At 44.9% G+C, this 58,222-nt stretch overlaps 1 protein-coding gene across 17 annotated transcripts; it reads right to left on the minus strand.

Annotated features, from left to right (window-relative positions):
* Positions 1–365: 365 nt before the first annotated feature.
* On the minus strand, positions 366–26,498 carry IL15RA (interleukin 15 receptor subunit alpha). Of its 17 annotated transcripts, none has more exons than XM_063781336.1 (9): positions 26,156–26,465; positions 16,743–16,895; positions 16,561–16,670; positions 14,133–14,327; positions 11,737–11,835; positions 8,355–8,555; positions 7,740–7,772; positions 4,375–4,450; positions 366–1,197 (listed from the first exon to the last, which is right to left on the minus strand). In XM_063781336.1, exons 4-9 carry the CDS (start codon positions 14,305–14,307, stop codon positions 1,086–1,088), a joined length of 696 nt encoding a protein of 231 aa, XP_063637406.1. In that variant the 5' UTR covers positions 14,308–14,327; positions 16,561–16,670; positions 16,743–16,895; positions 26,156–26,465; the 3' UTR covers positions 366–1,085. The 17 variants fall into 17 exon arrangements, with proteins under 17 accessions (XP_063637406.1, XP_063637407.1, XP_063637408.1 ...); XM_063781337.1 differs by lacking the exon at positions 26,156–26,465 and adding an exon at positions 25,784–25,978; XM_063781338.1 differs by lacking the exon at positions 26,156–26,465 and adding an exon at positions 25,784–25,950 and having other exon boundaries at positions 16,561–16,666.
* Positions 26,499–58,222: the final 31,724 nt, after the last annotated feature.

A 58,222-nucleotide genomic window follows, 5' to 3' on the forward strand; every position in this document is an offset into this window, starting at 1 on the left:
GCGGGCAGAACAATTTCTCCAGTCCTCAATTTCTCATCTATAAAATGAGGAGGTGGGGTTAGGCCCATGATTTTAGAAATAAATGTCAAAAACAGCAAAGAAAGTAAGAGAAGAAGAAGGGAAGAGACGATGTGTATACCACTGGGGCACTGAGCCCGGACTTGCCACTGTGTGGATTAGATAATGCTGCTTCTCCTCACATGGAATTGTGGGAAATTCCCCAAAACTGTCACCGGAGTCAGCTTTAGGCAAGGCTTTTTCTCTTTCTGGAAAGAACACCTGAACTCAGTCACCTTGGACTCTGCCTTCCTACTCTTTCTCCTCCTTTATGTGGAACATTTCTCCTTGGTGATTCTCTTAATGCATTTTAAAAATATTGAAAATAGATGTTTTATTTTGTTTATACAAGGTACAGTGTCAAAATACAAATCATATATAATGTATAGATATAATAGACAAGGAAGTATAAATATAAACGCATATATTTGTAAAATGGCACTGAGTTGAGTTTTCTTCTTCCTGAATCCTTCAATGGAGAGGATTCGCTGGGCTCAGCATCTCTCCCACCTTTCCCAGGTCCCTGTCCATGTGTGCAGAGCAGCTGGAGACAGGGTGGTTAGGAGCCCAAACGCTGGTGTCTTCCCTGTAGACGTCTCCCACGCCAGGAGAAGCCTTGTAATTGACAGAGAGCTTTGGGTATGTCACTTTTCTCTGTGAACTGCAAGTCAGGATGAGGGACGGAAGATTCGGGGCAGGGTTTTTATTTCATTACCACATGTATTCCAGGCAGCTCACACTGTAATGAAATAAAAATCCTGCTCAGAAGCCTTCGGTCTCTCCTGGGAAGCTGGGCCCTGGGTCCAAGGCACGACAGGCAGGCAGGTGGTGCCCATGGGAATGCGGAGAACCTGCTCCCTCGCGCAGGAGGCGCCGACCCAGCAGTCCGTGAGATCCTGCTGGGACGTCTGAGAGGCCTGATGGGCTTGCTCCTGGAGCCCACCTCCTTGCACCTCTTCTCAGTCGTCTTTAGCTAAAGCAGAGAGGCTCCTTCACTCCGGACGTAGCTGGGCTGGTTTCCCCGAGTTTCATAGGTGGTGAGAGCAGTTTTCCAAGTCTTCATCTCTGCTGCTGGTCCCCCCAGTCACCGGCAGAGCCTCCATGGCTTCCATTTCAACGCTGGCCAGCGGGGGAGTTTGCCTGCAAAGCAGGTGGTTCATAGGTTTTGAAAAGAGGAGGGGGTTGCCCTCAAATCAACAGACGCTTCCCACTGAGCATGTATGTCCAGCACTGCGGGGATGGCAGGAGCAGACAGAGGCCCTGCCACAGGAGTCAGACAGAGAGCACTTAGTCCTCAGAGATGGAGAGAACCTAGAATGCCTACCTCTACCGAGTGTATTAAATCCTATCTAGGGGCCAGGTGTGGTGGCGCATGCCTGTAATCCTAGCACTTTAGGAGGCTGTGGTGGGAGGATCACTTGAGCCCAGGAGTTCAAGACCAACCAGGACAATATGATGAGAATAAATCCTCTCCAGTTATTTCCAACCTCCCCATCCACCAAAGACTCACCAAATGCTGTTGGAGCAACTTACGCCACCCTGCCATCACCCCACGCTTTGCCAGTCCTCTGCCAAAAAGCCATTCAAATGGCAGGAACAAGAGAAGGAGAGAGTGACTGGGAGCCTGGCCAAACCAGAGTTGATCATCTTGAAAAAAGTGATTTAATATTCATGAAGCTTTTAAAAACAGTTCTTAGCACTTAGTATGTGTGAAATAAATAAAGAAATACACAAATCAATCAGCTCCCGAATGACAAGCACAGGCGAGGCAGGACACTGGTCATACGTGGCTGGCCTGTCTGGAGCTGCCTGGGTGCTGATGCCCTGGGCATCTGGCCGGCATCTTCTACCAGGGCTAGTGAAATGTCCCTCTGGAGTAGCAGCAGCTCTTTAGGCCATTTTAAGGTAAGCAGTGTGAGCTCCCTGGAGTGAGAGCTAAAATAAGGCAGGATGGGGGTCAATTCACTGAAAATAATTTGCTAACAGCCAATTTGTCAAATGGCAAATCTAACTAATAACCCATTTGCAAAAACCAAGTTTATGGAAAGAATCAATTCACCAAATGACTAAGTAATTACACTCATCAAATTTACCAATTCTTCTTCTTTTTTTTTTTTTTTTTCTGAGACAGGGTCTTGCTCTGTCTCCCAGGCTGGAGTGCAGTGGTGTGATGGTGGCTTGCTGCAACCTCTGCAGACAACCACGCCCAGCTAACTTTTTGTATTTTTTGTAGAGATCAGGTTTCACCATGTTGGCCAGGCTGGTCACAAAAAAAGCTATCCATGCACTTCAGCCTCCCAAAGTGCTAGGATTACAGGTGTGAGCCACTATGCCCGACCATGCCAATTCTTCCTAAAGATATATTTATTTTACTTTTTGAGCTTTTTAAAAATTAGATTTTTTGTGTGGGGGGGGATGGGGTCTCACTTTGTTGTCCAGGCTGGTCTCAAACTGCTAGGCTCAAGTAATCCTTCCACCTCAGCCTCCCAAAGTGCTGGGATTACAGGCATAAGCCACCATACCCAACTGAGATATCTTTCATATAGCCAGTAAATATTGCTGTTTTCCTCTTATGAACATATTTATTGGCCGTATATACCAAATTTACAAATCCTTTTTAAGAATATATTTTAATGTATTATTCATAAAGAGATGGTATGTACATTTAAAAAATATATTCAGTGAATATATTTATTCGTTATAACTGGTTAAGAATATAACTCCAAATTCAGCATTTTATATTGGAAATTCTGTAGTTATTAATAGTGATATTTTGAAAATTGTTTTAAAAGTCATTTTCTGTTTTGTCGACATTTTTCATTTTTTGAATTCTTTGTACAAATTTTTGAGTAACATATCAATGTTTGTTAATTTCTCAACTGTTTATGAGGTTTATGGCTTTTTTATTGGTCGGGATGGTATTCACAGCTTTTGAAGATTTATGTGAAGTTTTAGATACTGGTTTTCATTTTGACTTTATAGTAGCATTTCATGGAACGTGCATTTTGTCAAAATTAGGCTCAAAGGGTCACATAATTTTTTTTTTTTTTTTTTTGAGATGGAGTTTTGCTCTTGTTGCCCAGGCTGGAGTGCAATGGTGTGATCTTGGCTCACTGCAACCTCCGCCTCCCTGGTTCAAGCAATTCTCCTGTCTCAGCCTCCCTAGTAGCTGGCATTACAGGCATGCACCACCATGGCCTGCTTATTTTGTATTTTTAGTAGAGACAGGGTTTCTCCATGTTGGTCAGGCTGGTCTTGAACTCCTGACCTCACGCGATCTGCCGGCCTTGGCCTCCTGAAGTGCTGGGATTACAGGCATGAGCCACCGTGCCCAGCCAGGGTCACATAATTTTTATATTGATATCACATTTAGAAAAGAATGTTTTATAACCATTAATAGTAACTAAAAGTTTAGTTTGGACAAATCTGATATCCGTATCAGTATGGAATGCTGGAATACTGGTTACTAATTGATAGGAGTACAAAATGAAGGCTAGAATGCCATTTGAGGCTTTAATCAAAGAATAATAATACTGCCTAAAGATTAAAAAAATGAGAAAAATTTAAAAAGTTAGCAAGTGGCAGAAATATTTTTGCCAGAAATGCTGAGATGCAGAATTTCAATGATTAGGAATACAAAATTAAGGCTAACATGAATCAGTATATTTATAAGAAGGCATACCCCTATTCAGTGAGGACTTCCAAGAATATATTCACGAGGGTATCACGAGAAGAATGGGTAGGACTGCACGCGTTGGCCACCTGGTGCACTTTCTCTGGCCGCCCCATTTCTACTGTGAGCAGGGGTAGGGGGCACCTGGGCTCGGGCCTAGCTCACTGCTCCTCGGCTCTGGCACTCATTGGCCCCTACAGAAGGGGTGTGTGAGAGCCGATGGCCAGGAAAGGCGTCCTTCTTGGGAGGGGGCATTCTGGAATCACTATGGTGGGGCTCTTTCCTTTTTCTTTTTTTTGAGACAGAGTCTTGCTCTGTTGCCCAGGTAGGAGTGCAGTGGCGCAATCTTGGCTCACTGCAACCTCCGCCTCCCGGGTTCAAGCGATTCTCCTGCCTCAGCCTCCCGAATAGCTGGGATTACAGGTGTGCACCACCAAGCTTAGCTAATTTTCATATTTTTAGTAGAGACGAGGTTCCACCACGTTGGCCAGGCTGGTCTCAAACTCCTGACCTCAAGTGATCTGCCCGCCTTGGCCTCCCAAAGTGCTGGAATTCCAGGCGTGAGCTACCGCGCCCGGCCAGGTGCAGCTCTTTTCTCATGGGGAAGTCTAACTCTTGCAGAGGGAGTATCCAGTGCAACTCACCTTGACTTGAGGTAGCATGCCAGGAGAGACACAGCGCTCAGCCCACACAGCAGGACAGTGGACGTGGAGATAGCCACTGAAAGGGAGGAGACCACGCTGAGATACCCAGAAGCACATTCATTGCTACGAACCACAAATTCTTTACCATGGATGTTCTTACAGAGGGATCCAAGTGCCTCCCAACCAGCCTCCTGCTATGGACATTTCTTAAGGTCCGTACAATTCCCCTGATTCTATGTCTAGGCAAAAACACATTCTCTTTCCTGCTGAGGGTGCCAGCTCCCAGTCGTCCCACACCTCTGCTCCTCATCCTTGTCCTTCTCAGGCAGAGTGCCTGGGGTGACGGGGCAGGGACGGAGCAAGTCAGGAGGGAGAGGTAAGAGCCTCAAGGGCAAAGCCAAGAGTGGGATGAGGAGAGAGCATTCCTGCTGCTAAAGCCAGGGTTGAAAAAGCAGACAGGGACACACCCCTCCTCTGCTGTCCCCAGTACAACGCCCCCTTTTCTTCAACTTCACAGATTTAGAAACAATAGCACACAGTGCCATTTTCCTTCCAGTTTCATTTTTTTTCACTTGCAATTTTTTTTTTTTTTTTTGAGACAGGGTCTCCCTCTGTCACCTAGACTGGAGTGCAGAGGCACTATCTCGGCTCATTGCAACCTCTGCCTCCTGAACTCAAGTGATTCTCCTGCCTCAGCCTTCTGAGTAGCTGGGATTACAGGCACACACCACCACGCCTGGCTAATTTTTTGTATTTTCAGTAGAGACGGGGTTTCACCATGTTGGCCAGGCTAGTCTCAAACTCCTGACCTCAAGTGATCCACCTGCCTCAGCCTCCCAAAGTGCTGGGTTTACAGGCATGAGCCACTGCCTCCAGTCTACCTACAACTTTTTCTTTCTTTCTTTTTGAGATGAAGTGTCATTTTGTTGCCCAAACTGGAGTGCAGTGGCGTGATCTCAGCTCACTACAACCTCCAGTTCCAGCGTTCAAGCAATTCTCCTGCCTCAGCCTCCCGAGTAGCTGGGACTACAGGCACGTGCCACCATGCCCGGCTAATTTTTGTATTTTTAGTAGAGACAGGGTTTCACTATGTTGGGCAGGCTGGTCTTGAACTCCTGACCTCATGATCCGCCTGCCTTAGCCTCCCGAAGTGTTGGGATTACAGGTGTGAACCACCACGCCTGGCCAACTTTTTCTTTTCTTCTTCTTCTTTTTTTTTTTTTTCTGCGACGGAATCTCACTGTGTTGCCCAGGCTGGAGTGCAGCGGCTCGAGTTTGCTCACTGCAACCTCTCCCTCCCAGGTTCAAACAATTCTCCTACCTCAGCCTCCTGAGTAGCTGGGATTTCAGGCGCCTGCCACCACACCTGGCTAGTTTTTGTATTTTGGTAGAGATGGGGTTTTGCTATGTTGGCCAGGCTGGTCTCGAACTCCTGGCCTCAAGTGATCTGCCCACCTTGGCCTCCCAAAATGTTGGAATTACAGGCATGAGCCACAGCGCCCGGCTGATTTTTTAATCTAATAAAAGTCATGAACTAGAAAAAGCAGATTATAGATTATAGCCCATCATCAAATAGTTGTTGGAAAATGTATATAGAAAAAATGACCCCTGAACTTTACATGTAGGATTTTATCCTACAGATATTCTTGCACCTATGGATTTTCATTAATGGCTGTTTGTAAGATAACAACAGAATGTAGCAATGACATGTCCAGATAGGGGGTTGGCTAAGTTAATGGTAGGAATTCCATACAATGGAATATTCTGTAGCTGTTAAAAACGATGAGATGGTTTTTGTGTCCTGATATGGGAGGATCTACAAGGTATGCCAGCAAGTGGAAACAAACATGGTACAGAAAAGAAGAAAAGAAGCAACTGTCCAGCATTCCTTATCCTCTATATGTTTATTTATACAGTCTCTCTGGAAGGATGCCTGGAAATCTGGTAGCAAGTGTTGCTTCCTTCCTGCAAGGGGATTTTTGAGTTAGAAATGGGATTTGCTTTTCGTCTTTTTTTTGAGACAGGGTCCTGTCCTGTTGCCCAGGCCAGAGTGCAGTGGCGTGATCACAGCTCACTGCAACCTCTGCCTCCTGGGTTCCAGCAATTCTCCCACCTCAGCATCCCGAGTAGGTGGGACTACAGGCATGTGCCACCATGTCTGGCTAATTTTTTGTATTTTTAGTAAAGATGGGGTTTTGTCATGTTGTCTAGGCTGGTCTCGCACTCCTGGCCTCCAGTGATCAGCCCCCCTTGGCCTCCCAAACTGCTGGGATTATAGGTGTGAGCTACCTCGCCCAGCCTGATTGTTTTTTAAACGATTCTAATCAATTAACTGCTAAAATGTCCAAAGTCACTTGCTGTTTTCCCAGATGACGTTTGATGCAGGTGAAAATGAGACCACAAAAATATGAGTCATTCTCTAGCAGGAAAATTTATGAATAGAAGATTAAAATAATTTTTGTCCATATCAAATTACAGTTGGGTTTTTTGTTACTTTGGAAGCTTGTCAGCCTGGAGCATGACTTGCATTCTTCTCATTACCTGCGTTCTTCCTCCCTGCCTGCTTCCCTTCCTCCTCCTGTTCTCCCCTCCTCTCTCAGCTCTCCTCCCCTCCCTTCAGCTTTTTCTTTTAGTCTTGCAAACGCTTTCCCCTTTTCCTCCTTATCGTCACTTGCACGTTCTCTTTTCTATTCTCCTAGCCTTAGCATTGCGTGTGACTTCTGTAAAGAGGAGCAGATTTGTGGTTTTATTTTGTTTTGTTAACTTTTTTTCTTTTTCTTTTTCTTTTTTTTTTTAAAATAGAGATGGGGTCTTGCTATGTTGACCAGGCTGGCCTCAAATTCTGGCCTCAAGCAATTCTCCCATTTCGGCCTCCCAAACTGCTGGGATTACAGGTGTGAGCCACCATGCCTGGCCAAGAGTAGCATTTTACACTGAAAATGGGGACAGCTTCTCTGTTAAGTGCACGGTGCCACGCCCTGGAGAGGAATCGGCAGCTTCTGGCAGAGATGCTGTAACGTCAGTGCTGGTATCGGCACCTGTAGTTTTGGATGCTCCGTGCAAAAGAGGTGGACCCTGCTGTGAAGAGCTGATCTTGAGCCCTTATTTGGGGTGCCAGCTCTCTGGGTTCAACCCCAGTAGCCTGACAGCTAGAAGCTACCAATATTTAGAAAAATGGGCATATCAAACAGAGAATTCCATAAATCAGCTATTATTTGACTTCTTATCTGATGGAGGCCTTCTGAGTGTGGAAGGGGCTGCTGTCAGGGCTGTGCTGGGGCAGCGGGCCTGGGCCAGGACCACCCAGCACCCTGGGACAGCGGTCACCCTGATCATAAACATACTGGACAAAGGGACACACTTACCAGTGGTGTCGCTGTGGCCCTGTGGATACACACCTGCGGAAAAGAGAGGACAGCATCACGGCTCAAGTCCTAGAGGTCCTAGTTCCTCATGAAGCAGGAGAAAATCTGCACGGCTTGGCTCCCATCTTAGCACCCTGGGAGACTCGTGGCTGGTGTAACCAGACTCATTTTAGCAAAGAACAAGCAGGGTAGCTCACTGAGGTGCTGGCCACACTTAAGAATCAGATAAGCCTTGGAGAAGGTCCCCATTACCCTCAGCTCCTCCATTCCACAGATCCTGGCCCCGGACTGCAGGCAGCTTCACCACCTCCTACTGCAGGAGGGCACAGATGCCACTCAGAGTCTCAGCACAGGCTCTGCCGTGCGGGTGATAAGGCTGGCCCTGTGACATCTTGGTGGGGGTGGGCTTGCTTTTGCAGCTGCCCCAGCCACAGAGAAAGCCACGGAGAAAGAGGTCAGGCCAGGACGCCGTGGCTGGTGGCCGGGGCCAGCAGGCTGCCCAGTGAATCCTGACTTTGGATTGATGGTATAAAGCTGCCTTGTGCCGGATCTCAGCCCCGATCTCAGAAGCAGCAATGGGGAACTGACCTCGCCTGGGGCAAAGCGAGTGCTAACCTGGCGGCTGGTGGGAGGCAGATGCTGTGAGTTCCCAGGTCTTGGCTGTTGTCTGAGAGGGGGTGCCGTGGGAGGACTCATGACTGCCTATCTCTGTGGTTCCTGTGGAAGGTGATTTTGAAGGCATCAGCTGGGAGCCCGGGACAATAGCTGCTGTTGTGGCCGCTGTGGTGTTTGAGCTGGGAGATGAAGCTGCGGGCTCTGTAGGAGAGTCCAAGGCAGGGACAACATCAATGTGCAGACTCCCCTCCTCTCAGCTGCAGCACGGGGTGATGTGGGAGCTGCTGTAGTGAGTCACCCTGACCAGCCCTCCCTCTCCCACAGCCAACTGCTCCTTGAGAGGGTGACATAGCCGTTCCTCTGGAAGGGCCATAGGACCTGTGAAAACACTAAAGAACGTGGCTACTATCACGGCACGTATAAAGAAAAGATCAGCCAGACACAGTGGGTCATGCTTATAATCCCAACACTTTGGGAGGCTGAGGTGTGAGGATCGCTTGAGCCCAGGAGTTTAAGACCAGCCTGGGCAACATAGCAAGACCCTGTTTCTTTTCCTTCTTTTTTTGAGATGGAATCTCGCTCTGTCGCCAAGGTTGGAGTGCAGTGGCGCGATCTCAGCTCACTGCAACCTCTGCCTTCCAGGTTCAGGCAATTCTCCCTGCCTCAGCCTCCCAAGTAGCTGGAATTACAGGTGTCCACCACCACGCCCAGCTAATTTTTGTATTTTTAGTAGAGATGGGGTTTCGCCATGTTGGCCAGGCTGGTCTCAAACTCCTGACCTTAGGTGATCCACCCACCTTGGCCTCCCAAAGTGCTGGGATTACAGGCGAGAGCCACTGTGCCCTGCCGCAAGACCCTGTTTCTACAAAAATAAGAATAAAAATAAATTATCCAGGTGTGGTGGGCATGTGCCTATAGTTCCAGCTATCTGAGAGGCTGAGGCAAGAGAATCACCTTAGCCTAGGAGTTTGAGGCTGCAGTGACCTATAATTGAGCCACTGCACTCTAGCCTGGGGGACAGAGTGAGACCCCTGTCTCTTAAAAAAAAAAGGTTGGGAGGAAGAAAAGAAAAGGTGTCAAAGATCTGAGTCGTTCAGCTTGTTTACTAGAGAAGGCAGGCCCAACGCTGGAGGCTCAGCTGAGAGCAGGTGAAGCTGCGCTGGCCGAGGACGCTCGGAGCGGCTGCGTGTGAAACACGGGAAGCCTGGGCTCTGGCCTGAACTCTCCGCGCTGTGTGGGAGGAAAGCGTCCTGATGAGCTTGCGCTCAGGAACAGAGGCTGCCTTGTGTTCAGCGTCTTCCCTGTCTTCCTTGTCCTTCCCTGGAAGGTGGCTGCCCCTGCACTGTAAGGGTGTGGCGTAACTGTGCTGTTCCCTCTCCATGAAAAATGTGTCTTCCATTGTGACAGCCACGGAACCTAGGAAACGTGAGGCCAAGCGCTGTGGCTCTCTGGACGCACTGTTGTTGCCGCGTTCCCATGGTCTCCCAGCCACACAGGTCATGAGAAGGCCTCACGCCCCTTAATCCTGTGTCACCACCTTTCATATAACTTGCCCTACGCTCACTGCCAATGCTCCAGGGCTCCCTGCACAGGACGCACCAAGGCGTCCTCAGCCAAGTGCCCACGGTCGTGCCAGCTTGGGTCAAAGGCTGCTGTCACATCGGGGCTTCTGACTGCACCGTTGTGTCTCGACAATGGCCATCGGACCAGGTATTTGGGATGCGAAGGTGGGGGCTGGGAGAGCCTACTTGATCATTCTCCTCCTTGGGTGAACCAGGTGTGACTCAGATCAAAGGGGTTGTAGAATTACTTCAAGTTTAAATGGAGCCAGCCCCTCAACCCCTTCCTCCCTGTGCAGGTGACTCACTAGGAGGGAACCTTGTTTAGCTGCTTCTTCCTCCCTTAAGATGCAGGCCTCAGCCTTGGCCACTTAAGAACCACCTGCGGGCTGGGTGCAGTGGCTCACACCTGTAATCCCAGCACTTTGGGAGACTAAGGCTTGCAGATCACCTGAGGTCAGGAGTTTGAGACCAGACTGACCAACATGGTGAAACCCTGTCTCTACTAAAAATACAGAAATTAGCCAGGCGTGGTGGTGCATGCTTGTAATCCCAGCTACTTGGGAGGCTGAGGCAGGAAAATCACTTGAACCTGGGAGGCAGAGGTTGCAGTGAGCCAAGATTTCACCTCTGCCCTCCAGACTGGGCAATAGAGCAAGACCCCATCTCAAAAAAAAAAAAAAAAAAAAGATCCACCTGGGGCTGGAGAGGCGTGAGTCCCAGATTGCACCCGGGCCAACTGGAGTGCCCAGGTGATGTCAGTGTGTACCCACGGCTGACAACCGACACTCCGCAAAGGATGGCTGAGTCCTGTAGTATGAATGACAACAGACAGGCTCATCCCCCCTGGGGGCAAAGGAGTAGACAGGACCAGGGAAAGCCACAGGCTGGACGATGCAACACTAAAGCCAAGAGTGAACTGTAGCACAAAGGTATCATAGCATGCAGGGCAGAGGATCCCAAGAAAGCATCCAAGATTTCAAATTTTCTGAACACTGAGAAAGCGCTGAGGAAATTGGGCCTGACAAGCACCAAAGACTCTGTTGAAACACAGGACACTGGCAGCTTCAGGCGGCGCCTCTATAATAGAGCAGTCACTGTGACGTGCTGGTGTTTAGGTCTGGTGGGGGCAGCTCTCCACGGGACTCTCACATTTTTGCACATCTTGCAGACAGAGGAGCTGATGGCCCTTTCTCTGGACCATCCTCTCAAGGGTGCTTCTACAGCAAGCGCCTTGGAAGACAGGGACATGGTCTCCCCTGGAGCAGAGAGCAGGCGTGATTACTGCCCATGACAAAACGCTTGGGTCTTGGAAGCCCAGGCTTCCTCTCCCACAGTGCAGCACGCTGAGTGGACAGGCATCTGTTCAGGCCCAACTGTGCTGCCCCTGCTGGCTAGGGGACGAGAGAATTGATGTAAACATGCTGAAGCTCCCGCTGCCTGCTGGCCTCCCATCCTGGAGTGCCCTCTTTTCTGCCAGCACCCATGAAAATGTTGAGGGCTAACACATATGCAACCTCAAACCTCAGTCTGCTTTCAGTTCTTGACAAAGATAAGTGTCTACAACTAAATTTGATATGACATATTAGTGAGTTTTAAACCACTATTAATTCTGCACATATAACATCTGGATATCAAGCAACTTTGATTTGAAAAAGAAAATTAAGCTGGACGTTCTTATTCTTGACTGAATAAGACGTTTGCGCTATTGCCTAAGTCTGCAGTGGCACACCACAGAGGTCCGTGAGTCTGCAGGATTGGTGAGGGGGCCTCTGGGTGTTGGGAGGGAATAAATGTCCTCGAGAAGTTTCTGACCTTCCTACCTTTTCCAGAAGGGGAGAGGCTCTCTGGCTGTGGGGTCATCCCTGCCGTCGTTACTGTGGAGGGTGGCACTGGCCTTTGGCGAACCAGGGCAGGGTCTCCTAGAGAGAGGATAACCACATGGCACTTATGATCCTGAGCCTGGAACCTGGGCTGGCTTCAGAACGGGATACAAATAAAATATATCAACACATGAACTTACAGTGGAGGCCTCTGGCTTCCTCAGACAGGTTAAAAGCATAAGAAACAATGTTTCCCCACCCGAATGCAAAGATAGACTGCAAACTATTTTTCTTGCATTTCCAAAAAGACTGCACAAGTTAAATATCAAATTTATTTTGGCTGAGATTATATTAATGATATCAATTCAATTTTATAATACTGGTTATTCTTGGGAGAATAAATGATCACTCAATAGATTCTATTTTGTTTGTTTGAGACAGGGTCTTGCTCCGTTGCCCAGGATGGAGTGCAGTAGTGTGATCACAACTCACTGCAGCCTTGACCTCCCAGGCTCAAGAGATCCTCCTGCCTCAGTCTCCTGAGTAGCTGGGACTACATGTACGTGCCTCAATGCCCAGGTAATTTTTATTTTTTAATTTTTTTGGTAGAGAAAGGGTCTTGCTATGTTGCTGAGGCTGGTCTCGAACTCCTGGTCTCAAGAAATCCCTCCCATCTCGGCCTCCCAAAGTGCTGGGATTACAGGTGTAAGCCACCATACCTGGCTTACATTTCACTTGTTGAGCAGGAAAAAAGTCATTCAAAGCACAAGAGTTTGGGAAGCATAACAGAGGGAGTTGTGAGTGATCAGAACGTGGAAGGCTCCTTCGGGCTAGGTGAAACCTAAAGAGGCCTCCAGTCTTTGGACTCTAAAGTCCTGATTCCGGGTTCTCTTCTTTCCTCTTCCATCCTGACCCTGGAGCCCACAGCTCTTCTCCATCCCGGATTCATTTGCCCAAAGGACACGGAGTGTCGAGGAGACCTGACTTTCCCTGCAGTGAGAAAGCCCTCATTTTACCTCAGGCAGACAGGTTCCAGGGAGTCCCAGGACTGGCAGAGTAAGACCCACCGTGGTTCCCACAGATCCTGCTCACCCCGCCACGCTCAGCTTTCCCATTCACTCACTGATGCCACGGGGTGCTGTGTCCCCAGCGAGTGATTTCTTGGAACAAGTCGGAGGCTTCCTCCCTGCCTTCCCTCTGCTGCCTGTGTGACTCGCTCTGTTCTGGGGGAGGAGGCTGAGCTACCACTACCAAGCCAGTGGCAATGTCCAGCGCCTCAAGGAGCTCCCCTCTGTCCCCTGCTGCAGAGGGCATGAGCTATGGGGCCGCTCCATGCAGGGGCGCGCTCATCCCTGCCCCAGAGATGAACTGGGGAAGGAGAGAAGCCTGCAGAGGTGGGCCTGAGTGTTCCAGAAACAGCTCCAAGTGGTTCCCACCCGAGATGGTTTGGCTGCTTCTGGGACGTTTATCCAGGTGCAGACAGTTAAAAAAAAAAAAAGTTGATTCTTGCCACCTCCCCTCACCCCTGCTGGACACCATGCACAGGTGACTGAGCAAAGGGCAGCCCTGCTCCAGGGCCTGTGCCCATCCCCGGGGCTGGGTACTGAGAGAGGAGCAGTGATGACTTCCAACATCCACCTTCTCATGGGAAATCCAAACATTTCTCACACTGGTATGCTCATGAGTGCCCACCCAGCTCTGCAGCCAAATTCTCTTGCCAGCATCGTCTCAAATCAAAGCACTACATGTAATAAGAGTTAATATTTACCAGGGTTCACGCCACCCTCCCACAGCCCGCAGTGTGGATATCAAGTCTGTTTTCCAGATGACCAGCCAGAGTGCCAGAATGTCACAAGAGCTGCCCAAGGCCTCCTGGGTGGTAGGCGGCAAAGCCAGGATTTAAACCCAGAATTCTGTGACTCCAACGCCAGGAGCTGTTGCTGAGGATCACACTGGTGTCTTTCTTTTTTTCTTTCTTTTTTTTTTTTTTGAGATGGAGTCTTGCTGTGTCACCCAGGCTGGAGTGCAGTGGTGTGATCGCGGCTCACTGTGACCTCTACCTCCCGGGTTCAAGCAATTCTCCTGCCTCAACCTCCCAAGTAGCTGGGATTACAGGCGCCTGCCACCACGCCCGGCTACTTTTTGTATTTTTAGTAGAAACGGGGTTTCACCATGTTGGCCGGGCTGATCTGGAACTCCTGACCTCAAGTGATCCTCCTGCCTCGGCCTCCCAAAGTGCTGGGATTACAGGTGTGAGCCACCGTGCCCGGCCCCCACTGGTGTGTTTAGCCTCAGACCTCAGCACAGATCCCTTGACCCCTGAGATGGGGTCGTCTCTCTGTGCAGCCTTGGCAGGGTGGGGGAGGGAGGAAGGTAGGGTGGCAAGGGCTACTCACTAATGCATTTGAGACTGGGGGTTGTCCAGTGGGCGACATTCGTGGCCTTGTTCAACACGCACTCCGTCAGGCTGGACGTGCCGGCTTTACGCTTGAAACCAGAGTTACAAATGTACCGCTCCCTGGAGTACAAGCTGTAGCTCTTGACCCAGATGTCTGCGTGTTCCACGGACATGGGGGGAGGGCACGTGATGCCTGCGAAAGTGCAGAGGACAGGGGAGGGTGAAGAGGTTTCCACTTGTAAGAGGCGTTCTCCAGGCACACGCGGCGGTAGTCAGTGTCCAGCTTATCCTAGGGGTGCCTCAGGACAAGCCCCAGGTGCCAGGCACGTGGAGGATGTACAGGAAGAGCATCCTCACCCAGAAGCCTTCCTGGAGCCTCGCCTGAAGTGCCAGTCAGCCAGCAAAACTACAGATGAGGGCGTGGGGAGAGGGTCATGGATGAAACACCCTCTCCCTTCATTTCCCACCCCTCTCCAAGCCCTCAGTCTCTCTTAAAGTCTTCATCCCTCTCCACCGTGGACCCAGCCTCCAATTCTCGCTGAACGACAGCAAGTGCCTCCAGATAGGCCCCCTGCAGGCTCTCCCACAGGTCTCTGCGGCCAGCATCACCTTTAGAAATGCATCTTTGAGCCTGGCCAACATGGTGAAACCCCATCTTTACTAAAAATACAAAAAATTAGCCGGGTGTGGTGGCAGGCGCCTGTAATCCCAGCTACTGGGGAGGCTGAGGCAGGAGAATTGCTTGAACCTGGGAGGCAGAGGTTGCAGTGAGTCGCGATCACACCACTGCACTCCAGCCTGGGAGTTGGCCAGGCTGGTCTTGAACTCCTAACCTCAAATGATCTGCCCGCCTCGGCCTCCCAAAGTGCTGGGATTACAGGTGTGAGCCACCATGCCAGGCCCTGAATTTCTATTCTAATGGTTTTTAACTGGATCAAATTCTCCCACCTCCATCTCAAAAATCCACTCCCTTGTGTGTGCACATGTGTGTGTTAGCTTGGCAGTACTTGCAAGATCGGGCCTTGCCTTGCCTTGCCTTGCCTTGCCTTTCTTTTTTGAGACGGAGTTTCACTCTGTCACCAGGCTGGAGTGCAGTGGCACGATCTTGGCTCACTGCAACCTCCACCTCCTGGGTTCAAGCGATTCTCCTGCCTCAGCCTCCTGAGTAGCTGCGACTACAGGTGCACACCACCACACCCAGCTAATTTTTGTATTTTTAGTAGAGACAGGGTTTCACCATTTTGGCCAGGATGGCCTTGATCTCTTGACCTTGTGATCATCCCGCTTTGGCCTCCCAAAGTGTTGGGATTACAGGAGTGAGCCACCGCGCCCAGCCAAGATCAGATCATTCCTTTGCAACTGCAAAGACACCTTATTCCCCATGAAGCATCATTTTCCCAAAGGCTGCTGTTGCTTTCAGCTCTGGTTGGTCATTCATACATTTTGGAATGCTTTCCATTCCCAGGATATAGTGCATTGGAGAGAGAGTGGATGAATCAATGGACACAGCTCAGCTCTGTTGGAAGTGACAGGTGTTGTTTAGTTACAGTTGTTGGTACATGCCCCTGGAAAAGTGCAAGTGTGGCCAGAAGTAAATTCGATAAAGAATAGGCTGGGTGCGGTAGCTCACGCCTGTAATCCGAGGACTTTGGGAGGCTGAGGCAGGTGGATCACCTGAGGTCAGGAGTTCAAGACCAGCCTGGCTAACATGGTGAAAGCCCGTCTCTACTAAAATACAAAAAATTAGCTGGATGTGGTGGTGGGTGCCTGTAATCCCAGCTACTCAGGAGGCTGAGGCAGGAGAATCACAGGAACCTGAGAGGCGGAGGTTGCAGTGAGCCAAGATTGTGCCACTGCACTCGAGCCTGGGTGACAGAGCAAGAATCTGTCTCAAACAAACAGAAAACCCCCCAAAAACCAACAAACCAACCAAACAAAAAACATTAGCAACAAATGCCAAAGTGTTAAGAACCTTAGCACGGAGAGAATTCTTATAAAAATCAACACAAGACAAATACCCTAATGGCCTAATTGGGCAAAGGACACAGTGGGTGAGTCACAAGAGAGGCATCACCTAAGTCCATACAAAAACATCCCAAACCTCACTAACACATCCCTGTTAGAATTCCATGACCTCTGCTCTTGCTTCTGAAGGATCCTGTACCAGGCAGGCTGGGGCAGGTTGGGAGGGGAGAAATCTCAAATTCAAGATTGTTCTTTCCATTCAACTCCCATCCCAAAGCCTTCTCCTCTGTCACAGGGGCAGCACTCTGCTCACTTCCTGTCTCAGGCATCTGTTGTCCAGTGGCCGCCACTACTCCCCATTCCAATGAGGACACATCTTCTGCTAAGCTGATGGGGTGAGAGATGGAGTCGATCTCACAAGTTGTTGAGGTGGATTTGGATGCTGCTGTTGCTATGGTTACCTGCAGAGCCCCACTGGCTTTGAGGCCTCTGGTGCTGTCTGGTGCTGGAGTGTCAGAGGCTTTTTCTCCATGTTCTGCTCCACACTGATCTTCTGTCCTTCTCTACCTGCCTAAACCACAGAGTGTTATTTCTCCACACTTGCCCACCCCATCCTGCCCTCCATGATAGATGGCTGTGCTACCTGCTTGCTGCCTGCTTGTCCGATGGTGGTGGCACTGGGGGCAGTTTTCCATTGTCCTGAGTCTCACGCAGGCCTCGTGTGTCTGGACCTCAGGGTTGAAGCTTTCAGATATTCTGCTCCTTCCCGCCAGGACAGCCAGCCTGTCTCTTGCATCTGTAACAGGTTTTGTACAGGAAGCGTTCCCTGCCCATTTCCAGCAGCCGTGGACCTCCAGGGCTGTTTGTGTAGGATCCTGAGCAAGGACTAAGTGTATTGTGTGTGTTTCTGGCTGACTCACCAATCGATTCCATCGATCTATGTGTCTGTTTGTTTTGACACCAATACCGTGCTGCCTTGATTATTGTTGCTTTGTCATAGGTCTTAAAGTCAGGTAGTATAAGTCCTCCTACTGTGTTAATCATTTTCAAAGTTGAGTTTGCTTTTCTAGATCCTTTACTGTTTTTTGTTTTTAAATTAAATTAAATTTTTAAATTAAATTTTTTAATTTAATTAAAATTTTAAAATTAAAATTTTTAATTAAATTTTTAAATTTAATTAAAAATTTTAAATTAAAATTTTTAAATTAAATTTTTTAAATTAAATTAAATTAAATTAAATTTTTCCAAGATAGGGTCTCACTCTGTCTCCCAGCGGGGAGTGCAGTGGCATGATCACAGCTCACTGCAGCCTCAGCTGCCTAAGCTCAAGTGATCTTTCCACCTCAGCCTCCTGAGTACCTGAGACCACAGATGTGCACCACCACGCCCAGCTAGTTATTATTTTTTTAATTTGTAGAGATGAGGTCTTGCTATGTTGCTCAGGCTGGTCTCAAACTCCTGGGTTCAAGGGATCCTCCCAAAGTGCTGGGATTACAGGCGTGAGCCACCCGCCTGGCCTACTGAATTTAACAAACAGTGTATCAATGTCTACCAACAAAAGCCTGCTAAAATTTTGATTGGAATTCATTAAATTTATAGATCAGTTTGGGGAAGAATTGATATCTTAATAATATTGAGTCTTCTTAAAAACCCATCAACACGGTATCTCTCTTGATTTATTTAAGAATTCTGCAATTTCTCCAGAAATGTTTTATAATTTTCAGTGTGCCAGCCTTGTACATCTTTTGTCAGACATATCCCTAAGTATTTCATATTTTTTATGTCACTGCAAATGGTATGATATTTGTTTCGATTTCTTATTGTTTGTTGCTAGTATTTTGCACATTGATTTTTTGGTGTCTTGACTCTGTATTCTGCACCCTTGTAAACTCACTTATTCTAATAGCAGCTTTGTAGATTCCATATGATTTCCTATGGAGATGATCACATCATAGATTCTCTGAGTATGTTTTATGATTCCATTTTATCTCCTTTGTTGGTTATTAACTATAACTCGTTGTACTAGTTTAGTGGTTGTTTTAGGGTGTCCACTATATATCTTTACCTTATCACAGTTTTCCTTCCGGTGATGTTATACCACCACATACATATCCTGTAAAGATCTGAAACGGCAGACTTCCAGTCTCTCCCCCAAGCCCTTGTGCTATTGTTCTATGTTTTGCTTTGACATACGTTATACCCCATGACACATTGTTATTATTTTGCTTTAAACAGTTGATTATTGTTTATCAGCTCAGGATTTTAAAAGGCATTTGCACTATATTATTTATCATTTCTGGGTGTTTTTGTAGCAGGAGGGTTTTTTGGTATCTACTCTGTCATTTTGCTGAGAAAGGAAGTCTACCAGTGGTTCTTCCATTCTGAACGGTCCTCAAACCAAGATAAATCTGTGAATAGTTAATGTTTGAATGTACAAGGATATCAATGTACTACAGCCAATCCAACCAGGCAAATGGTGGCCAGTTACTTACTTTATAAAGTTGGACTGTCTCATAACTATATTGGTGATATTACTAACACTGTTTCATTTTATTATTTTATTTTTAAAATGATTTTATTTCATTATTATTTTATTTTATTTTATTTTGAGACAGGGTCTAGCTCTGTCACCCAGGCTAGAGCACAATGGTATGATTATGCCCCGCTGCAGCCTCAAACTCCTGGCCTCAAGCAATCCTCCTGCCTGAGCCTCCTGAGTAGCTGGGACTAGAGGCACATGCCACCATACCTGGCTAATTTTTTTTTTTCCTAGAGATGGGGTCTCACCATGTTGCCCAGCCTGGTCTCAAACTCCTGAACTCAAGCCATCCTCCAGAGATAATACATTTAATTGAAGCAATAACTTCATTTCCACATGCCTTAATCACATCTTTAGATACTTGAATTATACTTTCTATGTATTCTCTCATAACATTGTTCCCTAGTTATTCAATGTAAACAAGTCTCACCTTGTTTACAATATTATAAGCTCCTTGCAGATGGTATGTATATTTCACAGTTCTGTGGTACTCTCACTTTCCTACGGCTGGTATACGATAGATATTTTCTGAATACATATAATGGAATTACTAAGTAATGGAAATCGGAGTAAACTTATGGCTCTAGGACTTTCAAAACTCTGAAGTAGCCAAAAAACATATACAACAAGTCCTAACGATCATTTAAATGAAGTCACCAAAATAGTGTATGAGGCCACACCTCTTTCTGTTTCCCAGAACCTGTGAATTACGCTTCCTTATCTATCAGGTTGGTTTACAGAGTCTAATAAGAGCTGGCAGCCTCGGCCTGGTTCCATATCCAGAGTTCAGAGGTTGTCGGGTTAGCGTGGCTCCCGCTCCTGTGAGCAGAGTCAGAATGGACTCCAACATTCCCCTCGCTTACAGCACCTTTCAAATGCCTGCACGAGCTAAGGGTGGTAGGATTCAGAGATGTGTCAGATATGGTTCCTGCCCTCAGGATGCTCACTGTGGAGCTGGTGTACGGAAAAGGCAAAGGCCTCTGGCCTCACAGTCACCCATCACCTTCCTTCCTTATTTTCCCCGCTGAAATGTCAGCCAAGTCAACACACTTCCTTTTGGAGTTCACAAAAAGTACAGACTGTCTCCAGCTCACTGCCTGAAACTTGGCAATTCTTTTCTTTCTCTCTCAGACTGATTAACTGAGCTTCCCGACCCACCTCTTGTGTGCCAGGTGAATTTCTCCATAACTCGAATCCTTAAATAATGATTTTTGGAGTCTTGCAAGAGTTGAGGGCTACAGGTTGAAGAGCAAATGAAAGGAAAGTATTGAAATACATTCTATAATTTTAGGACTCGAGAAGACATCTGGCCTCTTCTGTCTCCTGCATTGACACCGCCTGTGTTCAGGATTTCATCACCACCCACCAGAACGATTTCAAAAACCTCAATGCAGCTCCTATTCTCTGGAGTCTCCTGACTACAGTTCATTCTTCACACTCTGAACAAGAGCAACCTTTCCACCACGCAGCTCCAGTAATGCTCCCCTGCACAGAAACCCTCAGGGACTCCCCACTGCACAGAAGGGAATCAAGCCTTTCCAAGAAGAAGCATTCAAATCACATCAACTATGTCCAATGAGCAACACTGATATGACTCCCAGGATATATACTGAGGAGTTTTATATATATTTATTCATTTAGATACATATTATTATTACTATTATTATTTTTATTGTTATTTTTGAGACAGAGTCTCGCTTTGTCGCCCAGGCTGGAATGCAGTGGACAAGTGTTTGTGAGTTGGACAAGCTTTTGTAAAGTCATGAAAACATTGCCAGACAAGATCAGCTATAATTAAAGATGAATTAGAAAAAACTCCAAAATTCTGGATCTTAATTGTGCTATTTCTTTTGTAATTTTATTTATTTACTTTTCTTATTACAAAACAATTCAAATTATGGCAGAAAAATAAGAAAAGGCAGACAACTGCATACATGCCCACATATGACCGACACATGACATCTTCCCCATTCAATGACAACTACTTCTTGATCTTCTTCTAGTAAAAAAATGAATCATATGATGTCTACTACTTGAAAACAACTCCATTTTATTTACGCAGTCCTCCGCTGTTTAAAATTTATGTTGATTTTGACAAATCTCATGTTTTATACACTTACGTTTTCACCACTTTTTTTGCTATCAGTAGAGGCACAGAAGCAGTAACAACTAGATAAAATGGATAGGAAATAAAAAATAAAAGGTTTGGGAAAAGACCCCTAAAGTTCTGAAAAATGGCTTAAAAATACTTAAAGACACATGAAAAGTTGTGAAAACAACCCCAAGTGCACTTACACCTTACATAAAAAAAGCGAACTGAAATTGGTGGCTAGGGATATTTGTCTTCAAACAAAGCAGTCTTCTCAGTTGCTTTTGGCCATCGCCCGCCATCTTTCAGACTGAAATGCTCTCTAAGAAGTCAGTGACCTTCTACCCAACATAATGGACGCCCCTGCACATCAGGCCTTTTAAATAAGAACAGACTGGCAACAACTTGTGCATAGTAGCACAAGAAGGAGACTTCACACCTTAGTGATATTGATTTGTCCAACCCATGAATATGGTATATCTCTCCATTGATTTAGTTCTTTAATTTCTCTAAGCAATGGTTTGTGGTTTCCCATATACAAGCTGGAGACAGTGTTATTTACTCTCTCAGTGATGAGAAATGTGCTGTTCTCTACAATTTCATACCAGAATCATACTACCATGTAGCAAATTTAACAGTTTGGGTCCACTTCCCTTCCAAACCAAGCTCATTTAAAAACATCAGGCATCTTCTGCTCTGTCATCCCTCTGCCCATCTTTAAACGTCAACATCCACTGTCTTGATTACTGTTACTTCATCATAAGTCTCAAAATCAGGAAGGCTTGTGCCTCCAACTCAGTTCTGTTTTGACTATACTATGTCTTTTGCATTTACATGTGAATTTTGGAATAATTTTGTTAATTTCTACAAGCAAGCCTGCTGGAATTTTGATCTGGAGGGACTTCGCACCTTAGTGATATTGATTTGTCCAACCCATGAACATGGTATATCTCTCCATTGATTTTGTTCTTTAATTTCTCTAAGCAATGCTTTGTAGTTTTCCATATATGAAAGATGTCTTTCACATCTTTTGTTAGATTTATCCGTAAGTATCTAATGCTTTTTAATGTTATTTCAAATGACTTTTTAAAATTTTTTAATTTCTAATTGTTCATTGTGAATGTATAGAAATAGAACTGATTTTTGTGTAGTGGTGTTTTGTATACTGCAACCAACTTAGACACATATGGCTGACTGATGTTCAAAAGGTATAAGAGAAGGTCAGTGAAGATAATCTTTTCAATAAAGGGTGCTGGAATAATTGGATATGCATATATAGAAACAAACAAAATCCCAAAACAACATTTAATTCATGCCTCACATTATAAACAAAATTAATTCAAAATGGATCACAGCCATAAATGTAAACCCTAAAGCTATAAAACTTCTAGAGGAACACATAGAAGTAAACCTTTGTAACCTTAGGCTAGGCAAATATTTCTTAGATATGACACCAAAAGCCCAAAACACAACATAACAAATTAATAAATTAGACTTCATAAAAATTAAAAACTTCTGCTTTTCAAAAGACACTGCTAAGAGAAAGGATAAGCCACAGAATCTGAGAAAATATTTGCAAATCATATACCTGATTAGGGCCTCGTATCCAGAATATATAAAGAACTCTCAAAATTCAGTAATGATACAATTCAATTTTTTATACTTAAGACAGAGTCAGAAAAAAAAAAAAAAAAGACAGTCTCGCTCTGTCTCCCAGGCTGGAGTGCAGTGGCGCGATCTCTGCTCACTGCAACCTCTGCCTCCAGGGTTCAAGCGATTCTCCTGCCTCAGCCTCCTGAGTAGCTGACATTACAGGCATGGGCTACCACAGCTGGCTAATTTTTGTATTTTTAGTAGAGAAGGGGTTTTACCATGTTGACCTGGCTGGTCTCGAACTCCTGGCCTCAAGTGATCTGCCCACGTTGGCCTCCCAAAGTGCTGGGATTACAGGTGTGAGCCACCACACCCAGCTGATACAACTCAATTTTTAAGAGAGCAAAAAAAAATATAAACAGACAGTACCAGAGAAGATATATACATGGCAAATAAGCACATAACATCACCAGCTGTAGAAAAATGCAAATTAAAACTACAAGGGGAGACCCCCTACATACCTAGTAGAATGGGTAAAATTAAAAAGATTCATCATACCAAGAGCTGACAAGGGTGTGAAGGAACTGGAACTTCCCTACACTGCTGTGGGAATGTAAAATAGTACAACAACTTTGGGAAATGGTTTAGCAGTTTCTTTAAAAATTAAACTTCTGAGGCCAGGTGCGGTGGCTCACACCTGTAATCCCAGCACTTTGGGAGGCCAAAGCAGGCAGATCCCCTGAGGTCAGGAGTTCGAGACCAGCCTGGCCAACATGGTGAAACCCCATCTCTACTAAAAATACAAAAATTAGCTGGGCGTGGTGGTGCGTGCCTGTAGTCCCAGCTACTCAGGAGGCTGAGGCAGGAGAATCGCTTGAACCCAGGAGGCAGAGGTTTCAGTGAGCAGAGATGGAGCCACTGCACTTCAGTCTGGGCAACAGAGTGAGATTCTGTCTCAAAATAAGTAAATTAAAAATAAATAAATAAAAATTAAAAATTAAACAGCTGAGAGGTCAAGGCTGCAGTGAACTGTGATCATGCTACTGCACCCCAGCTTGGGAAACAATGGTGTGACACTGTTTCAAAAAAAAAAAAAAAAAATTAAACATACACCTGCCATATAACACAGCCACTCTACTCCCAACCATTCTCTACCCATGAGAAATGAAAGCATGTGTCCATACAGAAACCTGTATGTCAGTGTTCATAGCAGCTTTCTATGTAATAGTCCCAAACTGGAAACAACCCAAATGTCCCTTAACAAGTGAATGGCTAAACAAATGTTGGCTAGCCGTGGGTAGAATACTACTACTCAGTGGAGAAACTAATGAACTACTTATACAAATTACAACATGGATAAATTCTCAGGATAATTACTGTCTGTGAAAAAAGCCAAGCAAGAAAGAGTTCCTACTGTGTAATTCTATTTATAAAAAATTTTAGAAAGTGCATCAAATTGCCTGGGAGATGGGCGAGGTGGGGGAGGATTGTGCAGGGCATGAGGAAGTCTTTGGGAGTGATAGTTGTGTTCACTCTTGGTGGTGGCAGTGGTTTCATGAGTATGTATGCATTTACCTCCAAACTTATCAAAGTGTGCAACTTCAATATATGCAGTTTATTGTCGGTCAATTATACCTCAATAAGGCTGTTAAAGGGAAAAAAAACAACGGCTGGGCAAGGTGGCTCACGCCTGTAATCCCAGCACTTCGGAAGGCCGAGGCGGGCAGATCACAAGGTCAGGAGTTTAAGATCAGCCTGACCAACATGGTGAAACCCCGTCTCTATTAAAAACACAAAAGTTACTGGGCGTGGCGGCGATCGCCTGTAATCCCAGCTACTCAGGAGGCTGAGGCAGCAGAATCACTTGAATCCAGGAGGCGGAGGTTGCAGTGAGCTGAGATCGCGCTACTGCACCCCAGCAGGGGTGACGGAGTGAGACTCCGTCTCAAAAAAGAAAACAAAAAAGAAAGAAAAAGAAAAAAAAAAAAAAACATCGAGAGCTTTGGGAAGGGAAGGTAGCAACATCTTTCTAAGGTCAAAGGGCAAGGCTGTGCAGCTGATGAGATTAGAGATCTCACAGTGGTGCTCCCCTATCCACTCAGTCTTCAAGGAAGACACCTCCTCTCTGCTGGGCTTTGACTAAGGCTGCATTTCACTTTCATATTGTGTAATCCAGCTGCCCCAGTTGCCAGCTCTGGGGTCCTGTGACACTGCTAGCCAGCTGGGAGGAACCAAGCGGTCACCAACTAACTCTGCTTCTCAGATGTGGGGGGAAATCCAAGCATCAGAGTCTCATGAAAACGAAACTTCAAGAAGCCTCGCAGAGCTGGGGTGGGGGTGGTGGAGGGTGGGGGGGCGTTCAGGCCACACCAGGCAGCAGTAACTGTGCGTGGAATGGCTTTGGCCAGGGCCTGGGCAGACTGGCCCGACTGGATGTAAATTATTCGGGGTCTCGCTTAAAAACACACACAGATCATGGCGTTACTAATTCCTATAGAGAGTCCATGGATGGCCTTCAGTGGGGCTTTGACCCCAAAATCATATGCACATTTTGTAACTATGTGCATTCATGCATTTTTCTGGGGGCGGGGGTTTCATAGCTTTCATCAGACCCTCCAAGAGCTCCCTGACTACAAAAAGATAAAGAAGCGCTGACAAGGATAGAGCTAGACCCTGCTACTGTTTCTCCTCCTTCCTCTGGCTGCCGGGACAAAACCCCTAGGAATCGCTCATTCCATCCTCCCTGCCGAGATCAGAGCTCCGCGACCCGCTTTCTTCTCGAATACACCAAGCGATCACAGATTTCTTCCCCCTTTTTCTGCGAGTGTAGACTCCAGGCTGGCCCCCACTCCCCACCCCCATCCGGTCCCGACCGCCTCTGCTGGTTTCCTGATCGCTTAAGAATTGGAAGTTGTTTCCAGGTCCCCAGGTGTGCAACTTGCCCGACGCGTTTCCCCCTGGGACACAGCTCCTCCCCACCCTCCCAGCTCCCACTGACATAATTTACTTTTGCCTGGGAGTCGGGAGGAGTAGTTTCTCCCAGACCCCTCCGAGGACCGCGTGCTATGCAACACCCGCCCTGCAGTCCAGGCGCCTGGGAGAAGCGCACTCGCCCGTGTCTCCAAACTGCTGGACGCCGCCGGCTCCGCGCTCCCGTGGCCAAAACGGGCTTCTCAGAACTGCTCCTGACCTCGGCCTCGGAGACCCCAGCCAGGCCGCCCGCTCTCTTACGTGGGTGACCCGGGCGCAGCGGCGGCGCTCTCCCTGCGACCCCGGCTCCCGGCACGTGTCCCTCCTGCCCGGCGCCGCGTCCCCTCCCCGTCCTGGGCCTGCGCGCACCGCGCTCCCGAGGGCACCGACGCCCCCGCACGGCCCGGGGAGATGGGGCGCCCGGTTCCCTCCAGCTCCACGCCCCGGCCCCCTTCCAAGTCCCGCCCGGGCGCCCCTGCTCCCAGCTCCCTACCCCGCGTCGCCGGCGGCCGGAGCAGCAGCAGCAGTAGCAGCGCCGGGAGACCGAGGGTCCGGCAGCCGCGCGCCCGCCGCGGGGCCATGGCGGCAGCTCCACAGGACACCGCTGGACGCCCCGGGCGAGCGCTGCCCAGGCCGGGGGGAGGTGGCGAGCGCCGCTCTGGGACCTGCCGCCCCGCCAGTCGCATTCGCTTTCGCTTTTGCTTTGGCCCCCGAGGGCTCGGAGAGGTGCAAAGCGGTGACAGATCCGTGACTCAGCGTCCCCACCCCTGCTGGGGAAGGAGCCCCGCCGGCCGCCGCGGCACCGCACAGCCACCCCTGTCCCCGGGACGCATGGGCCGTGCCCAGTGGGGACCCAGGACCTTACCCACGCAAGCCCGGGAGCCTCCCGGTCCTCCGCGCTCGTCGTGCTCTGGGACCTCCAGTGTGCACTCGGTCCGGTGTCCCCACTGCGAATAGAGTGGGCAAAGTCATCGGAGAACAGACTCTCTCCAGCCCTCTCTGCGGCTCGGATCCACTTGACCTCGCCCGGCGCTGGTCGCCTCCAGCTGCTCCGCCTTCGACTTTCCTGGTCTCCCTCCGGGGCCCTGCGCTCGGTTGTGAGCGGCCGGCCTGGGTGAGTGCCCGCGGAGGTGTCGCCGCGGTGCGGGGGCGCGGGCACCTGCCTGGTGCGCTCTGGCCCGGGCGGAGCGCAGCCCCCGCCACCTGCTGGCTCCCGCGGCGCCCGGCGCCCGCTGGGGCCCCAGCTCCGCCACTTCGCCGAATTCCTGCTGCAGCTTTGCTCCCCGAGAAAATGCCTCATCTTAGAAGGAGAGGGGGCGGAGGGGGGAGAAGGGAGAGAGGAGCCACAGTGCTTCACCTCTGAGCCTCGCTTCCTTAGGTTCTTCCAGGCTGCCATCCTCCTCTTTGGCTAGTGGGTTTTTTTCTTTCTTGGGGTCTCAAGTGAAGCCTGAGAACCGGGTCTGTAAGCTCCCAAGTGCAGATTCTCAGGTCTAGCGGTGACATTGGACAGGACGAGACATCTCCAAGCCTCGGTCATTGCCTCTTAAAATCTCACAACGTGTTTATGAGGCTTTTGTGACATACTTGCAAATTCTCTTTGAAAACGAAATAATCTGTACAATAATCCCCCAAGACACAGGTTTACCTTTATAACAAACCTGCACTTATAACCCTGAACTTAAAAGTTAAATAAAAGAATTTAGGGCCGAGCGCGGAGGCCACTCCTGAAATCCAAGCACTTTCGGAGGCCAAGGCAGGTGGATCGCCTGAAGTCAGGAATTCGAGACTAGCCTGGCCAACATGGTGAAACCCCATCTCTACTAAAAATAGCAAAATTAGCTGGGCATGGTGGCGGGCGCCTGTAATCCCAGCTACTCAGGAGGCTGAGGCAGGAGAATCACTTGAACCCAGGAGGCTGAGGTTGCAGTGAGCTGAGATCGCACCACTGCACTCCAGCCTGGGCAACACAGCCAGTTCCTGTCTCTTAAATTAAAAAAAAAAAAAAGTAGAAAGAATAATGAACCTACCATCCGGCAGTGACCACACAAGGTCCATTCTTTTTTTCTAAGCAGGAATAGCCACCCTTACTCCAACTGGGGAAATCCCACATTATTCAGTTTCTCTCAATACTTAATAATAAATCTCAAGATGATAAGATCAAATTTAAAAATTAACAATATTCCTTAATATTGTCAAATATATTCAGGGTTTATTGAATGCAGGCTGAGCATAGCATGTATACAATAGAGCATTTTTTATTCTATGAACATTTATGAAGTAGAGATTTCTCCATTATTACAGACTCTTTGTAAAAGTTTTTAATGGCTGCAAATTATCATAGTTTAACATCCCCTCTATTATTTTAATATTAAAGATAACATTGTCATAAATGTCTTTCTACAAAATCTTGTGAATTTAAGATTGCTTAGAATAGATTTCCTACAGTGGAACTATTGAGTCAACTGGTAGGGAATATTTTTAAAGGCTTTTTTTCTTTTAAACAAATATTTCTATCTTGCTTTCCAAAAGTCTTGTATCAATATACCTTCTAACTAGCATTGATTGTGTTAAAGTACCCATTTTACTGCATTTTGACCAAAAGTAAATTTTAAAATTTGAGAATAAAATTGTAAATTTGGTATGCTTAAAGAACTCTATTTCATTACATATATATGTGTTGTTAAATAATGTAAATTTCAAATATACTTCAAACTGTAGCAATCAATAAATATAGTGGATATCCATGAGCCTACTGCCTCATCCTGTCAAAACTTAATATGTCTGCTCAATGTTTGCTTCAGATATTTTTTGGAATAAGAAAATTACAGATAAAGTTGAAGCCCCTTTGTATTCTTGCATCTTTCTCTTCCTCCGTCTTCCACCTTCTTGCAGGTAAATGTTTCTTGAAACTGGTACTCATCATTCCCAGGCATTCTTAGCCCCCTTTTCCATGTGTATGTCCATGTGCAACGGACAGGATGGCTTACATTTTTAAAAATTCATGTGATTAAGGCTGGGTGTGGTGGCTCATGACTGTAATCCCAGCACTTTGGGAGGCTGAGGTGGGCAGATCACTTGAGGTCAGGAGTTCGAGACCTGCCTGGCCAACATGGTGAAACCCCATCTCTACTAAAAATACAAAAATTAGCAGGGTGTGGTGGCACGCACCTGTAATCTCATCTACTTGGAAGGCTGAGGCATGAGAATCGCTTGAACCTGGGAGGTGGAGGATGCAGTGAGCTGAGATCACACCACTGCACTCTAGCCTGGGCGACAGAAAGAGACTCGGTCTCAAAAAAAAAAAAAAAAAAATTCATATAAACAGTACCATACAGATTGAGCACCCCTGATCTCCAAATCCCAAATCCAAAATGGTCCAAAATCCAAAACTTTTTGAGCTCTGACATTACGCCACAAGTGGAAAATTCCACACCTGATCTCGTGGGGTGGGTTGCAATCAAAACACAGGCACATAACACACTGTTTATTCAGCATCCCCAAGGGGAAAAAAGACTCTCCCAGCCGCCTTCAGCTGAGAGATATCTTTTCTGTGCATGCCCAGACTCCCCCATGCAAGCACGCACACAAAAGGTGGTAAAATGGCATGTGTGCAGGTCGAACACACCCATGGTAGGTCCCCACAATTCCCCATATGGAGCCAAGACCCGCCTCTGTGCACTTCTCACTGTGCTATTTTTGCTTATTCTCTGCTCTCTGGTCTAATGGTATTGTTGAAAATGTTGGCCGGGTGCAGTGGCTCACGTCTGTAATCCCAGCACATTGGGAGGCCAAGGCAGGTGGATCACTTGAGCTCAGGAGTTCGAGACCAGCCTGGGCAACAGAGCACACCTATAGGTGTGCACCACCACACCTGGCTGATATTTATTTATTTCTAGAGATGAGGTCTCACTATGTTACCAAGGCTGGTCTCACACTCCTGGCCTCAAGCCATCCTCCCACCTCAGCTTCCTGAGTAGCTGAGATTACATGTATAATCAGGGACATCTTTTCTGATTAGTCTCACAAACATTTTGGACCAGTGGCTTGTGTCACTGTAGGGAGGGTGGACTGGATGATGACTGCAAGATTTTGTTTTTCTTTGACAACCATTCTGCTCATTCTCCAGCTGAAGCTCTCATTAAAAATAATGTTTATGCCATGGGCTTTCTTCCAAATGTGACTTCATTACTTCAGCCATGTGACCAGGGTATCCTTAGATCAATGGAGATCAATGGAGAGTAAATATGGAAACATTGCACGCTAGCAGCAGTGAACAGAGGGGTGGGTGTGGAAGTTTTCAAAAGGTGTTTAGCATGAAGGATGCCAATGCTGTTTCCAATGCTTGGAACTCAGTGACTAACGACACAGCCATGCTTGCATGGCACAACCTCTGGTCTGCGACTATGTTCAGTGATGATGATGAACAAGGTGATGACATGGAAGTATTCCATATGTGAAGTGGGAAAAAAAAATGATGTCTGACCTCCCTATGCAGGCAAAAAATATACCTTCAGAGTGTGTCAGCATGCTGGACAAAGTGGATATACAGGTTTTTAGCATCTATACCGAGGCTCCAGTTGTTCGTTCATTGACCGATGATGAACAATGGCAAAATGGTTCTGAACCAAGGTGCTTGTGGTAACAGTGATGACGAACATAATGCTGTTATCACTGCAGAACGAGCACCTGCAGGCGCCATGATGCAAGCATGCGATGGGCTCATTGAAGGACTAGAACGGTGTGTGTTCGAGGCAGGATAAGCAAGATGAGGACCCTGTACCAACTTGTCCCCTTGTGCGAAGCCCTGAAGGACCCTTTTGCAGAGTCTTCTTTTGCTCGCAACTCTCCTGCGTCAGTACCTAGTGCTTTTGCAAGACAAGCTGCCCTACAAGATACCAGCAGATAGCCAGATGGTTACAAGTTGCTGCTGCCTGATTCGGCCCAGAAAAGAGAACAAAAGCCCCTTTTTCATGATGTAGCTTCTCCAATCTCCAGCCAGTCTGCACCAAAAGCCCAAGAAGCTATTAGCTACGAACTCCTGCCTTGGGGGTAGGGACTTCTCCAGGGTTCTGCACGTGCTCTAGGCTCAAGGTTTAGCTTATAGTGACCTTTTCCTTTTTTTTTTTTTTTTTTTTTTTTTGAGGCAGGGTCTCACTCTGTTGCCCTGGCTGGACTGCAGTGGCGTGATCCCATCTCACTATAGCCTTGAGCTCCCAGGCTCAGGTGATCCTTCCGCCTCAGCTTCCTGAGTAGCTGGGATTAAAGGCGCCTGCCACCATGCCCGGCTAATTTTTTTTTTTTTTTTGGATTTTTAGTAGAGATGGAGCTTCACCACGTTGGCCAGGCTAGTCTCAAACTCCTGACTTGAGGTGAACCTCCTGCCTTGGCCTCACAAAGTGCTGGGATTACAGGCATGAGCCACCGAGCCCGGCCTACAGTAATCGTTTAATCAGAACACAGCATCATTGATGGAGATGGAAGCCCACTGTCGTGGTTGCTGTTGTCTGTCGGCTGATCCAGGTCTCTGATGACACCACTGGGCTGCTTAGTGACCCTGAACACATTATGTTTTCACTGGTTTAATGCTATGTCATATTTTTTACTGTTAAGTACTCATGTGTGAATAAGTGTAAGAAAACGATTGTTTATAAGGGTAGCCCATAAATTCAGAGTCAGAGTCAGGAATGGTGGTGATGCCAATCATCCGTAGATGTTCACGTGGGTGACTGCAGTGGCACCAACGTTGCTTTCTGGGCGTTCAATAGACACAAACTGTTTAATGCACAAATTATTAAAAATATTGTATGAAACTACCTTTAGGCTATGTGTATAGGGCACATATGAAACATAAATGAATTTTATGTTTAGACTTAGGTCCCATCCCCAAGATACCTCATTGTGTATATGTGAATATTCCAAAATCTGAAAAAATCTGAATTCTGAAATATTTCACATTCCAAGCATTTCAGATAATGGAGACTCAACCTGCACTGTCATGTCATTCCAAAACTTTCTTTTTCCCTTAGCATTAATTTCTCCCTTGATACATGTAGTGGTAGGTCATTAATTTTAACTGTTAGATAGTATTACGCCCTGTTACACCCTGCTATACTCCGCTATTATCTGCGCTATTTTCTGCCATAACTCCTAAAAGCTTCAGGTAGTGTCCAGTGCTGGTCTAGACTTTCCCTCATTGTATACAATGAATGTTTTAACAGGAAACTGGAAAAGACCAAGGCCAATTATTGATTTAGAATGCCATTGTACACTCAAAGGCTCTTCTTTTTTTTTTTTAACCTTTTTAGAAATACTGTTTCCATAAATTATTTTCACTTAGATAATTAGTCCATTACTGGGATACTTACTCTGTTCCACAGTCTCCGCCAGTTATTATAGCTCTGTCATGTTTCCAAATCTTGCAGGGGATGGTCTGCCCCATAAGTTCCTCCTCCCCAAGGTTTCTTTGCTATCCTTTTAAAGAATATTCTTATGTTTGTTCATCCAGATGAAATTTCGAATTTTTATTTCGGATTGTCAGTTACCTTTTAAAAAAACAAAAGGATCCAACATCTTGAATTGTATTTAGATGGAAATAATACTTAATTTCATCCATATTCCATAGGGACTACTTTCCTGGGTTAAACTGATATGACTTCATGGTATCTTTAAAAAACTTTTCATTTGGAGGTAAGTAGAGATTCTCACGTAGTTGTAATGATACAGAGAGATCCTGTATACCCTTGACTCAGTTTTCCTCAATGGTAGCATGTTGAATAGCTAAAGTACAATATCACAACCAGGAAATGACATGGATACAACATATAGACATTTGAATTTTGCCAGTGTTACATGCATGTGTGTGTAATTCTACGCAATTTTGTCACATTACAGGCGGTTGGGTTGTGGCCCCTCCACAGCCAAGATGCAGGGCAAGATGAAGCACACTGGGCTCCCTCGTGCTGCCCTTTTATAGCCACAGCCATCCGCCTCTCTCCCCTTTCCCTAAGCACCGGCAGCCACGATGCTATCCATCTCTGCAACTTTGTCATTTCAAGAACGTTTGCTATATAAATGAAATCATCCGGCCTGTAGCCTTTCGAGGTCAGCTTTTGCAAACAGTGCAGTTCTCTGTAGATCCATTCAAGCTGCTGCATGGATGAACAGCTTGGTCCTTTTTAGGAGCAACATGGGAGTCTCTCTTTAGAATGTATGACCCTCCCATCCACACTTCAGCCACGACTGGCCTTTTCTGTGTGTATTAATTTCCTAAGCCTGCCGCAACAAAGTACCAAACACTGTGTGGCTTGAAACAACAGAAATTTTTTGTCTCATAGTTCTAGAGGCTGGAAGGCTGAAATCAAGGTGTCAGCAGGTGTCTGATGGCTCTAGGGGAAAGTCCTTCCTGGCCACATCCAGGCTATGGCATTTGCCAGCTGTCCTTGTCATTCCTTTGCCATTGCTCCTGCCACATGGCTGTCCTCTCCCTGTGTCTCTTCCCAGAATTCTGCCTCTGTGCATGTTGACATCCAAATTCTGTCTCCTTATAAGCACACCAGTCATATTGGATCAGGGCCCATCCCAGTGACCTCATTTTAACTTGATTGTCTTGGTAAAGACCCTATCTCCAGAGCCGGTGCGGTGGCTCATGCCTGTAATCCCACCACTTTGGGAAGCCGAGGCGGGTGGATGATGAGGTCAGGAGTTCAAGACCAGCCTGGCCAGCATGGTGAAATCCTGAATCTACTAAAAATACAAAAAATTGGCCGGGCAGGGTGGCGCACACCTATAGTCCCAGCTACTTGGGAGGCTGAGGCAGGAGAATTGCTTGAACCCAGCAGGCGGAGGCTGCAGTGAGCCGAGATCGCGCCACTGCACTCCAGCCTGCATGACAGAGTGACACTCCATCTCAAAAAAAAAAAAGAAATAAAAAAATAAAGACCGTATCTCCAAATAAGGTCACATTCTGAGGGTCAGGGGTTAGGACTTCAACATATATTTTTGGGTGGACACATTTCAACTCATAACAACACGATATCATTATTTTTGAGAGCAGAGTCCAGTATCTATTTTCTCAGACCAAAGGAAACGAGATGGCTTGGGAAGAGTGGGCTTCCTTGGCTGAGTGTCCACCATTCAGGAGAGACTCAGGTGAGGGTCGTTCTGGAGCTTCTCGCAGGGGACCCATGCAGGATGGGGATCAGCTCAGCAGTCATCATTCAGAGCAGAGCTGGAGGCGAGGATGAGGCTCAGGCTCTGGAAAGAAAAGTCCTAGTGACAGGGTCTTTGGCCACAGACCGTCGGCAAGATGCAGACAGAGGACTCAGCTGGGGAGGAGAGCCAGGCAGAGGGGAGGATGGCGGACGGGGCCAGGCAGAGGGGAGGATGGCGGACGGGGCCAGGCAGAGGGGAGGATGGCGGACGGGGCCAGGCAGAGGGGAGGATGGTAGACGGATATATCAGGAAGAAGAGAGCCGTGGCTCAGGTTAAGGGATTTTCTTTTTTCTTTTTTTTTTGCTTTAGAATCCTAGATTTTTAAGTGGAGCTATATTCATATGAAATACAATTCACCATGTTATTTTATTTTATTTTTATTTTTTGAGACAGGGTCTCACTCTGTCACCCAGACTGGAGTGCAGTGGAGTGATCACGGCTGACTACAGCCTAGACCTCCTAGGCTCAATCAATCCTCCCACCTCAGCCTCCCAAGTAGCTGGGACGACAGGTGCACGCCACCTCGCCCAGATGATTTTTGTACTTTCTGTAGAGACAGGGTTTCTCCATGTTGACCAGGCTGGTCTCAGACTCCTGGATTCAGGAGATCCTCCTGCCTTGGCCTCCCAAAGTGCAGAGATTTCAGATGTGAGCCACTGCGCCCAGCCGAGGTGATGCATTTCTGATGGTCACCTAGTAATGGTGTACTTGGCTTTTGACTTAGGAACAAGGGCCAGTTAGAGTCTGTAGGGGGCCCTAGAAGGGAATCCAATTGCTGCAGCCAACCTGGAGACCTCAAGGCAGTGAGACTGAAGTGGGGAAAATGAAAGAAAATGAGTCGACTGACAGAAGGGGTTTTGCTTAAGAGTATGGGTATAGAAGAAGGAACTGCTTTTCAATACTCAAGTAGAAAAAACATCACATTTCCTTATTTTTGTAAATTATATCAGATGTGGCTCTGAGCTTCCACTTGCCAAGATCAATAAAAATCTAATACTGTTTTTCCCTCCACTCCTCGCTATGGCAAATAAGTCTCTTCCCTTCTCTGAGGTTGTGCCAAAACCCAGGAAAAATAGAGGGAGGTAGCCTGGGCCTGGGTGGCCTTGGTCACTACTAAGAGAGTCATTGCCCAGGCCCACCTTGCCCTCTGTCCTCAGCAAACCCTTCTCACTCCCCTCTAGTTAGTTAACCTCTTCCCAAACACTTTTTGCATATCCACTTATCCTCACTGGCAATCTAGCCAGATTATTTTAATTAGCCTCCTTCTTCCTCCCAAAAAATGCCTATTTGGTCAGTCTCCCTGGCACCCTGCAGTCAGATAAACAAATCAACATCAAACACATAAACAGTCAGTGAACTGCATCCCTGGAGTGAGAGAACCCCAAATTCTAGAACACAAAACTGGTCTGCTCTCGGGGAAAATCGCCCTTCACTTTCTTTTTTCCTGTGATGAATCTTTGAAAGGAAAAATTCCCAAGAGACCAGCCTATTTCTTGATGATTCACCCAGTTATATGAATTCGAAGCCTCCTAAGCCTCAGCCTCCAGAGTAGCTGGGACTGCAGGCGTGCACCACCACGCCTGGCTCATTTTTGTACTTTTAGTAGAGACGGGGGTTTCACCATGTTGGCCAGGCTGGCCTCGAACTCCTGACCTCAGGTGATCCGCCTGCCTCAGCCTCCCAAAGGGTTGAGATTACAGGCGTAAGTCACTGCGCCTGGCCTGATTTTGAACTCAAAGTTGTTTTGCAATTGTACTTTTTAATTGGAAGCACATTCTCTCCAGTTTTTTGTGTTTTATTGGCCATAAGTCTCTGTTCCTGGCACTGTGCACATGTAGAAGGCAATGATAAACAACGTCATGTGAATAAAACAGCGGCTTTGCACAATTTCAAACCTCTTCTGAGTCTTCAAGAACATCTGAATTACACCCACCACTCACTGTCAGAAGACCCTCTTTATTTTCTACCTTATTTCGTTGTTTGCTTTCTTATTTCTGTAATACCTTGCATCTCTTATGCAGAAGCCCTGTGAATATCTGCTTTTGAGCATCACATATTGTGAATGAGAATTATGAGACAGGTTTTCATAAGTTTTAAAAATAATAGTCTTGCTCTGTCATCCAGGCTGGAGTGCAGAGGCACAATTACAGTTCACTGAAGCCTTGACTTCCTGGGCTCAAGCAATCCTCCTGCCTCAGCCTCCCAAGTAGCCAGGACTACTGACGCATGCTCATTATACCCAGCTAATTAAAAAATTTTTCTGTAGAGATGAGGTCTCACTATGTTGCCCAGGCTGGTCTGAAACTTCTGGCCTCAAGGGCTTGTCCTCTCTTGGCCTCTCAAAGTGCTGGGATTACATGTGTGAGCCACTGTGTCCAGCCTGGCTTTTATATTTATGTATGCTTTACGTCTGTGTGTGTGCATCTGTATCTATATAATTATTCATGTATCTATCTCCAAATGGGTTCCTTTGGGCAAGTTATTAACTTCTCTGTGTCTTCCTTTCCTCATCTGTAAAATGGAAATAATAGAACCTACGCCATAAGGTGTTTGAGAGGATTAAATGAGTTGACAAAAGCATTTTGAAGAGTGCTTAACATGTAATAAGTTCTCAGTACATGTTAGGTATGAAATAGACAACAGATACTCTATAATATGTTGTCCTTGGTAAACTATCTAAGGTGATTGTAGAGAAAGTTGTTAGCTAAAAATGTTAGGTACGATTTAGAGGTTGAAGAGTGTCTGGAGAAATATTATCTGTGATACTAAGCTAGGGCCATCTGTCCAGGCAGAATGCCAGAGTGGGGAGAAGGCGGGTGGGGAGGTCCCATGAACAGATAGTGAAGACAAAAACCCCACCCTGAGTGGAGTTCCAACAGCTGGGAGCAATGTTCCAGGTCTCCTGCTGTCCCTTCTTACAGCAAGACAATGCCCAGCTAAGATGGTAAAACTATAAAACGGATTGCCCCAAGAGGAAGTGTCTTAATATCCCCTCCTCTTTGTAATTCCCCTACTGCCATCATCCTCCTAAGAGCACAGCGTGGCCTCTTGCCCACCGGTCTCTTCCCTCACCTCACCAAAGATTGGTTGCCCTTTCTCTTCCATCTCCAAACCCTTCTCTACCTTCCTTACCTCCTGGTAAGAACCTGGGAGAAGGGAAATCTTTAAAGAGCTTTCTGCCTTCACCTTTGTTTTTTGGTTCATCTCTTAGTGATCTCAGGATAAAATGAAAGGGAAGAGTGATAGAACCTCAGGGTTTGAAAAATGTAAACCCAAGATGTATCTGGGAATCGCAAACCCAAATGCCTACAGGGTACAGGCCACAGGGTCGGGGGCACCAGACAAGAGGGAGTGGGCTGCCAGCTCTGGTAGAGTATAAGAGAGCAATGCATGTCTACTACGCTCATATTTTTAGTTTGGTTTTTTGTTTTGTTTTGAGACAGGGTCTTGCTCTGTCACACAGGCTGGAGTACAGTGGCGTGATCACAGTGCTTTGCAGGCTCTACCTCCTGGGTTTACATGATCCTCTTGACTCAGCCTTCCAAGTAGCTGGGACTACAGGAGCACGCCACCTCACCAGGCTTATTTTTGTGTTTTTGCAGAGACCAGATTTTGCCATGTTGCCCAGGCTGGTGCCGAACTCTTGGGCTCAAGCAATTCTCCCTTCTTGGCCTCCCAAAGTGTTGGGATTACAGGCACGAGGCATTATGCTGGCATATTTTCAGTTTTTGAAGAGACTTTGAGATTATAGGTCCTTGTGTAAAATCTCTCAGTTTATAAACAGTGATTATCGTTTTAGAAAAAAGATCAAAATCTGCCCGGGTGCAGTGGCTCATGCCTGTAATCCCAGCACTTTGGGAAGCTGAGGTGGGTGGATCCCTTGAGGTCAGGAGTTCAAGACCAGCCTGCCCAACAACGTGAAACCCCATCTCTGCTAAAAATATAAAAATTAGCTCGGTGTGGTGATGCATGCCTGTAATCCCAGCTACTCAGGAGGCCGAGGGAGGAGAATTGCTTGAACCTGGGAGGCAGAGGTTGCAGTGAGCCAGGAGATCACACCACTGCATTCCAGCCTGGGCAACAGTGAGACTCTGTCTCAAAAGAAAAAAAAAAAAAAAAGAAAGAAAAGAAAGAAAAAGAAAAAAATCAAAATCCCATGCAAGTCAAAGTCAAGCCATAGCCTTTGCGACATCTAATCCATAGCAATCGTCTTTTAGCCCAGGCAACTATTAGAAGTGTTTCTGTTCCCCTACCATGTTAGAAAATCAGAAATATTTAATTTACTTGAAATGAATTTGGTTCATGAATTTCATTTTATTTTATTTTCCTATTTATTTATTTATTTATTTTGAGGCAGAGTTTCACTCTGTTGCCCAGGCTGGAGTGCAGTGGTACGATCTCGGCTCACTACAGCCTCCGCCTCCTGGGTTCAAGTGACTTTCCTGCCTCAGCCTCCTGAGTAGCTGGGACTACAGAAGCACGCCAAGACGTCCGGCTAATTTTTGTATTTTTAGTAGAGACAGGGTTTCACCATGTTGGCCAGGCTGGTCTCGAACTCCTGACCTCAAGTGATCCACCTGCCTCAGCCTCCCAAAGTGCTAGGATTACAGGCATGAACCACCAGGCCCAGCCTATTTTTTTAAATTGACAAATAATTATTTATTAGTTCTTTCAAGAGTCCTTGACCTAAAATGTTAAAAAATAAAATATCTACAAGGCATAACATTTTATAGATGTTATAATTTTTTAAATGTAAAAATTTATAGGCTTCTAAGTTGAACCATAAGCTATTTATGAATCTAAAACTATTTTATTTGCTTCTCTGGAGTTAGAGTCATTTCTCTCTCTCTTTTTTCGCCAAATTATTTCTCTAGCTGTCATAAACAAAGTATTTTTAAAAAGCCATCCAAGACAGCTGCTTTAAATAAATAAACAGGCTTCAAAATGAAACTGTTTCCAAAATACATAACCAATACTAGATTTTATCTTTTTAATTTAGTTTAATTAAAAAAATTTTTAAGAGACAGGGTCTCGCTGTTTTGCCTAGCCATTCTCAAACTCCTGGGCTCAGGTGATCCTCCTATCTCAGCCTCCCAAAAAGTGTTGGGATTACAGGCATGAACCACCGCAGCTGGCTCCAAGAACAGATTTAGAATTTGGATCCTGGTAGACTGAGGTGGCTCAGCTAGGGAAGATTGTTAGACCCAAAAGAAGGTTCATTTATTTCAGAAAGTCTCTCTACATGCTCTCCCAAAAGCAATAGGCAAATTTTGTTTACTGATGCAAAGTAAATATGAAAACAAGAGATGTGCTTTATGTCTTGTGATTTAATTTAAATGGCCTTGAGAGGAGAAAATGTGCCACTCTAAACCCTTCCTCCTTCTTGCTGGTTGGAATGCAGCCATAATGACTGGAGCCCCAGCAGTCATACTGGACCATGAGGCTTCTTGAAAATGGAAGCCACAAGCCATCCATAGAGTAGGAACAAGATGGAAAGAGGGTGAGTCCCTGACACCAGAAGAACCAAACCAGCCTGGTCTGTCTTTCTTTGAATTTATTGAATGTGAAGGAGAACATCTATGTTGTTTGTCATTATTTTTGTTTTTTTGGTTTTTCTCTAACAACTAATTTTTTTTCTTTTTCTTTTTAAGAGACAGAGCCTCCCTATGTTGCCCAGGCTGGTCTTGAACTCCTGGGCTCAAGGGATCCTCCCCACCTTGGCCTCCCAACATGCTGGGATTACATGGCATGAACCACCATGCCAGGCCCTAACAACTAAATTTTCTCCTGACAATATGTCTAAAAAGAGAAAATACATTTTCAATAGGCTTGGATTTTTTTCCCTTGTAGATTTCTTTTGTGTTAGCTATAGTGTTTTCATTTTCTTGATGGAAGGAAAGACATATAGTATATTGTTTATTTTCATCAATTTTAACATACTAGTAAGCCTATCCCCACATCTTCATTACATTTTTGTGATTTAAAACAAATTTCATTATATTACATTTATATAGAACACACAGTGATATTATATTTTTAAAGAGAAAGTTTATTATTGTAAGAAACTTAAAGTTATAATGTAATAGAAAGAACATTCATAAAGTTATAATGCATAAAAGATTATTCTAAGAATTACATTATTAAAAACATATTCATATTGGGCATTTCTTCATTTAACCTGGTGAGTCTGATTTTAAAGGGAAATTCTGGCTAGTCATATTATCTACCTGGTCTAATTGATAAATTTTTATGGTTTAGGTCTTTGAGGCAATGGCTGGTTGTATTACTGGTTTCTGACCTTCAATTTCCAGAGCAGATCTCTGTGGCTTTTGAAAAACACTATCTTATTAACTGGATATATTTACTCAACCATCTGTACTCTCTAACTTAGTAACACTGATACATAAAGTCCTCCTGACTTTTTCATCATTTCTGTAGAGAATTTCTTATCTCCAGATTTTCTGAAGCAGACAAAAACATACTTATGAGCTACATAATTTGCAAGGCCCAGTGCAGAAATGAAAACATGAGGTCTCTTGTTCAAAATTCCTAAGAATTTTAGTGTGGTAACAGCAGAGCATCAAACCAAGTTCAGGGCCCTTCTAAGCAATGAAGGCCTGTGTCACATGCCCAGGTCACATGCCCATCAACCCAGCCTTGGGTAGATCCTAAATTGAATCAGCTCCCACATTAATCAACTGATAGAAGAAGATACATGCCATTTCTAGTTGTCAGTATTACTTACCTCAGTCTCTGCTATTCCTTTACACACAAAGTCCAGCATTCAATCCAAATTTTAAGAGAGCCTAAAAACAAAACAGTCAACAGAATCAGACAGAGAGATGCTGCAGATGCTCAAACTAGCAGAGATTTTAACTAATTAATATGTTAAAGAGTCTAGTGAAAAGGTGGACAACATATATGATGGAGAATTTGATCAGAGAGATGGGAACTCTAAAAAAAGAATTAAATGAAACATGAGCAATGAAAATGATTGTTATAGACTGACCTGTGTATCTCAAAATTTATATATTGAAGCCTAGTCCCCAGTGTCACTGTATTTGGAAATAGAGCTTGTCTTAGCAGACTAATGCAGTCATGGTCTCAGCTTTAAAGGATTCCTTCAACAGGCTTATTCACAAAATGAATGTAGCAGAAGAAAGAATTGGTGAACGTGAAGAGAGGTCAGTGGAAATTATCCACACTGAAACTTAAGGAGTAAAAAGAGAGGAGAAAAATAATAGCATTTCAAAAACCGTAGGATAATATGAAATGGTTTAACATACATGTAATTGAGTCCCAGAAGAAGAGACAAGAGGTCAGAAGAAATGATAACAGCTGAGGTTTTCCCCAGATGAATGAAAAACAACAGTCCACAGATCCAAGAAGCTCAGATAACCCTAAGCAAGATAAAAATGAATAAAAACACACCTGGGCACATCCTAGACAAACTGTTGAAAATCAGCGTGAAGAGGAAATCTTTGAAGGTAGCCAGAGAATAAGGAAATAGTCCATAAGGAAGACATTCTATGAAGCAGACTTTTCATTAGGCACTATGCAAGCAGAAGACAATGGAATGACATCTTTAACATATTCAAAGAAAAAAATCCACCTAGAATCATATTCAGTGAACATTTTTTAAATTATGAAAATATTTCATAAATAAAAAAAGGTTTTTTTTGGCAAATAGAAGAGAATTTTTCATTGTAGGTACTACACTACAGGAAATGTTAAAGTAAATTCTCCAGGCAGAAGGAATCTGAGAATTGAAAGAAATTTGGATCTACACAAAGGAATGAGGAGTGCTTGAAACCACTGTTCTGCCATAGTGACAGAAAAAAATATTAAAATGTGGGCAAATATGGAAAACATTTTTTCTTATTTTAATCTCTTTTAAAAGATAATCAACTCCCTAAAGCAAACATAGTAATAATATATTATGAGATTTATAACATGTAGTAGTATAATGCATTTTAATAACAGCACAAAGGATGGGAAAGAGAAAATAGAAATATACTACTAAAAGATTGTGCATTTAAGGGGAAGTGTTATAATATTATTTGAAGATAGGCTGTGACAAGTTAAAAATATATGTTATAAATTCTACGGCAACCACTAAAAAACAAATAAAAGTATAGCTAGTAAACCAAGAGTAGAGATAAAATGGAACCATAAAAATACTCAGTTAATTGGCCAGATGTAGTGACTCACACCTGTAATCCTAGCACTTTGGGAGGTTGAAGTGGGCGGATCACCTGAGGTCAGGAGTTCGAGACCAGCCTGGCCAACATGGTGAAACCCTGTCTCTACTAAAAATATGAAAATTAGCTGGGCATGTTGGCGCATGCCTATAATCCCAACTACTCAGGAGACTGAGACAGGAGAATTGCTTGAAACCGGGAGGCGGAGTTTGCGGCGAGCTAAGATAACACCACTGCACTTCAGCCTGGGCAACAGAGCAAGACTCCATCTCAAAACAAACAAACAAACAAAACAAAACAAAACTCAGTTAATCAAAAACAAGGACAAGGCATAAGAAAAAAAGGAACAAGGAACAGATGGGACAAATAGAAAACACATAGCATGATGACAGATTTAAATTTGGTCATATCAATAATTAAATTAAATATACATGGTTTAAACAGCTCCAGAAATTAGATAAATTATCGGATTGGATTTTAAAAAGCAGGACCCAACTGTATTCTTTCTACAACAATCCCATTATAAATATAAAGACACAGATAGGTTAAAAGTAAAATAATGAAAAAAAAACCATGCCAACACTAATAAAAAGAAACCCAAAATAGCTACATTAATATCAGACAAAGTGGACTTCAGGATAAAGAATATTACCAGAGATAAATAAAGACATCACATACTAACAGGGTAAATTAATCAAGAAGACATTACAATCTTATATGTGAATGTACTTAATAATAGAGCTTCAAAACACATTAAGCAAAAACTGATAGAACTAAAGGGAGACATTTTAAAAAATCTGTAATTATTGTTGAAGTGTGGTCCAACACTCCTCTCTCAGTAATTGATAGAACAAGTGGATAAAAAAATCAGTAAGAATATAGAAGACTGAAAACACTTTCAAGGCAGTCCATCCAACAACAGCAGAGAGAATACCCATTCTTTACAAACACACATGGAATGTTCACCAAGAGAGATCCCTCTCTGAACCATTGAAAATAGATTCTGTTCTGGGCCTCAATAAACATAAAAGGATTCATATCATATAAAGTATATTATCTACACAACATAATTAAAATGAGAATCATTAATAGAATGACATCTAGAAAATTCTCAAATATTTGAAAATTCAACAAAACATTTTCAGATAATCCACAGGTGAAGGAAGAAATCACAAGGTAGAAATTTTTTTTTAACTGAGTGAGATGAGAATGCATTATTTAATCTGAGGCATGCAGCTAAAGCGGTGCTTAGAGGGAAATTTATAGTATTAAATGCCTATATTAGAGAAATAGAAAAATCTCAACTCAATGATCTCAGCTTCTACCTAAAGAAAATATAAAAAGAAAAGCAAATAAAACAGAAAGTAAGAAGAATGAAGCAAATAATAAACCCAGCAGAAGCCAATGAAATTAAAACAAAATTAATAGAGAAAATTGAGGATACTAATAGCTTGTTTTGAAACAAGCATTAAAACGCACAACCCTGTAGCCAGACTTTTTATTTATTTTTAAATGAACACCAGTGCCACTTGCCAATCCCAGACTATTTTCTCAAATGACATAAGACACAAATTAAAAATAAAATGAGTTAAAGAATGGACAGAAAGCAGTTTGGGGTCCTAATGGTCATTGAAAGCAGGTTGGGCCATAGCCTTTCTTTCTTTTTATAGGTATAAAAGTGAAAGAATGATAAAATAAAACAACAAATTACATATTTTGACAAGTTTGCAAATAACACAAATATTACATAATTTAGAAAAATAATATGTTAAAAATTAATTGTTTAACATACTTCTATAATGTTTTCAGCTGCATTTATTATTATTATTATTATTTTGAGACAGCGTCTTGCTCTGTTGCCGAGGCTGCAGTGCAATGGCATGATCTTAGCTCACTGTAACCTCTGCCTCTTGGGTTCAAGTGATTCTTGCGCCTCAGCCTCCTGAGTAGTTGGGATTACAGGCATGAGCCACTATGCATGACTAATTTTTCTTTTTTCTTTTTTTTGTATTTTTAGTAGAAATGGGATTTTGCTATGTTGGCCAGGCTGGTCTCAAACTCCTGACAACAAATGATCTGCCCACCTTGGCCTCCCAAAGTGCTGGGATTACAGGTGTGAGCCACCACACACAGCCAACAATGATTTTATAAGATCGCTTTCCATAGAGAGGTCAGAAAGATAATTTGATATTCACAGAAGCCAACCTGTGGCCATTCCAACCACATCTGACAAAAACCAGAGGCAGGGAATTTGCGACATTAATTAGTCTACTACTTCTATTGTTTCTGATATTACCATACACTAGCGTCACTGTTGAAAATAATTTTGGCATGGCCTGATACATCTCTGTCCATTACTGTAGTGATGCCCCTGGTGATTTCCCGTCCAAGAATTTAATGAAGTTTCACTCAAGTTCAGTCACATTCAATCATTCTTCCTGTGCCAGATATTGACTGTTGGTATTAAGTCCCATCGTAGTCCCTCCATATACTCTCTGTTACTGCTCAGTCTAGAAGTCTGAAAACTACATTTCCTAATCTCTCTTACCAATTAAGTCCAGGTGATTTTGTTCAATAACACAAAATTATAAGTAGGAAGAATGCAAAAGCCATTTTACTCCTGGCAACAGATTTAGAAGGATCATAGAGTTCCAGGATCCTCAACATCAGTAGGAATATCACCTCCCTGGTAGCAGAGGTGGCCGTAACAGCAGCCATAGCAGCAAGTATGTGCTCACAGGCTCTGGTAATAATACCTTTTGTAACTCAAACTCTGGGGGCAGTAGGGACTTCCTTTAGACACTGATCTGTAGGTAACCCCACCTTTTGCTCTGCTAAAAATTCCAAAACTTGTGTAACCAGTTGCCTGTATTAAATCCCCTTCTGTTTGAAATACATAGAAAGATAGGTTTTTTGTTAGTTAGTTTGTTTGTTTTTAGACAGAGTCTTGCTCTGCCCAGGCTAGAATGCAGTGGCGCAATCTTGGCTCATTGCAACCTCTGCCTCCTGGGTTCAAGCGATTCTTCTGCCTCAGTCTCCCAAGTATCCGGGATTATAGGCATGCACCACCATGCCCAGCTAATTTTTGTATTTTTAATAGAGACAGGGTTTCGCCACGTTGGCCACACTGGTCTCGAACTCCTGACCTCAGGGGATCTGCCTGGCTTTGCCTCCCAAAGTGCAGGGATTACAGGCATGAGCCACCACACTCGGCCCATAGAAAGGTTTTTACCCCCTTGGCTGGATACTGATAGAAACAACTCCCAGTGCATGTTTACTAGAACAGACTTATTTATGTGCTGTGCTAGTTCTAGCCATTCCCAGAAATATTCAAGACGTGGCTTTGGGCCTGGATCACCAGTACAGATTTCTTGTGACCTCACGGTGTGTTGTAACTTGTGATGTATTTTTCCATCAGCACACCTCATTGGGATCATCTTCATATATTAGAGAAATTCTATACACATTGAGCCTCACAAAGGAAGGTGTCTGGGTATCAGATTCTCTCTTCCCAGGAAGTGCCTTTGGAAATTTACTTACTGCCTACTGAGAAGCCCCGCAAGCTGAAAGGTCAGTTCTGGAAGGGTGGCCTTTCCATTGATTAAAGGTCTTGTTACACGCTTTCCTCAGGGGCAGAGTTGCTTCACTGCTGCACATTTGCATAACGAAGGGGCCAGTACTCATAATGGGGATAAGAAGCTGTGTTTTATGGTAACGAGGAATATCCACCCTGATAGAGAAGAGATTGGGACCCAGGATTAAATAAATGTAAATTCCACCTTCCCAGATACACTGCTAAATAAGGGGAAAAAATAAATTTTGAGTTCAAAGACATTTCTTTCCACTATTCACCAACCATTGTAATCTAGAGACTTGTGTTCTAGAAGGGCAGCTTGCTAAACAGATTTCCACAAGCAGAAGCTAAATGTGATAAACGCAGATTTCAGTTTGCTGTAAAGAGAACAGTTTTGCACTAAAGTCGGGGCTGAAGAGTATCCTTGTCTCTTTTGTAATCAAATAAAAACAGTTCAGTAATTAGTGACAGACTTTGAACTTAGACAAGTTAATTAAGAACTGTGGGTTGATATGTCTGTTTTATAAGAATTATATTTAGAAAATAATTAATGTGCTTTTCTCTTTTGTCTTCCTGAGACCTCAGTCTTTATTTTTGTTGGCCTGGGGCATCTACCTGTTTTGTGGGGAGTGATGAGTTTAGGACTGTTATAGAGAAACGCAAAGAAAGGACTAAACTCTTAAAGATCGTTGATTCGAAAACATATGTTAACCCTCACATTTAGCATTTCTAAGTCAGATGTGTCTTACAGCCTACAGTGTGTCACAGTTTTAGTAGTGATGCTCTTTTCCCCTTTATTTCCTAGGAGTAAATAAAATCATGGTGAATCTTATAGCAATGTAGATTTAATGAAACACTTCTGATACTCAAATAGCGTCGATGTTTTAAATTAAGATCTGCTTTACATGAGTTTTGACAAATGCAAACACCCTTTCCTCTATCAAGTCATAAGATAGTTCCTTTTCCTCAGAAAGATCCCTGGTGTCCCTTTCCAGTCAATTCCTACACTACCCTCTGTCCCTGGCAAACATTGTTCTATTTTTTTTTTTTTTTTGTCACAGATGAGTTTTCCTACTCTAAAGTTACAGGAACAGAATTGTATGGTGCATGATCTCTCGTCTGGCCTCTTTACTCAGCATTTTGTCTTGCGCTTCTGCCTGTTGTGTGCACTCGTAGCTTGTCCCTTTGGTTGTGGAAGAGTCTTCCGTTAAATGAATATATAATTTGGGCCAGGTGCGGTGGCTCGTGCCTGTAATCCCAGCACTTTGGGAGGCCAAAGCAGGCGGATCACTTGAGGTAAGGAATTCGAGACCAGTCTGCTCAACATCGTGAAATCCCATCTCTACCAAAAAAAAAAAAAAAAAAAAAAGAATTAGCTAGGCGTGGTGGCATGTGCCTGTAGTCCCAGCTACTCAGGAGGCTGAGGCAGAAGAATTGCTTGAACCCAGGAGGTGGAGGTTGCAGTGAGCTGAGATTGTGTCACTGCACTCCAACCTAGGCAACAGAGTGAAATAGTGTCTTAAAAAAAAGAATATGTAATCTGTTGATCGATATTTGGGTTGTTTACTGTTTTTGGCAATAATAAATAAAGCTGTGATGAACATTTTCATACAAATATATATATATACATATATATACACAAATATATATATATATACACACATTTTAATTTATCCTAAAACTTTTCTAGGAGAAGCATGGCTGGATCATCTAGTAGGGGCATATTTAAAATAGGATTTTGAAGCAAAACAATCAATAGTCTTCTCAGCCAGGTTACTTTCTCCAGAGAGAATGGTCACTAATGTCCCTCTAGCATATCAAGTGTCAGGTTTGATGGCTAGCCCTTAGAATTCTTTTTCTTTTTCTTTTTTTTTTTTTTTTGACAGACTCTCTGTTGCCCAGGCTGGAATGCAGTGGTGCAATCTCGGTTCACTGCAACCTCTGCCTCCCAGGTTCCAGCGATTCTCCTGCCTCAGCCTCCCGAGTAGCTGGGATGACAGGTGTGAACCATCACGCCCAGCTAAGTTTTGTATTTTTATTAGAGATAGGGTTTTGCCATGTTGGCCAGGCTGGTCTTGAACTCCTGATCTCAAATGATCTTCCCACCTTGGCCTCCCAAAGTGCTGGGATTACAGGCATGAACCACCGTACCCGGCTGGTTTATTAATTTTAAATGATTAACCATCCTTATGAGAAGTCCAGACCTCAGCATCATGCAACGTAATCACGTAACACACCTGCACATGCACCCCCAAATCTAAAATAGAAATTAAAAAATAAAATGATAACCCTGAGACATCTCTGGGCAGGGAAACTACTGGAGAAGAGGAAAGAAAAGCCTGTGAGCCCCACAGTTGTGGTTCGTGGAGCAAAGATGCCGTTTGATTCTTCTGGGTAGAGTGGGCAGACGGTCCTTGCAGGACCTGGGGGGAGATGCATATTTGAGAGTCCCGACCCGTCATTTCCCCTTCCAAACCCCTGATCTGCCTGGGGCTCTTGATTGAACCGTATCCACTCTATGTCTTTCCCCTTGTCTACTTCAGTAATTTCTCAGGTGAATTATTAATTCAGTCAGAGTTTGGTTCAAAACCCTCCTTAGGATTTCATTCCCCTCTTCCTTGGAGAGCTACTGTTAGGGGTCCGCACCCAGGGAGCCCTGTGGGGAGGGGGCCCGGCTTGGTTACGATGGGCCACACACGGGAGGCGGGCAGGGGTCCCTCCATTTCTGTCCCGGGTGTCTGCAGGTGCTGAGGATTCCCAGTGGGTGGCACCTGTAGATCCCGGGTGCCCGTTCAGTTCCTGGCAGGGACACCTGCCTGCAGCTCTGGCCCCAGCTGCCTGCGGGTCTGCAGGGGATCGGCGGGGAGCCAGGCCCCTCCCTTGTTAATACCCTGGGAGGTGTGCCTGCTCAGGCTCTCAGTTCGACATCCCTCACCAGTTGGACGTGCGGGGACATTTGGATCTCGTTCAGGCCACGTTTGCCCGAGGGATCCTCAGAGGGCTGTCTGAAGCTTTCTCCAGCTTTTCCTCCTTCCCGTGGGCAGAACTTGTACTCCTGGCTGCTGCTTCCAAAACGCAGCCGGACTGCCCTAGGCTTTTGGGTATCACAATTGAATGGATTCTGCCTATTAGAACCTACCCTTCCTCCACAAATTGCCAAGCAGCAAGAAGCACAGAGTTGGGGCACAGACTTCACCATCTCTGTTTTCCTTTTCTCTTCCTTCACAGTGACAGCAGAGAGCGGCCTGGGTGGGAAGGAAACCAGTTCTCCTGCCTGTCTCCCGTTTCCCCACCTTTTGGGCTTTGCACCTGGTGGAGTGTTCCTGGCACCCAGCAGAGGAGCACCTGGTGACTTTGTTCTCACAAGTCCGCCTGGAAGCGTTGCATGGGAACAGAGCACACAGTGTGGAGCCTTCATGTGGGAACTCTGCCACACTGTAACACTTTACACACCATTGTGTCCCAACCGCAACGGAGCCTCCTGTGTCTAGGGTTTCCTTAAGGAGTGGTGTGAAATATTTGTAAAATGAACACATGAAGAGCCTGGAGTCCAGAGGTCCTAGCAGATGGTGTTACATCCTCATCGTGAGGCACGTGGACGGGGGTTTCCGACCACCTGCGTTCACCCCTAGAATTGGGATTGATCTGGGCACCTCTGGGAAACCTATGGGGCAGGACCCGTGACTCTAGTTGCATTTTTGGAGGAGTGAGGCTGGGGGAGAAGAATAGGGAGGAACGCAGAGGACGTCCTGGTACCTGTCTCAGAGATTCTTCCATGGGTCTGTGTCAAAACCTTGTGGAAAGCAAAGCTGGTGGCAGAAGCCGGGGATGCAGGATTCGCAAAGGATTCTGTGAGACGCTAGGACACAGTAACTTGTCTTGGTGCCCAGGTGATAAAATACGACATATAATGGGAAGGAGGAGTGTGTTCCCCTCCCATAGGCGGAGCCCAGGAAGGCTGCCTTGCAGGATGCTGTGGACTCCTAAAAATATCTGAAGGAGACCGTGTGTGTGTGTGCGTGTGTGTGTGTGTGTTATCACCAAGAGTGCAGTCTCATCTGAACCTGCAAGCTCTGAAGGAGACTCTGTGTGTGTGTGTGTGTGTGTGTGTATTTACAGGTTATTACCAAGAACATGGCCTCACCTGAGTCTGCAGGCTCTGAAGGAGACCGTGTGTGTGTGTGTGTGTGTGTGTTATCACCAAGACTGCAGTCTCATCTGAACCTGCAGGCTCTGAAGGAGACTGCGTGTGCGTGTGTGTGTGTGTGTGTGTGTGTGTGTGTGATTTACAGGTTATTACCAAGAACACGGCCTCACCTTAGTCTGCAGGCTCTGAAGGAGATCGTGTGTGTATGTACGGGTTATTACCAAGAGCACAGTTTCATCTGGACCTGCAGGCTGGTGAGGCCAGGAGAGATTCACTCAGGGGCCAGTTCGAAAAACAGAACCTGGCTAGGAATTTCAAACAGGTAATTTTTTGAGAAAGAGTTTTATTGGGGGTTTAGTGAACATTAAAAAACTGCACATATTCGAAGTACACAGTTTGGTAAGTTTTGGCATGAGTACACACCCATAAAACCACAATCAAGATAATGTTCCTTTGTCATCTTCCCCTGACAGTGTTTGATCTGCTTTCTGTCACTATAGGGCAGTTGGGATTTTCTAGAAATTTATATAAATGGAGTCAAACAGTGTATAACCTGATTATTGCTGATAATCCTTGGTGTTCCTCAGCTCGTGGCATCAAACTCCAATCTCTCCAGCTGGGCGCAGTGGCTCATTTCTCTAACCCAGCACTTTGGGAGGCCAAGGCAAGTGGATTACTTGAGACCAGGAGTCTGAAACCAGCCTGAGAAATATGGCAAAACCCGGTCTCTACTAAAAAAAATACAAAAATTAGCCAGGTGTCGTGGCATACACGTCTAATCTCAGCAACTTGGGCAGCTGAGGCATGAGAATCTCTTCAGCCTGGGAGGCAGAGGCTGCAGTGAGCAGACATGGTGCCACCGTATTCCAGCCTAAGTGACAGAGTGAGACTCTGTCTCAAAAAAAAAAAAAAAAATCCTCCAATCTCTGACTCTGTCTTCACCTGGCTGTCTTCCCTCTGTGTGGGTCTGCGTCCAGATTTCCCTCTTCTTATGAGAACACCAGTCATATTGGGTTTAAGGTCCACCCTAATCTGGTATGACTTCATCTTAACTTGTTACATTTCCAAAGATTCTATTTTCAAACAAGGCCACATTTGTAGGTTCCAAGTAGACATGAATTTTGGGGAGACATTATTCAACCCAGTGAAATTTTAGCCGAGTCCTTTAATATTTATTGGCATGTAAGCCTGCTGGTTATGAAGTCTTTCAACCTTTATATGTCTAAAAATACTTATTTCATCTTCATTTTTGAAGGCTATTTTCCCTGCATATAGAACTTTAGGTTGACAGTTTTTTTTTTTCAGTAGTTTAAAGATATTGCTCCACTTATACTGTTACCAGAGAGAAATCTGCATTTATTTATTTATTTTGAGACAGAGCCTCACTCTGCCACCCAGGCTGGAGTGCAGTGGTGCGATCTTGGCTCACTGCAACCTCCACCTCTTGGGTTCAAGTGATTCTCCTGCCTCAGTCTGCTGAGTAGTTGGGATTACAGGGATGTGCCACCATGCCTGGCTAATTTTTGTATTTTTAGTAAAGACAAGATTTCACCATGTTGGCCAGGCTAGTCTCAACTCCTGACCTCGAGTGATCCACCTGCCTCGACCTCCCAAAGTGCTGGGATTATAGGCATGAGCCATCGGGTCTGGCTGTCGTCCTTATTTATATTTCTCTGCAAAGGTTCGTTTTTCTCTGGCTGCTTTTAAGATCTTCTCTTTATTACTGGTTCTAGGAGTGGGGTCTGTGGCTTGGGCCTTACGAAATCAGAATCATCTCACATCTTCTGGTCACAGTGCAGGAGTAGATATGAGACCTAGTTTGAGTCAACAAGACTGGAGAAGACATTTGCTGGAAGCTCCAACGAGGGAACCTTATTTCTTTTCTTATTTCTAGATGTGATAATCTGATATTAATTCTGGAATAGCTACAACCTGTTGGCTATCACGAGGCTAAGCTGGTCTTTGAGTAAATTTGACATCATTGGAGACAGAAAAGAGAGAAGAAAAAATACCCAGAACCAGGTTCTTGATAAGGTTGCTGAGCCATGCAGGAAGCACCACTGGAGGGTACACAGTTATGAGAGACAGTGGGTTTTCATTTTCTATTACAGTCACGAGTCACTTAATGATGGGGATACTTTCTGAGAAATGCATTGTTAGGTGATTTTGTTTTTGTGCAAACGTCACAGAGTGAACTTACACAAACCTAGATGGTAGAGCCTACTGCACTCTGGGGCTGCTATAGCCTATCGTCCCTAGCTACAAACCTGTAAAGCAGGTTACTATACTGAATACTGCAGGCAATTGTGATAGTAAGGTATATATTTGTGTATCTTTTTGTTTGTTTGTTTGTTTGAGAGAGAGTCTCACTCTGTTGCCCAGGCTGGAGTGCAATGGTGTAATCTTGGCTCACTGCAACCTCCGCTTCCCAGGTTCGAGCGATTCTCCTGCCTCAGCCTCTCAAGTAGATGGGATTACAAGCATGCGCCACCACACCTGGCTAACTTTGTATTTTTAGTAGAGTCGGGGTTTCACCATGTTGGTCAGGCTGGTCTTGAATTTCTGACCGCAGATGATCCACCCGCCTTGGCCTCCCAAAGTGCTGGGATTGCAGATGTGAACCACTGCGCCTGGCTGTATTTGTGTGTCTAAACATGGAAAAGGTATGGTAAAAATATGGTATTATAATCTTATGGAACCACTGTCATGTATATGCAGTCTGTTGTTGATGAAAACATCATTATGCGGTGCATGGCTATATTTACAATTTAGTTTCGAGTGGTGCATTTGCTGATATGGTGCTTGATAATCCTATTGCCCTGAGATAACAGATTTCTTTTCATCCTTACCTTCATATCAATAGGCTAGCTCTGAAGGTATGTTCATCAACATCGTAGAAGAGGAGGACACGTGTTTCGCACTGCACTCTTTAAGAGGAGAAACGGAAATAACAGGGAAAAGTTTTGAAAACTTCAGCAGGTTTCCCTTTGCAGTTTCTGACTTAGCCAGAAGACATCAGGCAAAAGGAACATCTCCATGTGAGCTAACATTTCGGAAAGGCTTCAGGGGTGTTGGAGAATGAATGCAGTGATTTTCTGAAGAAAAGTAGGGGAGTATTCAAATTAATAAAGAGAACCAATGTTATTTTATCTTATCTACTTGTTTATCTCCTGTAGGGAAATCTTTTTCAGATAATATTTATGGAACAGAAAACATGTATTTACTTGAAACTCTGCTGTCATGTTGAATATTGATTCTGGAGTCCATTTTCCATTGAAAAGATTTTGATACTAATATGCTATACAAACAGAATTTTGGTGGAGAGGGTGTCTTAGTCTGTTTTGTGTTGCTGTAACCTGAGAATACCTGAGACTGGTCTGTCTTTCTTTCTTTCTTCCTTCCTTCCTTCCTTCCTTCCTTCCTTCCTTCCTTCCTTCCTTCCTTCCTTCCTTCCTTCCTTTCTCTCTCTCTCCCTCTCTCTCTCTCTTTTTTTTTTTTGGCAGAGTCTCGCTCTGTGGCCAGGATGGAGTGCAGTGGTGCGATCTCTGCTCACTGCAACCTCCAGCTCCTGGGTTCAAGTGATTCTCCTGCCTCAGCCTCCGAGTAGCTGGGATTACAGGTGTGCGCCACCGTGCACCGCTGGAGACTGAGTCATTTATAAAGAAAAAGTTTTATTTGCCTCACAGTTCTGGTGTCTGGAAAGTTCACGATTGGGCATCTACACTGGGAAAGGTCTTAGGCTGCTTCTGCTCCTGGTGGGAGGTGAAGGGGGGCTGTTGTGTGCAGAGGTCACATGGTGAGAGAGGAAGAAAGGGTGGGGGGAGATGCCAGGCTCTTTTTAACAACCAGCTCTCACGGGAATGAATAGAATGAGCACTCACTCACCCCCCTCACCCAGGGAGGGCAATCATCTATTCATGAAGGATCCACCCTCATGACACAAACACCTCTTATTAGGTCTACCTCCAACACTGGGAATCACAGTCCAACATGAGATTTGCTTGGGATAAACAACGGTTAGAGGTGTTTGAACCAGAGCAACTCCATCTTGAATAGGGGCTGGATAGACTAAGGCTGAGACCTACTGGGCTGCATTCCCACATGGTTAAGGCATTCTAAGTCACAAGATGAGACAGGAGGTTGGCACAAGATACAGGTCATAAAGACCTTGCTGATAAAACAGGTTGCAGTAAAGAAGCCGGCTAAAACCCACCAAAACCAAAATAGAGACAAGAGTGACCTCTGGTTGTCCTCACTGCTACACTCCCACCGCTGCCATGACAGTTTACAAATGCCATGGCAACATCGGGAAGTTACCCTATATGGTCTCAAAAGGGGAGGCATGAATAATCCACCCCTTGTTTAGCGTATCATCAAGGAATGACCATAAAAATAGGTAACCAGCAGCCCTCGGAACTGCTCTGTCTATGGAGTAGCCATTCTTTTATTCCTTTACTTTCCTAATAAACTTGTTTCACTTTACTTTACAGACTCGTCCTGAATTCTTTTTTGCATGAGATCCAAGAACCCTCTCTTGTAGTCTGGAGCAGGACCCCTTTGTGGTAACAAAACCATATCCAAACGATAGCCGAGGGTGTCATTTTAGTAGGAGTGTGGGTGATTGATACAGTTAGGATGCTGCCCTAACAAGGGCAAAAATCGCAGCAAATGGGAGGGTTATTTCTGTCTCATATGCAGTCTGAGTGTGTGCACTGCTGCTGGGGCACCTCATGGGGTCAGACTCCCAGCCTCCTTGGATTTTTTTTTCCCTCTCAGGCTTCATGTGTGGCTTCTATCCTCCCGGTGGTTCTAGCTCACGAGAGCAAGAGCACGCAGCCACCAGTGAGAGGAGATGAAGGAGGGTGTGCACATTCTCTTCAAGGGCACACCCTGGGCATCACACACGTCCCTTCTGCTCATATCTCTGTAAACCAAACATAAAATTCTAAGCCCCCAACTGACTAAATGAGCCCCTTTTTGGCCAAGGGCATCCCCAAGAAACTGAAAAACTAGTTCAGGTCATGACAAGAAGTGGGGGGGTTGACACGCCTCATTGTAATCCCTTCCTTTGGAATTCAGGCATCAACTGACCAGCATTACATTAAAATAGAGATCATAAGACCTAAGAAACAGATGCTTTAGCAACAAGATACCCAATCCCAGCTTGATTCTGGTATAGCATCACATGACATATAACAGGCCAAGAAGGAAATAAAATTATTTTACCCCAAAATATTTTTTGACATATTTTGAAGTGGCCCTGCAAAGCTGTCTCTTAATTTTCATACTGGAGGAATCTCCTTTCTCTTAATGGGTCTTTTCCAGAGAGTCTGACGTCTGTTAAGTTCCAATAAGATATATGTGCTGTCTATTCTCTCTGAAGCCTGCTATCTGGAGGCTTCATGTACATGACAAGGACAGTGTCTTCCACAACCCCACCCCCCTTATCTTAACTCAAGCATTTCTTTTTACTGACTTCAACTCCTCAGGCATAGCTTAACTCTTTCAACCAATTGCCAATCGGAAAACTTTTGAATCAACTATGACCTGGAAGCCTCCCACTTTGACATGTCCCACCTCTCTAGGCTGAACCAATGTATACCTTACATGTATTGCTTTATGTCTTTGCCTATAATTTCTGTCTCCTTAAAATGCATTAATATCAAACCCAGCTGTAACTCAACCACCTTTGGTCACATGTTCTCAGGAACTCCTGATGCTGTATCACAGGTCATGGTCTTTAATCTTGGCAATATAAACCTCTGAATGGATTTAGACCTGTCTCAGATACTTTTTGGTTTACATCTCATCCAAATTTAGTCACATGACCACACTTAGCTGCAAGGGAGGCTAGAAAGTGTTGTCTTTAGCTAGGGGCAGAAATGTGTTGGGTTAAAATTTGGGGATTTTATTACTGATGGTGGAAGGGAAGAATGGATCTACAGGACCATAGAAATCTCTGTCATAATGGTTTATTTGTGTAGTTGTTTTAAATTCCCAGTCTGATAATTCCAACATGGTAGTATCCGAGTCTGGTTACAATGCTTGCTTTGCCTCTTTAATCTGTGTTTTTTTGCCATTTAGCATGCCTTGTAATTTTTTGTTGAAAGCTGGACCTGATATACAGCATAAAAGGAACCAAGGTAAATAGGCCTTTAGTGTGAGCCTTTATGTTTATCTGGTTAGGAGTTAGGCTGTGTTTGCTATTTGCTGTAGCTGTAGATGTCAGAGGCTAAAATTCCCTCTAGTGTCTTTGTTTTTGTCTCCCCTCTCATCTTTGGGCTTCCCTAGAGACTGCTTCTTAAAGAGGGACTGAAATGTGCAGTTGTTTCCGCTGTAGTCCCCTGTGAGCGCACAACAGCCCCACTGATGTGGTGGTAAGGTGCAGGGGGAGGGGAACCATTCCATAGTCTTATGATTAGGTTCAGCCTTCAGCAAGCCTGTACCCCTGGGCTGTGACCTTCACAAGTGCTTTTCATTCGCCTCCTCCCTTAGATGAGACAAGAAGGGCAGAGAGGCTAGAGCTGGTTATTTCCCTTCTTTCAGGTTGGTTAGACACTGGTAAAATTTAGGTTGGTTAGACTACGGTAAAATTTAAGATAGTGAGGAAAATACTGTTTCTTGAGGGCAGGCCTTGTTGGACAAGTACTGAATGCTCTGGCATATTTCAGAATGGTACCTGTCAGGCCTCTGAGCCCAAGTTAAGCCATCATATCCCCTGTGACCTGCACGTATACATCCAGATGGCCTGAAGCAACTGAAGATCCACAAAAGAAGTGAAAATAGCCTTAACTGATGACATTCCACCATTGTGATTTGTTCCTGCCCCACCCTAACTGATACGATATATTCTCCCCTGACCTTAAGAAGGTACTTTGTAATATTCTCCCCACCCTTGTGAATGTACTTTGTATGCCTATCCCAAATCTATAAAAACTAATGATAATCCCACCACCCTTTGCTGAATCCTTTTTCGGACTCAGCCCGCCTGCACCTAGGTGAAATAAACAGCCTTGTTGCTCACACAAAGCCTGTTGGTGGACTCTCTTCACACGGATGCGTGTGACAGTACCTTTTCTCTTTCCCCCGTCAAAAGCACAAGGAAGTTTTTCTCCCATCTTCACTGTGAAGACCTCATTGAGTTCCTGGAGGGAAAGGTCATGAAAGTGGGGACCCCCTGTGACTGGGTTGCTCCCCTGAAATTTTTCTCTCTCAGAAGTGTCCACACTGAGCCTCCAGCAATTTGTCAGTTCCAGTTTAGGTTTTCCTGCCCCTCTGCTGGTTCCAGTAGCAGGGTTTGTTCCTGGGTTTCTGGTCCAGGAGGTTATGATTTCCCTGTATCAGCCTGTCTGCCTCTCCAATATTGGGGACAGTGAGCTACCCTGTAATCTTACTTACTTCTACAGACCTAAGAAGAGTTATTGACTTTCAGTTTGTTCAGGTTTTCAACCCACAGTAAATTAATTGATTATGCACGTTGGGAGCCAGCCAACACAACCCCTCCATGAAAATCACTGGCAGGAATTCATCATTTAGCTGAAGGAATACCAGTGAGTAAAAACTAAAACCAACTCACGATGGTTCTGGTGATGCATCAGGAACAGCAGCCTTCCTGGGAGCTATGCAAATTTTATGTTCTTGATAGAATACCAAAGTGGAGTCTTCCATAAACTTTAGTAATATGCTAATTTTGGTTTTTGAAAACAAAAATTCAGGGTCCCCTGATAACTCACTTAGTAGAATACTAAAGTCACCATAAAGACTTCAGGAGGATCCTTCTGGGCTGATGACCCTTCTTTGAGAATCATGAATAAGATAAGCAATATTCAAATATTTTGGCCTCAGGATCTCCTTTTTAAAAAGTTGAGGTGAAATTCACATAACACACAATTAACCATGATAAAGTATACAATCCAGTGGCTGTTCGTTTATTCAACATGTTGTGCAACTACCTCCTCCCTCTAGTTTCAAAACTTTTTTTACCACCCCAGAAAAATCCCCTGGCAAACACTTATCTGCTTTCTGTCTCCATGGAATTGCCTATTCTAGATATTTCATGTTAAATGAGTCATACAGTAGTGATCTTTTGTGTCTGGCTTCCTTCACTCAGCATAATGTTTTTGAGGTTCATCTAAATGGCAGCATGGATCAATACTTCATCCCTTCCTGTGGCTAATACTCCACTGGTAGGGATATGCCATGATTTGCTTATCAATTTTTTTTTTTTTTTTTTTTTTTTTTTTTTTTGGAGAGAAGAGTCCCTCTGTCGCCCAGGCTAGAGTGCAGTGGCACCATCTTGGCTCACTGCAACCTCTGCCTCCCAGGTTCAAGGGATTCTCGTGCCTCAGCCTCCCATGCAGCTGGGATTATAGATGCGCACAACTATGACCAGCTAATTTTTTGTATTTTTAGTAGAGACAGTGGAGACAAGGTTTCACCATGTTGGCCAGGCTGGTCTCCAACTCCTGGCCTCAAATGATCTGCCCACCTTGGCATCCCAAAGTGCTGGGATTACAGGCGTGAGCCACCATGCCCGGTCTTTATCCATCCCTTTGTTGTTGGGTATTTGGGTGTTTCTACCTCTTGGTGAGTATGAATAATGCTGTTATAAAGAGTCATGTACAAGTTTGTATTTAGACACGTTTTTGTCTTTCTTGGGTGTGTACCTAGGAATACAATTGCTGGGTTATAGGACAAATTTATGTTTAGCTTTTTGAGGAACTGCCAAAACAGACTCTGTTTTGCACAGTGGCTGCACATTTTGACATTCCTACCAGCCATCTGTGAGCATTCCTATTC

Source organism: Pan troglodytes, chromosome 8 (assembly GCF_028858775.2).
Source record: "Pan troglodytes isolate AG18354 chromosome 8, NHGRI_mPanTro3-v2.0_pri, whole genome shotgun sequence".
NCBI lineage: Eukaryota > Metazoa > Chordata > Mammalia > Primates > Hominidae > Pan > Pan troglodytes.

What these genes read in the sequence shown, in the direction of transcription:
- IL15RA (XM_016962600.3), bottom strand. Translation starts at nt 25,976, where the DNA reads ATGCGACTGGCGGGGCGGCAGGTCCCAGAGCGGCGCTCGCCACCTCCC. An exon ending in TGCCTCCCACCAGCCGCCAG is followed by an intron (nt 7,773 to 8,354) that starts GTTAGCACTCGC and finishes TCTTTTCCGCAG; the next exon opens with GTGTGTATCCACAGGGCCAC. An exon ending in GCATGCTACCTCAAGTCAAG is followed by an intron (nt 1,198 to 4,374) that starts GTGAGTTGCACT and finishes CCTGCTTTGCAG; the next exon opens with GCAAACTCCCCCGCTGGCCA.